The sequence below is a fragment of the Nuphar pumila genome, chromosome 12 (genome assembly GCF_984573655.1).
Source record: "Nuphar pumila chromosome 12, dmNupPumi1.hap1.1, whole genome shotgun sequence".
Classification (NCBI taxonomy): Eukaryota; Viridiplantae; Streptophyta; class Magnoliopsida; order Nymphaeales; family Nymphaeaceae; genus Nuphar; species Nuphar pumila.
The window spans coordinates 96203722-96275810 of NC_143260.1; the positions used below are offsets into that span (position 1 = coordinate 96203722).

The 72089-nt window shown below is 35.9% G+C and overlaps 1 protein-coding gene across 1 annotated transcript; it reads left to right on the forward strand.

Moving 5' to 3' along the window:
• Positions 1-10356: 10356 nt before the first annotated feature.
• Positions 10357-35175, forward strand: LOC149821237 (uncharacterized). Its single transcript, XM_089983344.1, has 8 exons — positions 10357-10603; positions 26715-26903; positions 26994-27275; positions 27458-27492; positions 32969-33058; positions 33181-33331; positions 33501-34114; positions 34202-35175. Exons 1-8 carry the CDS (start codon positions 10432-10434, stop codon positions 34940-34942), a joined length of 2274 nt encoding a protein of 757 aa, XP_089839470.1. The 5' UTR covers positions 10357-10431; the 3' UTR covers positions 34943-35175.
• The last annotated feature ends 36914 nt before the right edge of the window (positions 35176-72089 follow it).

Here is a 72089-nt window from a genome sequence, read left to right on the forward strand (position 1 = left end):
TCCTCTGCCGCCTCTTGGCTTCTGGGAGGGCAGGGGATACTCCCCTGCTGCCCCTTGATTCTCGGCACGCAGGGGCTTGTTCCCCTGTCACCCCCCCCGTCTCGAGCTTTCTCCCTCACTCTGTCGGCAGGGGCTAGCCCTGCCATCTTTTGGCTGTCGGCAGGGGCTCAACCCCTGCCGCTTCTGGGTTGTCGGCAGGGGCTGCCCCCCTGCCGCATCGATGCTACCGGCAAGGGGCTGGTTCCCTGCCGTCTCGTGCTGGCCTCACTGTCGCCTCGCTGTTTTCGACAGGGGCTCTGTCCCAGTCGCCCCACTGTTGTCGGCAGGCAGGGGTTCGCCCCCTGTCGCTTTCCTGATTTCAGCCAGTAGGGGCACACCCCTATTGTCTCTCTTTTTTTTCCTGTAGGCAGGATTGTTTCTTTTACTTTCCGCATGATAATTAACGTAGCACTGTTGTAGACCTCGCATCGGACCCTCGCTCTGGCTCCGCGGCCCGAGCCTCGTATCATCTACACGCGTAGACGCACGCAGCTGCAAGACATCCCGAGGTAGGGGAAAGTCGCATGAATAGTATGTATGAACTAAATAAAATAAGACTTCTGAGATAGAATAATTATTTTTGCATATTTGCGTATCTGAAGAAGTATGTGTTGATCCATGTTTTACTCTTTGTGATTCTTTTGAAATTGCATAATGTAAATTCTTTGGGTAGACTCATTCTAGAAAGAATCAAGTAGTTTACTTGGCATGCTTGTTTACGTGTACATTTACTTAACTCATAATTGTCTATTATGCATGCTTGTTCCTTTGAAACTGCATACTTAAGATAGATTTTGTGAAGAGACTCAAAACCACTGCAATTGCCATTATAACCAAACCTTAAAGGCAGGTACGGTATGAATTTTATGTAAGATCATGGAGGGTATTGAAGGGTGAATCTATAATTTACTGATTTTGATATGGTAATATCGGCCTCCACAGGCCAATTGCTCAGAAAAGCAAAACATGTCATATAGGAACCAAAAGAAATCATAAACCATTATGTTGCCCTCTCATCGTAGTTGTACCTCTAGGAAGGTACGATCGTACTTTTGGACAAGTACGTCCCATGTGGGTTACAATGGTTGGGGAATGAGGTTGTAGCAACCTCGATGCGTGCAATTGGCACAATGCTGAGATCACATAAATGGTGACCTTTCGCCTTCACAGGCAAGATGCTCGAGTGGGTCTAATAGACCAGAGCATGTAGGATGGGGCGGCGGTTAAGAAACCCCCGTCGTACCCATCCGATCTTCACGGTTCATCAAGGGAGAGGATGGATGGTACAAAGACTCCGATGGACAGGTTGTTAACAACCACCCCACGAGCAAAAGACTCGGTTTTCCCCAGTCATCGAAGTTAGGGGAATTGGGATTACCATAAATTATCCTAGGTGGTAACTCCCAGGCACTTCTGCAGAAGTTGGATGCATCCATGGGCCACGAATGCCTTTGGGGATTTACTCTCTTGGTCACTGACCGTCCCCTTAGGAGCGGACTCAGTCAGCCATCCGGGTTAATGAAAACACCTGACATAATAAACCCCCGGATTGGTCTCGGCTGTTTCTACGTTTCGCGTCTGTGCGTACCCACAGGCCAGTTAATATCAGAACTTAAATAATATATTCATGAATAGATATAGATGACTGAGACTTACACTGCTTCTCTTTGCACTTATTACATTTGCTAGAATAGACTACAACTGCTTTAACTGCTTAAATATCATAATTGCTTATCTTATGAATGTCCTGTTTTATTTTCATTCTACTTATCTGTTCGTGCACCTACTAGTTTGTTATGAAACTGACCCATTTCATGGGCAGGTGAGGAGTAGGACTTCACTGGCGGCCGATGGCGTGGTGCAACGTGGATCAAGATTCATTTCCTTTCTGCTGGCGGATTGGCTCTGGGACTTTTTGGAGTTTTTCTTAGATTTATTGAACTTTAGAATAAAAGACTCATTTTGTAATAAACTGCAGATTTTAATCGATTGCCTTATTTCTTAAATTCCTTTAAGATGTTGTACATGTGAATGATGGTTTTTCAGCTAACGTACCCAGGATTGTTGACTTGTGTCACTTTCTAAATGTCTTCCGCTGTTGTTTTTTAAATAATAAACTTTAAATCTTTGAAAGGTTTTTCGATAAGGTTTTCGAAATCACAAGTCGAAATTTTGGGGCGTTACATTGGCGAGTCACCACATGGAGCTAAAAAATCTCAAACAATAGGGAAACTTGAAAAATTATCAAAAATCTCAGTATCATAAGATTTGTAATCCAATTTTGACATAACTTTGCTAAACCTATCATACCAAGCTTTGAGAGCTTGCTTAAGCCCATACAAAACTTTTTTTAACAAAAAAATATTTTATTTCTACATCTCAAAATTGAAAGGAGGATCTATGTACACTTCCTCATTTGGGCCACCATTCAAAAAAGTATTTTTGACATCAAGTTGATAGATAGGCACCTTTTAATGGATGTTATGACAGTGAGGGTTTTAACACTAGTCATTTGAGCTACGGGAGCAAAAGTCTCCTCATAATCTATCCCATACTCTTGAGCGTATCCTTTAACCACTAGCCTTGGATTATATCTTTCTAAAGATACATCCCCTTTTGTTTTGACTTTATAAACCCACCTACAACCTATATTCTTTTTCCCTAAGGGCGATAATTTATTTTTCAAGTCTTGGCTTTCTTGAGGGCTCCTAACTCAAGATTCATGGCATTGATTCATTTAGAAATTTCTTTAGCTTCGTTGTAGGTTTAAGGTTAAAAAAAAGAGTGGATAGACATAAGGCATGCTCTATATCTAGGAGAAAAAGTTTTATAGGACACGAACCTTTCAGAAAGTTGAGGTTTTACTCGATTTCCTAATACTGGATTCACCTATATTTTGATTTTGTATATATCTTTCAAGTGCACATGGATGGTTTTCAATAGTTATTCTAAAATAAATTTGAACATCACAATTCTGTGTATCCTCCATGGGAACACCAGAGGTATTGAGATCAATGTGTATAATTTCATTGGAAGCCTTTTTAAGCAGCAAATCAAATAAAAAGAATACTCAAGATTATCCTTAGGCTCATCTTTGTCAAAACCATTCTTATTTTTGAGAAAAATTATATTTCTTGAAATATATAATTTATCATTTTTTATAGCATAGCATCGATAACCTTTTTGGTTATTGGCATAACCAAGAAACACACATTCAAAAGCTTTGGGGGATAATTTATATTTTTTTCAGTAAGAACAAAGCATTTACATCTAAAAATTCTTAATCTACTCAAATCATATGTTTGATAAAGTTTTTCTATTGAAAACATGTTTTGAAGAGAGGATGAGGGCATTCGGTTTATAAGATAAACTGCAGTTAAGGCTCCTTCAGCCCAAAAGCCTTTTTGAATATTTTTTTAAATAAGTAAACTTCCCATAGTTTCAATGATATGACAGTGTTCTCTCTGCTAATTCATTTTGTTGATGAGTATTTGGACAAGATCCTTGATGTGAAATCCCATTTTCTTTCAAATAATTTTTGAAATTATTAAACAAATATTCACCCCTTGAATCTAATCGAAAATGACAATGTTGGTTTGAAATTGGTTTTGCACAATCTTGTGAAATTATTTGAAACATGAAAAAACTATAATGAAATGGGCAAAGTAATACAAGGGAGTGCCTCTTATGGGCATACAATAACACAATAGTAAATGGCACAAGGACCTCTTATGGGTCAACACAAGATTACAATCACATAATCCACTTATGAGCCAAACACAAACATAAAAAATATATGATATTAATAAGTGAATGCCTGAGAACAAGCTTCACATATAAGAGGGGGTTCACCCCTATTTATACACAAAGAGAGTGACTATAGCCATTTGGAATGCTCTCAACTGCTAGCCATTGGGAATGCTCACAACCGCTAGAGATATAGCCGTTGGGAGCACTCCCAACAACTATATTTCAAAGCATTATAAGGACTATAATGTCCTTGAGGAAAAAACAAATTACAAATAAAAAGAAAACACTAAAGTGCCCCAAGTAAACAACACTAATTACATAATGTGTAATGACAAAATACTCTTAATGGGTTTCACTTATTACATAGAAGAATGCATATATATATATACACACACTTTAACACTCTCCCTCAAACTTAAGATGTAATCACCGAAAGTTTGTTAAACAAAAAATGAAACTAAGGAGAAAGAATAACTTTCATAAAGAAGTCGGCAAACTGAAATTCTGATGCTACATAGGGCAATATGATGGTCTTCTTTAGTTACTCTTCACGACATAGTGGCAATCCATTTCAATATATTTGGTACGTTTATGAAACATGTGATTGTCGGATATGTAGATGGCACTTTTATTGTCACAACATAACCTTGAGGGTGAATACATATGCACCCTCATGTCTTCCAATAATCTTTTCAAATATACAATTTTAGATGTGGTGGCTATGGCACAATACTCCGCTTTGGTGGATGACAACACCTTCTGTTGCTTCTTGTATTTTCAAGACACCAATGAGTCACCTAAACACATAAACCTGTAGTTGAGCTTCTATCATTAGGATCTCTTTCCCAAACAAAGTTAGTATAAACAATTAATTTAAGTATGGAGGAGGAAGACAAAATAATCCTATTAGAAGCATAATTCTGTAAATATCTAATGATATGCAGAATGACACTCATGTGCTTAGTAATAAGGGAATGCTGAAATTGATTGGCAGTATGGACTACATGTGAGATATCAGGTTTGGTAATGGTCAAGTATGTGAGGGCTCTAATCATTTGGCGGTAAGGAATAGGATCATCTATCTTTATTTTTACATTTATCACTTTAGGAGTGTCCACCCTTTTCTCATCTATAATACCAGACTTGTCTATAATGTCAGAAACAAACTTGGATTGAGTTAGAAAATAGCCACGAGCAGAATGTGCAACCTTAATCCCTAAAAAATATCTAAGAAAGTCTAAATCAACCATTTCAAAACTTTATTTTAAAACATTCTTAATAAAACTAACTCCTTGTTTGTCTCTTCCAATGATAGACCATGTCGTCAACATAGATGAGGATAACAATACCTACATCGGACCTCTTAATAAATATAACAATGTCAATATAATAGGAAGTGCCAAGTTTAATTATAACAAAACTAAAACGACCATACCAGTTTTTAGGCACCAGTTACAAACCATAAATGAAATTCTTTAAGTGAAGCACCTTTTCAATAGGAACCTCATATCTAGGTGGTGGCTCAGGAAGAGAGGAAATAATCTAGCAAAGAAGAAGTTGGTCATGCCTTGGCCATGTCAAATAATAATCTCAGTTTTTTCATCACTGGATGAAATATGTTTTTTTGGGCTCCTCTTTAAGCCATCAATATAACCATAAAGGTCATAAGAAAGAAGAAGGGGAATAAATTGAGACTCTCATAGCAAAAAGTTATCTCCAGTTAACTTAGTACTTAGAAATAGACTCATAGGAGCAGGAAGCAAACAACTTATCTGGCAGGAAGAGAATGCTTTTGCCATTAATCCACTGCACGAAGATCGATCTTGATGTGGTTGAGACGTTTTTCCAAAGCCTAGCTCTAATACCATAAAAGATTTGTGAGAAGAGAGAGAGAGAGAGAAAACACACAACCACAAAAGTAGGAAACAAGGTTTACCGTGGTTCAGTGAAGACACCTGCGTCCATGATGAATCCTCACATACACTCCATGCCTCAACGTGTGTGTGGGAGCTCTTATTTATAATATGCTCAAGGGGTTTACCATGGAGTCCTCTTTACAATATATGTTACATGTGATCTAGGACTTCAGCTTTAACTCTTTCTTTAAGAGACTTTTCTAGAGTCATATTCTAAGAACTTGATAATACAATAGGACTAGGAGACATCCCATTAGGATAGGTATGAGACTTAGGAAAGATTCCTATCATGAATGAGTCTCCTATATTGGCTAGATCTCCTTATTTGGATAAGACTCCTTGGCTTGAGTGAATAGAGTCCTTGATAGATGACATTTTCACCTTCTTTATATATGGCGTGCCTTGATCCTCATTCTTAACAATTTTGATATGAATCGGTTCACCACTTTAAAAGTCGGTTTTATTTTACCCTTCTTGTTCTCTCTCGCCCCTTATGCAATTCCAACCTTAGGGCGACGACTGGCAACTACCAATGACCATTGGCAGCCATCGTCCACCATGCCGCCAGCAACCATGTGCTCTCTCTCTCTCTGCAAGGCGATGCATGATACACATTCAGGGGTTTTTGCAGTATGAGATTGTGCAGTGTGAGATTGTGTGGTGTGTGGACAAAAAATAAAGCAATAACCCCCATATTTAGGGGTTTTTCACCTTTCTTTTCTTTGTAATTATTAGTGTACTTGTTCATTTTTACTTGTTTTATTTCTACCTATGTAGCTTAATTATTAATATTCATTTCATAATTTTCATTATTGTTCTTATATATGTAGTTATGTCACTTATGAAGCTTATTTATTTTTATGCAGATATTTTATAGTTTTTGTTTTCTTATTTAGTGAATTTGCTGCTTGGAGTTTGATTATTTGCATTCACATTATAGAAAACATAGTGTTATATTCAATATATAAAGTATTATTAAAAAATACTAAAAAAAATTTATGTCCTAACCCGTTCGAGTTACCAAGTCAACCCGCTGACTCATGAGTCAAGTGTCGGGAGATCCGAGTCACGAGTTTGCCAACTATGCCCTACATGATTGCTCGGCTGCTTAGAACGAGTATCAAGATGACACATACGGAAATTGGTAAGCAATGTCTTCCTGTCAATAACACACTACAATAAAAACCAATCACAAGACAACGATTTTAGATGGAAACCCATCCAATTTAAGAGAAAAAACTATGGGGGCAGTGCCAATAGAATAAACCATAAAGACAACACTCAATACAATAGATCATTTCGAGTTATTTATCTCTTAATTCGAGAATTACCAGAGAAAAACCAAAGTTGTATTGAGTTAATACATTTTATCTTGAAGATTACACGAGTAATAAACATAGATGGTACCTCTAGATAAGACCAATTTTCTCCTAAAATTACTTGAAACACTACAATCTTTCTCCCTTTTCTCTCTTCCTCTTCTTCTCTTTCTCTTGTTGCAGCCACCTATGCCATTGAATGCTTCCCTTTCAAATCTTATTTAGAAGTTCCTCTACTCTCCTCTATCCTAATTGAATTGGGATAAGAATTCTAAGATAATCCATATCTTGATATATTTCTAGAAAGTTCTGTCCAACTTTGTTTAGGCCTTCTCAAAATTTCATTTGTAGTGATCTTTTAAGACCAAGGGGTATGACATAGTATAGGATGGGGCCTAGGCTGTTTGACGGGCAGTCTAGGTTCAAAGTCCATGGGCATCACCCGCGAGAACTCTTACCCATATCTTACCATTTCTTCCGAATTGTCCGCTCATAGCACGATGGAATTGTCCGATTGTAGCCCGACGCGCTGCTTCAATGGCTCGACAGGAAAGACGACCAGCTTCACAACTTTTGGTGCCATATCTTCCAAAACCAAGTTATGTACCGTCCGGTTCGCTACCCCTACTACATCTGCCTTTACGATATTTACTATGCATAAGCCAAAGCTTAGTGATTCACTGGGTCGAGGGACAAGCAATTGGAGTTTTACGCCAATATGGACAGAGACCTTAGTATTGCAAGCTGAGCCAACATGGCTAGGTCTCTGCCCCTGGGACTGTTTCTCTGAGAAAAACTAAAAAAAAAAAAGAGTTTCAGCCCACTGTGTGGAACCACCTCCATATTGGTATAGAAACTCATGGAGAGTCCAACTTGGGTTGACTCGTATTTGGTCAAAACAGAGTTACGCCAAAAATATAATTGTTTTCAGAATTTGAAGGTCGCATTTGATCAGAAATTATGGGTGGATTTGTTTACAGAGTTCTTTTGAAAAAACCAAAGACAAAAGTTTCATTTAGGGTATGTTTGATAAGGGGGACAGACATTCCGGAACCGATAGGTCTCTGCCCGAGCACTGTCTCGCGTTTGATATTCAGGGTGGACCGCATTCTTGACAGTTGTGCGGGTGCTTTATAAGGCGCTGCACAGGATGTGCCAATCACAACCATAGACGTGTGATTGGCAAGTCCTGGACAAATGATACACTGGTCTGCCCACGTGGCATTTGTCATGACATGCAAATACGATCTTAGGGATCAAACTTTTGTCTTGGAACTCACAAAGGGGTTTCACACTTTTAAATCAGAAAATGACTGTACTGTACATAAAAATGATGCATTTTTTGAAATAAACTATAATTTTTTGAAAGAAATCAAAATTTACAAATTTTTGTATGTGATTTTTCTCTTAAATATATGAAATTTCTCTTAAACATGTAAATTTCATCTTAAATAAGTGAATTTCCTCCTAAAAGCTTTAGTGGCACCTTTGAAACCCTACTAAAGGTTTTAACGGTACTTAACGCTAAATGTTTTTTTTATCTTTAGCAACAATTTTGCAAATTCCAGTTAAAGACCTTTCACATAACATGTCTAGACATTTGCAAATATAATATGACATTTACAAAAATGAGTTGCAAGTATTCTCAAAATATAAGAACTCTTTTTACTAAAATCTTATAAAAGGCACAAGCAAGAAGATGAGGACATTTATGTATGAAAGTCGAGACATTCACAAATGTGAGGGTATTTAATTAAAAAATTTGTGCACATTTTTGAGAACCTTTGCAACTCATGGTTTCAAATGTTTCCAAAATGTGTGTGCCTCCTTTTAATAAAATCGCTTAAGACACATAAGCAAAAATAGACACTTAGAAATGTGTGAGAGAAAATTTGCATATTCGAGAGAAAATTCACGTGCAAAAGGTAAAAATGTTATTTTATAGCTAGAAGTTTACAAATTTAGTCATTGAGCGAATTTTGAAAATTCTAAGCTATTTTGAGAAACATATTATTTTTGTCATGCAATATAATCATTTTTCCGTTTTTAAATTTCTTGATATGGGATGAGAGTTTATGCATTTGGTAAAAACTTGGTCAAACTACTTTGGTGGTGGACATTTGAAAATTGGTAGTGGAAATGGGAGTTTATGCATTTGGGATGACAGAGGATCGGGGGAAAGCGAAAATCCGTCAAAACCCACTTCATTTGAGGTAGGGATGTAGGACATGAAATGAGGAATGGATTGAGGATAAAGACGAAAATAAAAACCTATGCAGAGATGAAGGCTAGAATGAACTTATACTTTCCCCTGCCGGCCTCACCCACCTTGCCCCAATCCCTATTAGTAAATAATTAAAGTACCTTTAGTTATTTAATACAATTATATATAACTCCTAAATATATTTCTAATGCTAATTTTTTAATCCTAAAGCTTAAAATTATCTTTTTGGCTTCTTCAATTCTCTTTTCTCTCTCCTTCTTCTGATCATTGTGGTTAATGTTTTCCGCCTTCTCTCAAGGCTCTCCATGCCACTCTGCATGACAACTCGACCTGTGTGGTTTAGCCTCTCTTTCTAACAAAGGCAATGATAGGAGACGAGGACATTAAATTTGGTGAGATTGAGAACTAAGATAGAACATGAAAAGGGTGGGGGCGGGATGGTAAATTTGAGATGGGACTAGGGATGGTAGTGGAGCGGGGCAGGGGACAAGGTCTCCACCCCCCACCTCCGTCCCTGCATGGGGATGAATTTTAACCTCCACCCCGCCTCCATCCCCAGTTTAAACGGGGGTGAGGCGGGGTGAAGCCCCATTTTCTCTTAAATTATAGTCATCCCTTAAAGGATTGGGGACGGGGCGGGGCGGGGAAAAGCATAAGTCCATCCCTGCATGGGGATAGATTTTAACCTCCATCCCCGGTACAAACGGGGCAGATCCCGGTTGTCCCCCGGTTCACTACCATCCCTAGATGGGACAGGAGTGGAGGTCCAAAGTTGCCTCCGAGATTGAAGGTTACTATTTTGAGAGACGGAGGGGGGATAGAGGCCTTGTCCCCGCACCGGGCTCGGTATAGTGGGCGTCCTCACCTTTTTTTACAAAAACCGCAATAATTGGTTTTCAATTTCGGTGCCCGTCTTTCTTTTAATTTCCACCACCGACTTTTTTTCGCCCTTCCCGCTCTCCTCCCTCATTTGAAAGTGAAAAAGAGGCACGTCGCATTCCATAATAAGTCTCTGTCTCTCTCTCTAGAATCGTCGCCCATTAATTCTCTGATGCCGTTTCACTGACGCCCTCTTGCTGCCGTTTGGCTGCCGATATTTCTTCCCATTTCTGAGGCGAATTCCACCTCCTCTCCTCCTCTTGGTGGGCCATCCGTCGATGGGGATGCCTAGGAAATAGTTTCCATGGAATCGGATTCCGAAACGATGGAGCCGCGCAGTCTTCGGCAACAGGTTCTCGTGCAGGAAGGGAAGAGGAGGATGGAGATGGAGAGGCTCTCCCTCATCGACGTCTCCTCCGAGGACGACTGCCTCATCTCCTCCCCTTCCGCCGATTCTGTCTTCCCCATCCCTTCCGGTAACGCTTCTTTTCTCTCCGTTAGTGCCTCGATTTCTCATTGATGCGCGATTTTCTCTTTGCTTGGAATTTTGCTTTTGTGCACCACTCTTTCTTTCTTGATTATGGGAAACCATCGGTTTGCGGTGAATTTTGTTTCCGGGTTTCTTGGTTTTGTTTGATGATGGGAATTCGGGGAGATGGGGGATGTTGATGCATGGAATTGAGGGTCGTTAGTGTCGTGCTTGGTTTTTGATTCAGACGGATCAAGAACGTCGCCCACTGTGGGAAACAATCGATGGTGTATAAGCGTTTCCAGAGTTTTATTCGATTCGATATGTGGGTATCTTCCTCTTTCAAGAGGGTTCGGCTTATCGGTCGAACTTTCTTTGTTAAGCGAATCTGTTTCTTTGAAATTCGTTTAGCCGTGGTGGGGATCAATAATTTTCCATACTTTCCATTATCGGATTTTTTTTCTAGGGTACATGAAGTACTGGTATATTGTGCGCATGTCAACAGTAAAGCCGGTGGAAGAATTGAGCCTTTTATTATTGGAAAGAATTTGTACTTCTAACTCATTAGATTAATATTGGGCAGCGGGCATCCCTGTGAGGATCAACTTTAGAAATTTGGTTGCAAATTTTTATGTAGACAAAGTGGAAGGATTGAAGTAGACAAACGGACACCAGCTATAATCTGGTTATGCAAAACGATCTTCTTTGAAATGGGAATCTCTAGTAAATGGGACTACTGATCTTAAGGGTGGAGAAAATGGAAAACTTTGTGTTTGAAGTATGGATTGTTTTGAGCTGACAGATGTGTTCACTGTTTAGGTGAGCCATTTTACTCGATCAGAATATGCACTATTGCTTATTAAGGATTTCTGTGAGGCTTTGTGCTAGAATTTATTTCAAGAACTTTGTTTTGGATTGATTATTTGTGTCACAAACACAATATACAGTTGTTGTAACCTAATGTATGTGCAGGCTTGCAAATTTCATGTTACTAAGAATTGCTTGCCCAGATTTAGATAATAATGCAAAACAACACTAAAAGGGACTAGGTGTTGTTGCTGGTTTGTGTATCAAAATATGCTTGGCAACTCCAACCTCAATCACTATAGACAAAGTAAGAATTTCTGTTCAGATGCTAAATAAGAAAAATTATATATATTAAAATTTGGAAAAAACCATAACTATGTAAGATGCGTACTTCTTGAAGGGTGCCTTACCCGTGTCGAGCAGTGTCCACGCTGGTAGTGGTACTGGTACCTCATGGATATGGCTCATGCCAGTTTGGATCTAACCTGATTCAGACCTGACCCATTTACCTATTATGCTATGTCGCATAAGTGCAGGTGCGGGTGAGTGCGACATGACAATTTCAAAAAACTTGGGTGTGGGGGTATATATATTCTGAAGATGATGCCAGCAGGGTGCCGCACCCACATCGACGCGATGCGACGTGACGTGACTCGGGTGCAGCATCCGGTGCAGTCAAGCCGACCTTGGGTGTGGTCAACGCACTTAGGGTCATAAGTGTCCAAATCTAGACTTAAAAAAAATACTGTTAAAAATTAGTGTTACTTCTGATACAACAACAAACAACAACAACTACGCCTTCATCCCAAAACAATTGGGGTCAGCGATATGAACAAAAAAAAGAAATTCATTTTGGGTCTTCCACATGAATCCTTTTCCTCCAATCATTTCTATCCAATGCCATGTCCTCGGTGAGGTTCAAAGCATTCATATCCTTTCCTATCATCTCCATCCAAGTCTTCCTAGGCCTACCCCGACCTCTTTTAACTAATATATTTTCCCATTTCTCCAACCTTCTAACTGGAGCATCATTAGGCCTTCGCCGAATATGTCCAAACCACCGTAAACGATTCTCTCACATCTTATTTTCAATGGGTGCAACACCTACCTTCTTACGTATCTCCTCGTTCCGAATCTTATCTTTTATTGTATTTCCACACATCCATCTAAGCATCCGCATCTCAGCTACACTCATTTTTTGAATATGATGTCTCTTGGCAGCCCAACATTCCGTACCTTATAGTAAAGCGGGCCTAATAGTCGTCCTATAAAACTTTCCCTTCAACCGCAATGGCATTCTACGATCGCACAGCACTCCAGTTGCACTTTTCCATTTCATCCACCCAACCTTTATCCTATGATTTACATCTCCATCAATTTCTCCATACTTTTGAATGATGAATCCCAAATATTTGAAATAATCATTCACCGGTATTTCTTGCTCACCAAGCTTCACTACACTCCCATCACTACTTCGTTGCTTACTAAACCGACATTCCATATATTCAGTCTTACTCTTACTCAACTTAAAACCTCTAGCTTCCAATGTCTGTCTCCATAATTCTAACTTAGCATTAACCCCAGCTCTAGACTCATCAATCAAAACAATATCATCAGCAAACAACATACACCACGGTACATTTTCTTGAATTGATTTCGTAAGCTCATCCATCACTATCACAAATAGAAAAGGGCTTAAAGCAGATCCTTGATGTAACCCAACCGTTATCGGAAAATTGGTTGTCACCCCTCCACAAGTGCGGACATTGGTTACTACTCCTTCATACATATCTTTAATTATACTAATGTACTTGAGAGAAACACCTTTCTTCATCATTGTCCACCAGAGAACGTCCCTAGGTACTCTATCGTATGCCTTCTCTAAATCAATAAAAACCATATGCAAATCTTTGTTCCTCTCTCTATATCTTTCAATAAGTTGTCTAAGAAGATATATAGCTTCCATAGTTGATCTTCCAAGCATAAAACCAAATTGATTCTCCGATATCATGACAACCTTCCTCAACCTAGACTCAATCACCCTCTCCCAAAGTTTCATAGTATGACTCATGAGTTTTATACCACGATAGTTTGTGCAATCTTGTATATCACCCTTATTCTTATATAAAGGCACCAAAGTACTCTTCCTCCACTCATTAGACATCTTATTTGTTCGCCAAATCAAGTTAAAAAGATTTGTCAACCATTCTAAACCTTTCTCTCCCAAGCATTTCCAAGCCTCGATAGGTATACCATCTGGGCCAACTGCCCTTCTTGATTTCATTTTCTTCAAAGCCTCTGCAATTTCTTTCTTTTGAATCTTGCGCATGAAGTCACGATTTATCTCATGAAAAGGAATGGAGAAGTCTCCAAGATCTTGAGCATGACTATCATTAAATAGCTTATCAAAATAATCTTTCCATCTCTCCTTAATCTCCTCATCTTTGACTAAAACCCTTTGTGTTTCATCTTTGATACATCTAACCATACCCAAATCCCTCGATTTCCTATCTCTCATCTTTGCAAGCCTATAAATATCCTTCTCGTCTTCTTTGGTATCCAACTTGTCATAAACCTCCTTATATACCTTAGCCCTCGCGTTTCGAACTACTTTTTTAGCTTCCTTCTTTGTTATCATATACTTCTCCAAATTCTCATTATCACGACTCTTACTTAGATTTCTATAACACTCTCTTTTAACCTTAATAGCTAATTTGACATCCTCGTTCCACCATGATGTATTCTTACCTAGTGGTGCACCACCTTTAGACTCACCCAATACCTCCTTAGCCACTTTTCTCATGCCACCCGCTATCTTATTCCACATTGATTCTGAATCCTCTTCGAGACACCAATCAACTTCCTTAACTACCTGCTCTACAAACATTCCTTGTTTAGCTCATTTCAGTGCCCACCACTTAATTCTAGGATCTATCCTATGTCTATCCCTTTTGCGGCATTGTCTAATTTTAAGATCTAAAATTAAGACTCTATGTTGTGTAGCAACACTTTCTCCCGGTATAACCTTACAATCGATGCAACAACCCCTATCTCTCTTTCTAATTAGGAAAAAATCTATCTGACTTGTATTAACCCCACTTTTAAATGTTACTAGGTGAGACTCCCTCTTCCTAAACCAAGTGTTTGCTAAGATCATATCATAGGACAAACAAAAATCTAAAATCCTTTCTCCACTTTCATTTTTTTCTCCTATACCATAGCCTCCATGGATACTCTCAAATCCATCCTTACTAATGCCTACATGTCCATTAAGGTCACCGCCAATGAAAAGCTTTTCTCCATAAGATATCCCTTTTACTACTCCATCTAAATCTTCCCAAAATTGATGCTTAATGGAATCATCTAAACCTACTTGAGGTGCATAAACACTAATAATATTAATAATATCCGTACCTAATACTAATTTAATAAGTAAAATTCTATCACCCTTCCTACGGACCTCAACTACATTATCTATAAACTGACGACTCATAACAATCCCTACTCCATTCCTATTCCTATTTATTCCTGTATACCAAATCTTATATCCCCAAGGTTCTATCACTTTTGCTTTCTCACCTACCCATTTGGTCTCTTGTAGACATAAAATATCAATCTTTCTCCTACATATAACATCTACTAACTCTACCAACTTACCAGTTAAAGACCCTATGTTCCAAGTGGCTAACCTAATTTTATGGTCTTGGACTAACTTCTTTACCCCCACCCGTCCAACAAAGTGAGGGAACCCTTGCCTATTTGACACCACACCCGGGCGCCGGTGTGACGCGTCGCTTCTGGGCGACGACCTAGCAACCCTTGCCCATTTATCACTGCCTCCGGGCCTAGAGAGTACAGCGCGTCGCTCAGTAGGGAACGCCCCAACGAAATTCTCATATTGGTTCATTTTCATAGGGTATGACTAAATTTTTATGCTGGCTGTCACAGGCCTACCGCAACCCTCCTCCTTTATCCGGGCTTGGGACCGGCAGTGTATAACTAAACAGTTATACACAGGCGGAGTTTAGTGCTACTTCTGATAACTGCTAAAAATTCTCTCTCTCTCTCTCTCTCTATATATATATATATATATATATATACCCTCCCACACTCCTGCACCCAAGTTTTTTTAAAGTGCCGCATCACCGCACCTACACCCGCACCCACACCCATGTGACATAAGTTAAATGTATTGTTTTTAGTTATCATGAGCTCTTAGTAGTTTAGTTATGACTTATGACATTTTAATATGACTTGAATGCGAATTAATATTGTTAGTTAAGGCTTTAATTGTGTTTAAAATTTAAATTATGTAGCTGCTTTTTATTTACAATGTCAGTTATCAGTTTATGGTTTGTTATTAATTTTAGCATGATGAGAAGAAGAAGAAGAAGAAGAAGAAGAAGAAGAAGAAGAAGAAGAAGAAGAAGAAGAAGAAGAAGAAGAAGAAGAAGAAGAAAATGATGATGATTATGATTATTGATGTTTTATATAATATTTTGTTTTTATTTTTGTAATATGAAAGTATGAGTCTTGTGGCATGTTCTTAATTGCAAGAGCCTTATGTAGCTCATAGAGACATAAATGCTTCATATGTGATTTTATGGTTGCATTTTATGCAATTCATCATTGTTTCATGTGTTATGATTTTTTTAGAATTTTTGCTATTTTTTCTAAAATTTTTATAAATTATTTATTAAAAATTTACGATATGATATATTACGGTGTTACTTTGGGCCTGACCGATATGGGTAACAATACGTACAACCTTGCCCAATATAGCTGTTGATTTTTTTGGGAATTATTGCAAAATTGTTTTGAGTTAACTTTCAGATCAAATATATGTGAGTTAGAAGTTTATTGATGCAAGAATCTTGATTGTTGGGTGAGTACATCAATCTTGGGTCAAACTTGATCAAATTCACAAGGTCTTCTAAAAACCTTGTTGGAGTTCTCAAGATCTTGATCTTGGCACTTGAGAATTGTTGTGTTGTTGAAGATTTTGCTACTGTTCTTGCTATTTTCCTGCTATTTGGTGATTTTGGAGTGTGAAGAGGTGTTGAGAGCTGTGGAGCTGAGATTTGAATCTTGTTTGGAGGTTGTGTGACCAAGTTTTTGTTCTTAGTTAGAAGCAATTCTGTTCAGACTAACCTATTCTAGACCTAGAAAATTGTCCAGATTTAAAAAATCTCAGAAACCAAAATACCTAGAATTTGACTCTAAAAAATTTACTGTAACTTCCTGCGCGTGTCTTCTATTGACCCTCCAATTTTCCGGGTTTTTGAAAGACTGTATAGCGAGATAAAAATTCTGAGGTGCAACTTGTTTTTCTGGACTGTGTATTACCAGAATTCTGTAAAACCCAGAAAACTAGTCTTGTTCAAAAAATCATATCTCCCAATCTTGGACTTTGACCCTGAAATTTTTATTGCCATTCCATCCATGTGTCAACTTGATACTATCCAATTTTCATAATTTTTTGACTCTTATGCTCTTAGATAAAATTTCATGGTGAAACCTGTTTTACCAAGACTGTAAAACCTGAACCTGTACAACCTAGGAAATTGGGTCATGTTCAAAAAATCATAACTCCCAAACCTTTTGGAGTCAGCCTGTTTTTTTTTTTTTTCTGTAGACCCATCCACGTGTCAACCAAACACTGCCCGATTTTCATAATTTTTTAGTTTTCTGTACTTTGAGATAAAAATTCTGCACCAAAACCTGTTTTTCCTTGACTGTCACCAATTGAACCTAGCATGTTTTGACCTGTTTTCATTGGTGAACCCCTAAACCTAACTAAGGGCGCATTTGAGTGCTGCGGAAAGCTGGGGCTTTCCTCAGAAATGCACAACCTTTGATGCATTTCCGCGGGGCCCACCATGGCAACACAAACATGGGGATCCCTTTCCTCGAGGAAAAGGGACCCCAAAATCATTGCTAGACCCCCCTTTCCACTTCCCATGGTGGAGCTCTCTTCCATGACACAGATGCCCCCTAAAACCTTATCAATTGATTTGAAACGTTGATCACAGACCCTCAAAACATGAGAACCAATCCTTAGCCTTGATTGAAACCTAACCCAAACATCACCCAACACTCTACCCTAAAACTGGACCGGAACCTATTTGCAACCTAAGACTGAACCTGAATTATTCCTACAAACCATGACTACCCGAGCTCAAGACCTTGTTGATGGCCTCATAGCTGAGCACCAAAGAAGGTTTGATGCCTTGAACAATGAAGTAAGTGGACTTAAGGAAAGAATGGGAGCCATTGATACCAAGCTTGAAGCAATCCTAAGAAGCTACTAGAGTTGAGATGCTGTAATCATGGGAAAGGAAGTGGGAATGAAGAAGGGCACTTGGGAAGGCTTGTCTGACTTCCTTCTTTACTAAATTATGGGGATTCATTGAACAAAATCTCATGGACGATAAGTTGGCAAAACTCTTTGCAGAACAGTTCGAAGAAGGGGTACCATGGTCCAGCACTGTCTAGTCACAAGGAATACAACCAAAGTTTGTCGCTGTTGAAAAGGATGCTGTACTGGGAGACAAACATAGCATTTACACTGCCTGTGAACTGGGGCAGCGCTGAACTCAGTGATTCTAAAATTCAAATCAATATGCATGAGGAGAACCAAATTGATGTCTTTGATCCTGGAGATCAGCTGATAATGGAAGGTTACCAACAGAGGCATAATGTTATGGGCAATTCCATAACAACTCTGGGAATCGCAAGACTTCAGGACAAGCACTCTCACTTCATAATGCAGACCATCTTCTGCATATGCAGAATTTTGACCAAATTCAATGGTAGATTCACAGAAATTCAAGACTTCATGCATAGCTGGTTTCACTCTGCACTGTGGAGCTCTGTCAATCAGTTGAATGCAACGCTTGCTGGTAGCACCCATTTTGCTGCACTGAGTTATGTGGAGGCAACCGTACAATCACTGTCATCAACTAATCAGCAATGGCAGGAAATTAACACAGAAGTTAACACCAGCAGCAACTACTGTTGGCGATACCTTGTGCATGGCAGAATGAGTACCTATGCATTAAGAGGGGGAAGATAAAGATTTCTTGTGAAGTCCTCTGTTCAGATCACTTGAGGTCACAAGGAGAGTGTAAGCCCAGTTCACATAAATCAAACCTTGGCAGCACGCTACTTCAGAACAGGGTGCCATCACAACCCGGTTGTTGTTGGAAATTGTCAAGAGCAACTCGAGTTTTGTCAAATGAAATGGGTAGAACTGATATCAAGGATGCAACAAATTGTGTAATACACATAATTCAAAATGAAGTTGGTGAGGTTTCTATCACATCAATTAAAATTGCAGAGATTCGGAAAGGCATGCACGGCTGGTTCTGCTCTAATACAAGGGGCATTCGGTATGACAAGAAGGCTGCGACTGTATTGGAACAGAAAACAGGACGGTAACACCTGGAGTTCCCTGGCACTTCTGTCCAAAGCACACCAAGTTAGCGAGGTGTTGACAGCAAACCTCATGTCAAACAAAGTATTACAACTGCTAGAAACCGATTCCAGCTAAGAATTCAAAGTGAGCTATTAAAAAACTATAGCAAATTCAGTTGCAGTATTGGGGAACTACAACAGCTGGCCCAGATGATGGATTCAGTCGTGAACTTAAAAGATTTGACAGAGTGAACTTAGAAAATTATTCCAACTTAGAAATACAACAATTAAGTGAACTTAGAAGATTTGACAGAGTCTCCAGACCTCCTGATAGATTTGTTTTATATGAATCATTTTCTCTCAGTATAGAGCCTGTCTAGCTAAAATCCTGCTCTATTTTGAACCAGCTACCTACAACCAAGCTTAAAAATAGTAATTTCTTGGTGAGGGTATTTCTCGGAGAGATTTTCAAAAGTTGATGAATCTCAAGAATAACTCGGGACTTTAAAAAATTGAAAAAAATATTAATAACAACAAAAAAACTAAGAAAATAATAAGTTTTGCATTATTTTTCTTCCAAAAATATAAAGAAACATGTTTTTTGGGTTTTAAAATATAAAATAAAAAAATTAGGAAATGCAAACTTAAAAAAATGTTTTTCCCAAAAATATCGTGATAATATCGCGATATTTTGTCTTTTGGTGCTGTTTTGAAAATATCGCAAGTTATTACCTTTAATATTAGCTACCTTACAATATCGGTATTTATCATAGGCTAGATCACATTATATAAGAGATACAGTCCATAAATGAAAAAGTTGGATGTAAATGGGTTTATAAAAGTAAGCATTCTATATAGATATAAGGATACAATAAGCAACATGGGTTCCATTATAATGAAATATGTCACATAGACACTCCATTTTGCACTCCGTACCCGTGTCGACATGCGTGTGCCTGTGTCGACACATGGACACCATTTTATCCTTCGTACATACAAGTTTGTATTCAATTTATAATTATATTTTCAGTTTATAACTTTATAATATAATATATATTTTAGATATAACATATATATTTAGATTATATTCAGTTTATTTTGAATTTTTTTTGTATATATATATATATATATATATATATATATATATATATATATATATATATATATATATATATATATATATATATATATATATATATATATATATATATATATATATATATATATATATATAGACGTATCCCTGTACCCACATTTTTTGGAATTGCCGTGTCGTACCCTCTGTACCTGTACCCAGGTGACATAGGTTCCAAGTCTACTGAGGATCCCAATGGTGTCCTCCCTAATTATTGAAGATTTTAAGGGCAAAACTGCTCTCTTCCTTGCAATGCTGCAATGGGTTCCCTTGAGATTTTCATTGAGTACCAAAGAACAACAAAAACTAGCGTGCACAGTAGGTAAATATTTCTGCAACTTGCTTCTGAATATTGAGAGTGGACAAAAATGTGGCCTTAGTGCATGGTTCGTTTCATGGTAGATTGACTAATATGCCTTTTGAAATCAGGTTCTCTAAAGCGCTGCATTGAGTGCATGAGGAAGGGGATGTTTCATTGAAGCATTTGTGTGCCAGCTCAAAAAATGTTCATGGAATAATTATATATACCGTTCCACCATATTGCTGTATATTACATTTGGTGATGGTGTTATTTATGTCAGTTCATAATAAGTATGGTTGCATTGCTGTTCATTATTATGGGGACATTTTTAGGATGATATTAGGTAATGGTGACATGACATCATATCTAGTAAAAAAACCATTTTTTTCATACTTTTTGTGATTTTATGGGAGACCACACTCTCTAGAAATGATCTACATGGTTTGCTTAGTAGAAAACGATCTGGATCATGTGAACATGACCTGTAAGCAAGTTTTTCAAGTGCTTAAAAAATCAATGATCCACATTGTACCAAAGTTTCACAACTCAAAAAATTGTGTTGTTACACAGAAAAAACACTATCTCCAAGCAACCAGACCGTGCTGAATGTGTCTTTGGATTCATATTGGGTTGATATTGCTCTCTCCCATGTCTTCCAATTAGACAGGATGATCATGTTTAGAAGACCAAATATTATCCCTAGTTTTTGTTAAAATGAAGATATAACTTGTTTCTTTTATCATATATCTAGGGTGGGTAACACACTTTGGGATTCAAATTTCAAACTTAAGGCCCATGTGATGAGTTGTAGAGCCTGATTCAAAGTTTTTTGCCCTTGCAGAAAGGGGGTTCGGGGGCTCCCCTCGGCACGAGTCTCGGTTTCTGTTGAATTTTTTTTTGGGCTTATGTTTGAGACCTGGTTTCTTATGGATCAAACCCGATTTGTTTATGTTTAGGGTTGTCGCCCTTTTCCTTGTATAAATTCTTTATTTTCTCTCTCTTGTAACAGTCGAAGAAGAGCAATAAAGTTTTCCTATGGGCAGCCTGTAATGAAGTATGCGGAAGAATTCAAGAATGCCAAAGCATTCACAATGTCCAACACGGACAAATGAAACAAGCACAAGAGAGAAAATCCCACGAAGATATTCAAGTTGATATTCTGAAGTGACATATGGCAGTGTAACTGTCCCACGAAGATATTCATCACGTACATAGTGACAGTCCATTTCAATATTTTTAGTCCTCTCATGAAAGGTGTGGTTGCTGGCAATGTAGATGGCACTTTTGTTGTCGCAACAAAGCTTTGAAGCACCAGTGATTTCGACTCCCATATCTTGAAGAAGACTTCGAAGCCACACAAGCTCCATTGTAGTAGTTGCCATAGCCCTGTATTCTGTTTCAGTAGAAGACAATGAGACTTTCTGCTGTTTCTTGCACCTCCAAGCAATTAGCGAATCTCCCTAGTCAACATCAGTATAAGCCAGTAAGTCTAAGGAAGAGAGTGAGGATAGGAATAACCCTTTAGTCAAAGTATTTTTGATGTATCGAATGATTCGGAGCACAACACTCATATGCACAGATGTAGGAGCATGCTGAAATTGGCTTGCAGAGTGCACAACATGAGCAATATCCGGCCTGGTGATAGTCAGATAGGTGAGGGAGCCAATGAGTTGCCTGTAGGGCATAGGATCATCCAGCGGAACTCCATCCTCCAGTCGAAGTTTAGCATTGATAACCTCAGGAGTCTTCACCTTTTTGTCATCTGAAATCCCAGATTTGGAACATATGTCTGCAGCAAGCTTCATCTGTGACAATATATACCCTCGAGGAGAGTATGCTACTTCTATACCAAGAAAGTACCTGAGAAAACCTAGATCAGACATATCAAAATTATGTTTTAACATATTTTTAACTTTAAGAATACCACTTTCATCATTGCCAGTGATGATTATATCATCAACATAAAGCAGAAGGATGATGATACTATTACCTGCACGTTTAACAAAAAGAGCAGTGTCAGTATAACATGAATGAAATCCCAATTTTAACATGATAGCACTAAATCTATCATACCAAGCCTTAGGGGCTTGTTTAAGACCATATAAAGCTTTTAATAACCGAAGAGTTTGACCTTGGTTAACATTAATTCCCGGCGGAGGGTCCATATATACTTCTTCATTCAACTGACCATTAAGAAAAACATTTTTAACATCTAATTGAAATATAGGCCATTTCTTAGATGATGCTACCGCTATTAGAGTTCTAACGCTTGTCATGCGAGCCACGGGGGCAAAAGTCTCCTCATAATCGATGCCATATTCTTGTGAATATCCCTTAGCAACTAATCTAGCTTTATAACGTTCTAGGGAACCATCACTTTTTGTTTTGACTTTGTAGACCCATCGACATCCTATGACTTTTTTATTTGGAGGAAGGTGAACTATTTCCCAAGTTTTAGCCTTATTTAAAGCATCTAGTTCAACTTTCATTGCTTCAACCCAACGAGGAATATTTTTTGCTTGATTATAGTGGGAAGGTTCATAGTAAGAATGCAAGGCAATTAGACAAGCTCTATATTTAGGTGAGAGAGTTTCATATGAGACAAACCTATTAGGTGGAATTGATTCTCTAGAAGAACACCTAAGAGAGGTTTCTTCTAGGGGTTCATTAAGCCGCAAGAATTTTTCTAAAGCACTAATAGGTTGTGCTTCCTCACGCCGAGTGTATACTTGGAGATTGTCACCATTAGTTGGTGATACACCATTATCATGAGTATTTTCTAAAAATTCCGGATGACTCAAAAGGTCATCATTTGAGTCTTCCAAAAGATCATTGATAAACATATAATCAATTTCATTTGGTTTTTCCAAAATTTCAAATCCATTTTCATCTTCTAAAAAGGTCACATCTTTGGAGACAAATAATTTATTGTTCTTATAGTCAAAGCATCTATAGCCCTTTTGATTTTCACCATATCCTAAAAATACACATTCTATTGCTTTAGGTGACAATTTATCTCTTTTATGTAAAAGAACAAAGCATTTACACCCAAACATACGAAGACGATTGTAGTCGGGTGTCATATTGAAAAGTTTTTCATAAGGAGAGATATTGTTCAATTTTGAAGATGGCATCCTATTGATTAAATAGGTGGAGGTTAACACGGCTTCGGCCAAAAAACTTTTAGGAATATTTTTAGAAATGAGTAAGGATCTAGTGGTTTCTAAAATATGTCTATGTTTTCTTTCCGCTAGACCATTTTGTTGAGGAGTTCTTGGGCAAGATTTTTGATGACAAATGCCATGTTGTTTTAGATATGATTGAAAATCATTTGATAAGTACTCTCCACCCGAATCAAATCTAAGAATGGATATTTGACTTTGAAATTGATTTTGAACTTTTGCATGAAATTCTTTGAAGAAGTTAAAAACTTCCGATTTAAAGTTAAGAAAATAAATCCATACATATCTAGTATAATCATCAATAAAAGTAACATAATACGAATAACCACCTTTGGATAGAACCGGAGATGGTCCCCATACATCGGAATGCACCAATTCAAAAGGTCTTGTTGTCACAAAGGTTCTAATAGGAAAAGGAGTAGACTTCATTTTTCCAAAAATGCAATCTTTGCAATTAATATCTTTTTCTTTACAAAACTTGTTTCCAAAAGGAAAAAGATACATTTTAGAGTAACTTGGATGTCCAAGCCTTTTATGCCAAGTTTCAATATTTTTGTCTTGGACATAAGTACAAAATGAGGTATTTGGAAGTATTAAGTTATCCATAAAATAAAGGTCTCCCTTCCTATGGCCTTGCCCAATACGCTTCCCGGACCAGAGATCCTGCACAAAGCATCCTTGGGATGAGAAAGATATTTCACATCCATGGTCGGCTATTTGAGAAACGGAAAAGAGGTTAAGATTTAATTTAGGAACTATTCTCACTTTTGGAACAAGAAAATTTTGAACATTTTTAGAATCAAGAGTTCCAATACCATTTATTTTGAGAAAAGTTCCATCGGCCGTAGAGACACAAGATATTTTTGAATTGGTGTGCACATTGGTTAATGCATTTTCATGAGGAGTCATGTGAAAAGAGGCTCCGGAATCTAAAAGCCAAGAGTACGTACCGGGAGGTGATGATGAGGCAATGGCGGCACCGGAGGTGGAAGAAGTAGCCTTTAGAATTTGTTGAAGAGCCAAGGAGATTTGTCCAAGAGTATCTTTGAGATCCCCGTTCTTGCCGTCATCTTCTTTGGTGGATGATTCTTCAACGGAAGCCACCTTTGGCTTGAATGCCCCATTTAGCTTTGGGCAAACGGGTTTAATATGTCCCGGCTCATAACAATGATGACATATAATCATTTTTCTTCCACCACTCCCTTGCTTACCAAAATGAGGTGGTTTGTATGTTTTAACATGATTGCCGGGTTTAGATACGGCAAGAACTTCCTCTATGCTTTTACCCATGCTATGCCTAGTCTCTTCTTGAGTAATCTCGACAATAGCCTCTTCTAAGGGAGGAAACGTAGATCTATGGAGAAGTGAGGATCTAACTTGTTCAAATTCGGGACGAAGCCCAAATAAAAATTGAAACAATCTATCTTGTTCCATTTGTTTTTGTCTTAGTACCACATCCTCCATAGCCACCCATTTAGGCTCTAAAAGAGCCAATTCATCCCACAAAGGATTTAGAGCACTATAATAATCTTGTATGCTCATGTCACCTTGTTTTGTGGTTCTTACTTTTTCTTGCAAAAAATAAGCTCTTGCAAGATCCTTTTGGGTAAACATACCCTTCATAAAAAACCAAGCTTCATTTGCCCGACGGAATTTTGCAATATTTGCACATACCTTGAGTTCGACATTATTCATAAACCATGCTAGGATTTTTGCATGGTTGCTCTCCCAATCTTCCATTTGGTGATTATAATCTTCAATGGCCTTGAGACGAGCATCGCCTTCAAGTGCTTTCTCTTGATCTCCTTCCATCTTTGTGAGCTTAAGTTGGGGTTCCGGAACGGTTCCCATTACATAACCCCAAAACTTCTTGCCTTTGAGATTATTCTCCATTGCGGATGCCCACATCATGTAATTTTTCCCATTGAGTTTGAATGATAGATCGATCTTGACTTCCATTGCTACAAAATGAAGATGTGAGAAAGAAAGGAAGTAGAGAGAGACACAGTTTTACCTTAGAAGATCGTATGGCTTTGATACCATGTAATGAAGTATGCGGAAGAATTCAAGAATGCCAAAGCATTCACAATGTCCAACACAGACAAATAAAACAAGCACAAGAGAGAAAATCCACCAAGGGATATACGAAGGGCCTTATAATAAGGCTACACACATAAAAGAATGTTTCTTTTATTGAGGAGGAGCTCTCTAAGAGCCATACCACATACAAGGGTGGTTCCCCCTATTTATAAGAAAAGGAGACCAAAGGGGCTCCCAATAGAGTCGTTGGGAGCCCCCAACGGTCACAATTGTGACCGTTGGGGGCCCCAACGACTCCATTGTGGGGCCCCTTTTGGTATCCCAAAAAGTAATTTTAGAAAATAAAAAACAAAAAATAAAAAACAGAAAAAGAAAGAAATAAAACAAGTACCCCTATTGGGTACTTGTGAAAAGACCATACCCCTATCGGGTATTATGGTGAATACATCTATAAATACATCTATATATATATATATATATATATAGATGTATTATTACATTCTTAACACGGCCGTGGTTTTTTACTCTCTCTCGGATTTGAGGGGAGGTTTTTCCACGTAAATCTGTGTGTTCTTGCTGTGTTTAGTTTGATCGTTCTTGTTTATTGTTTTCTTCGGTTGTTTCTTGCTTGCGGTTTTCCTAACACCATGTTCATAATGCTGTGATGCAGATACAAACTTTAAACAAATGTGTTTTGATATATAATGTTCTTAAAATATGTAGCTTTTATCCAAAATCTTTGCTCATTATTCAACTAGAAACTTATTAAGTTGGAGATTTTTTGCATACATGCTTCATGGAGAATGCCAATATATGTCTGCTGCTTCTAGCTATCATATATTAAAGGTGTTTCAATAGGACTCCAATTTGTGGCAAAAGGAGGTATTTAATGAGGCTTCCTGGAATTATTTGACATAGAATTGTGAGGTGCTGTGGGCCCTACAAATTCCAAGAAATCTGTTTGGCACACCTATAGGTGGTAACTCTAGATGCCAAAAGCCTATATTTGTCCAAGAACCAAACACTTTTAGTTTTCGTCCAAATAATTAAAATGTTGCCCCTCCTGTGAGAATTCTTATTACTCACCATGATTATCTGAACACACCCTAAGAGTAAATTATGATTTCAAGTATTATACTTCTTTTCAGGATTGCATATTCATATCTACATTTTATTAGTGTTCCTTGTTGAACATGTTTATTTAAAAGTGATTCTTTTCTGTGGATTGAACCAGCAGTAGCTCAGTCAAATAATTGGGATGAAGATAGTTGCTTTGAGTCTTTCAACTCTAAGGGCAGTAATGGAGAGACAAGTGGGCAATCACCCATATGCTGGGGTTCCTCAGAATCAAATAAATCACAAAAAGTTAGCAGGTATAATTTGCGGAAAAGTTTAGCTTGGGATAGTGCTTTTTTCACAAATGAAGGTATCTTTTCAGTACCCATATGACCTTATCCTTTGTCCATTTGAACACATTCAGTTTATCATTTTCATATTCTGTTGTCTGTCCTCCCAGGCGTCCTTAACTGTGAAGAATTGTCTATTGTGAATAAGATGTTCAAGAAACCTGAAGCACGTATGTTACCTGAAATTCAGGAAGATAACCAAAGGCCATCTGAGTCAGGTTTTGCAGTAGAAAGTGACAGCTGGGCACTTAAAAATCTGGAAGTTGATTTGTTTGAGCAAATGAGAACTTCCAAACAAGCATATAGAGATGGAATGCCCCAAGCTTCTGACGTGCCTTCCACAATTAATAGCAGAACTGGTTCTTGCTTAGAAGATGCAATGAATTTGGAATGTAAGTATGATTCCTTTTATTTTGATATACATAAAGAGATGATTGGAGTAACATCCCTTGAAGTTAGTAAGGTTTCCCTTTTTTTCCTTATTTTCTTCCAAGCAGTGAAGCATTTGATAGTCTTGCCTTTTCCTTTTAGTTCTTTACCGGTTAGATACATCTGCATCTCTCTTTGATTGCAGTTGCAGCAAAGCTGGACTTGGATACTAATACCAAGGTAAGTTCTCTTATATTCTTCATTTCACTTATCAATCCTTTTGATGCATTGGAGTTGAAAATGTTAAGATTGTACTTGTAATATACATATATATATATATATATATATTCATATGTATATATATCTATATATATACATATTAATATGTATGTATGTCCTTATGTATGTAAACCGAAATACCCATCAGGGGTATTTCAATCATTTTGATTTGTAATAGAAGTCGACCCATTAGGGGCTGAACCCTTTATTTTATTTTTGTTTTTTGCCTTTTTCTTTTTTATGTTAACGATTGGGACAACTCCAACTAGCTGTTGGAGCTGCTCCTAACGGTCATATGATCGCCGGGAGCTGCCCAATAGCTAGTTGGGCTGCTCGCTATCTCATCCTTTTGTTATAAATAGGGGTTCTCCCCTTATATATTTTTCATGCTTTCTCAAGAATTGTGCAATACAAAAAGCTTTATTTTTATTCTCTTGGCCCTTATGTGGGTGGTGTGGATTGTTCTATAAGTGGTTCTTTTATGGGTTGGTTGTGTTCATGTAAGCCCATAAGAGTCTCTTGTTTGCTTTTGTTCTTATTTCATTACATGGTATCAGAGCTTTGGTGCTCTTAGATTATGATTCATTCAGAAAGACCAAGAGGAAGATCGTGAGATTGGTGGAACATCGGTTCGTGAGATCGTTACATTCGGAAGCGCACCATCAAAGTTCTCTTCAACAAAATTCTTGCTACCTTCTTTTTCACTCTCTCTCGTTATTGTAAAAATGGATGATGAAAGAGAAGTGATCGTCTCCATTCCTGTGAGACTCAATGATACTAACTATGTGACGTGGGCATCCAAAGTAAAAACATAAAATATAGGAAAATGGTCTATGAGGTTTGGTTGATGGCACCGAAAGAGAGCTTAAACTTTTATTTGCCAAGATGAAAAATGGAAAGGAAGTGGCTCTTCAAGGATAAGAGATGTCTAAGGCTGCCACCGAATATGAGAAAATGGAAGGAATTGAGAATAATTTATTTCAAGATAATTGGATGACTCATCAATAGTGTTGACATCAAAAAATGCTCTAGCTTAGCAAAATTTGATTTTGCTAGTGATGCATGAAAGTATCTTAAAGATATGTATAGTCTTAAGGATATAACTCACATATCCAATGTGCAAAATAAAGTGAGAACTATGACTCAAGGAGAGATGAGCATTAGGCAATATTACAATGCACTCTCTCTTCTTTGGAATGAATTGGCTCTTCTAGAGCCAAAGTGGCATTGCTCTCAAGATCTAAAATTCCATGAAAAACAAATTAGAACGGAGCACTTCTACCAATTTGTTAATGGGCTTATACCCGAAATTGAAGGGACCAAATCAACCCTTCTTCATAGAGGAGGTGTACTTACTATAGTTGGAACTTTTGAAGAATTAACTATGGAGAAAAATAGGTTAAAAAAATCATCTTCAAAAGAGAAAGAATCTGTGCTTGCTATGTCAAGGCCCGAAAATCACACAAGGGCTTATAAGCCTCCTCACTTTGGAAAAAATAATGAGAATGAAAGAAATTTCAATGACTATGGAAGGATTCAAAACAACAAAAGAGGCAATCATGAATACAAAAAGAGTGATAAACTAATATGCTATCATTGCTATGAGCTGGGTCATATCAAACCTTTTTGCCCTAAAAGAATGAAAGAAGATCAAAGATATGACACAAGAAGGTGGCTTTGGTGGGACTATCTCTTAAAAAAATGGTGTAGATGACTCCAAATGCATCGACTCATTATCCTTGGCACAACCAATGTTCAACAATCAAATTTATTCCTTCTCGGGCATGGTCGTATCCACATGCATTGACCCCTGTAAGACTTCTTGGATTCTTGATTTCGATGCTTCTTTTCATATGACCCCAAATGAGTCCACACTTTTCGAATGCCATACTAACTCAAGTGATTCTTATGTTTCAGCCGCCAATGAAACTTCTTTAAAAATCAAAGGTTTTTGGTCTTTACAAAAACATCAAACCTTTTTTGTACCAAATATTAGAGTAGTAACAAAATTAAATTTAAACCTCTTATTCGTTTCCTAAATTGCGGATCATGGATGTAAAATCTTGTTTTAATATAATGATTGTTTGATACATGATCTCCAGTTTGGGGAACTGTTTGGGCGAGTCTATAGAAGAGATCTCTATGTTATAAACAATCTTGAATTATCAAAATATACTTTTTATAATTTTATGGAAAAAAAGATATGAAAATTGGCACAAGAGACTAGGACATCCTAGTATATCAAACTTATATTGTTTCCATTTCTTACAAGTTATAAAAGAAGAGAATTTATTTGTGAAGATTGCATCCTTGGTAAAATGAAATCTTTACCTTTTTGGCCTAGTCATTTTATATAAAAAAATCATTTGAGTTGGTACATTCAGATGTATGAGGACTGACTCCGGTTATATCCAATGCCAGAGTATTTATTATGTTGATTTTGTGGATGATTATAGTAGACACTCTTGAATATATTTTCTTAAACACAAATCCGAAGTATTTGATTGTTTTAAAAAATTTCATTGTTATACAAAGACTCAATTTAAAACGAATATTAAAATTTTTAGAACTGATTCCGAAGGAGAATTTGTATAGAAGGATTTTAAAAACTATCTTGACTCATATAGGATTATTCATAAAAAATCATGTCCTTATGCTCCTTAACAAAATGGATTAGCCGAAAGGAAGCGTAGACGTTGTTGAGACTAGTAGAACATTTGTTATATCAAGAAATGTTTTATGCCGAAGTCACTTTTATGGCGATTTATTTGATAAATAGGATGCCTTCAAAAACTATTGAAAACATTTCTCCCATTGAAAAATTATTTAAAACATCTTCCGATTACAAAAGGTTGAGAGTGTTTGGTTGTAAATGCTTTGTCCGTACCAACAAAAATGACAAACTTTCTTTAAAAGTCATTTATTGTGTTTTTTTAGGCTATGACGAAAATAAAAAAGGTTATAAATGTTATGAAATTAAAAGGAACAAGCTATATGTCTCAAGAAATGTCACTTTTCTTGAAAACAAAAATTGATTTGGTAAAGATAAAATTCAATTGTGAATATTCATTTCTTTTTGACCTTGCCAATGAGCATGTGAGTTGTGATGACATTCATGATGTGCACGAGAGTGACAATGAGGACACTCATGATGCATATGGGAATGCGAATGAGGGTCTTGATAGTATAAATAAACCTCATAGTGAAATTCAAATTTATACTCGACGTACTGAAGACCATCCTCCATGTGCTTTAGAAAGATATTCTTAAAAATCAAGATAGAATCCTCTAGTGTTAGAAGATCCATGAGAATTTCAAAGGCTCCTAGTAGATTTGTATCATATGATTTCTTTGAACCAAAATATAGAGCATGTTTAATGACTATACACTAGTATATAGAACCATCGCCTTATTATGATGCTAAAAATTATCAAGAATGAATTAGAGCAATAAATGATGAATTAAAAGTTTTAGAAAAGGCAAAAACTTGAAAAATTCAAACATTACTTAGAGGAAAAAAAACTATAGGATGTAGATGGGTCTATAAGATTAAAACTAAAAGTAATGGAACATTAGAATGATATAAAGCTAGACTAGTGACCAAAGAATATAGCAAAAAATATGGAATAGACTATGATGAGACATTTGTTCAAGTCGCTCAAATGACTATTCTTAGAACTCTTATATTTATAGCATCAATTAAAAACTGACCAATTTTTCAAATGGATATGAAAAATGCCTTTTGAATGGTAATCTCAATGAGGAAGTTTACATGGATTTCCCACCAGGATTAAGTTTAGCATATGAAAAAAATTCTTCGATTACGAAAAGCATTGTATGATTTAAAACAAGTTCCCAAGGCTTGGTGTGATCAATTCAGTATTGTGATGACATAACTTGGTTTTAAATTTTGTTATACTGACATTGCATTGTTTGCTAAATCTTCTAATGCAAGAATGATAATATTACTTGTCTACGTTGATGATATGATTATCACAGAAGGTGATAACAAGGAGTTAGCTATATCAAAGATATGCTCAAAGTCAACTTTGATATAACGACCTTGGTTTTTGCAGTATTTTCTTTGAATAGAAGTGACTTACTCACCTCATGATTACTTGTTATCACAAACTAAGTATGCAGCAGAGATCATCGAATGGTCAAGACTCTCAGATGAAAAATGAGTTGATACTCTATTGGTCATCCTAATATTGTCAATGCAAAGATGAAAAAAGATGGTGGAGAACCTCTAAAGGATCCAACTCCATATAGTCAAATGATTGAAGCTTTATCTTATCTCTTCATTACTCATCTTGATATTTCTCATGCTATTCATTATGTTAGCCAATTTGAGCATGCTCCCACTATAGTATATATGAGTATTGTAATGAGAATTGTTAATATATTAGAAATTCTATTAATTATGAGTTATTTATTTCATCATCTTCCTCGTTAGAAATTATTGCATATTCTGATTCTGATTGTGGAAGGGATGCAAATGATAAACGCTCAACCACTGCTTTTTGTCTTTTTTGTAGGTGATTCTCTAATTTCATGGAGACGCAAGAAGCAACAGAAGGTGTCACTCTTTTCCACTTAAGCAGAGTACCGTGCCATAGTGATTACATCTGAATTAGTATGGTTGAGATAATTGTTAGAAGACTTGGGAGTTCACATTGCAGAATGTTCGAGAATATGTTGTGATAACAAGAGTGCAGTATACATTGCAGGTTATCATACGTTACATGAAAGGACCAAATGCATTGAAATAGATTGCCACTACGTTCATGAGATTTTTTTGAAGAAGACCATTACGTTGTCATATGTACCATCTGAGTATCAACTAGCAGACTTCTTCACTAAGGCAAGGCGCTCCTGTCACCTAGATTTCACTTCCTACTTGGCAAACTCTCGGTTGTTACACCGTGAGTTCAAAGGGGGGTGATAAAATTGTGCTTCTAATATATATTATGTGTGTGTGTGTGTATATATATATATATATATATATATATATATATATATATATATATATATATATATATATATATATATATATATATATATATATATATATATATATATAATTCGAAATATCCATCAAGGGTATTTCGGTCATTTTGCTTTGTAATAGAAGTCAAACCATTGCAGGCTGACTGTACTCTTTATTCCATTTTTGTTTTTTTACCTTTTTCTTTTTGATGTCAGTGATTGGGACAACTCCAACTAGCTTTATTGCACAAATGTGACCATTGTCTCATCCTCTTATTATAAATACGGGTTCTCCCCTTATATTTCTCTTGGCCCTTGTGTGGGTGGTGTGTATTGATCTATAAGTGGTTCTTTTGTGGGTTGGTTGCATTCTTGTAAGCCCATAAGAGGCTCTTGCTTGCTTTTGTTCTTATTTCATTACAGAAAAGTCTCTATTCGAATGTGTCAGGTGAAGAAATTGGTTAGTTTGAAGAGTCGTGCTATTTCTCAACAGAAACCAGAGAAAAGCTCCAAAGATTCTGTTGTTTGTTTGGGTGAGGTAGTAGCATCCTCAAGTAATTATTCAATTATTCAGATGACATTCATTTCTTATAAAGAAATAATGTAACGATACTGTTTCTGCAATTGACTGATCTTGATCAATATTTTCTCTAAATAAAGTCTATCAATAGTTCTGGAGAAGAATCTAAGTCAACTACAAAGCCACCCAAGATTTTATCCAAGGGCAGTAAACCTCCTATCTTGGCTGCAAATAAGAAAAGCTTGGTGGCTTCTAAAAGTCTCAGAAAGACTCCCCAGAAAGTTGTTCCAGGTAACAATTTTATGCAACTTATTTCTAACTTTACAAATAAGTTTACTGGCATGCAAATTGAAAATTTGCATTTATTTTTTAATGTTTTTTATGTGTAAAATTTGATAAAGTCTATATATTATTGCTTGCATTTTTTAATGTTTTCAAATGAATTTTCTTGGTCATACAGGAAACGTATGTACAGTACCGTCACATGGTCTTGGTTCAAGAGATTCATGCAGTGTTGCTCCTGTGATTAAATCTTCACCAAGGCCTTCATTGGAATCTTCCATTTCTGGGAAGTCTCTTTCTTCACATTCTGCTTCATCACTTGAAAAATCAGCTAGCTTTTCACCTAGTTCAAGTGTAAATATGCCAGTTAAAGGCAAAAGAACTAAAAGCGAGCATAAAAATGCAGCATTATCAGCACATATCCTGTTTAATTCCAAACTTTCTCCAAGTGTATCCCCTGTAAGCTCTATTGAATGTATGTCGTCAGACTCATCTTCATCAACCGGTACTTACAACACATCTCAGAAGTTGAAAGGTGTGGTTGGAATTACTTCCCCTCCTCCAAATGGGATCACTGGCAACAATGTTTTTCAGCGTTCCAATTTGCAGAAATACCCGGCTAACCACCATTCTTGTGGAAATATCTTATTGTCATCAGCAACTGATGATTCCACTTCTGCTTGTAGAAAACCTGCTAGCTATTCAAGCACTCGAGAAGATCTTTCTGTGGTTGATTGTTCCAAACCTTCTGGTCTTCGAAGACCATCGCCGAAGATTGGATTTTTCGATGCGGTTAGTTTCATTAAACATCAAATAAATACATTCTCATCAATTCATATTTTTCTGTTGTACTGTAATTTTTTATCATTATATTGCCAGGCAAGTAGTCCACACGGGTGGAATACATCTGTGTTACCTAGGACATCGGTTGTGCATACTTCCTCCAAGAACATTGAAGATGATTCTGGTTTCAAGAGTAATCTACCTAGATGTGCTTCTGGACTTGGTAGTTCTGATAGGTGCATGAAATCAAAGGTCAACAAACTTCAACATGTAAGACCTGTAGAGCAGACTGGAAAGCTGCACCAAAGCTTTCACTTCTCTACGTCACCTCATCTCTCTTCTTCAAGCACAATGTCCTTGGCCACTGCAACGCAGGTCCTGACATGTAGTAGAGTTGTGGAGTCTCGGCACCGTTTTTTAAAAGCTCAGAAGCCTTCATCTATAAGAGCCTGCAAAACAAATTCCCAGGTTGGTGCTTTGGAAGTTGTGTCAAGTTTTACTGACTTGACCAAGCATACTCAGATTACATATTTGGGTGCAAAAGACAAGGGTCATCCAGCTGATCTGAAAGAGCTACTTGAAGAATCTCATGGGCAATCAGGTGTTCCACAAAACATTGGCACTAGGCAAGATGCAGATAAATGGTATGGTGAGGCAAGTAATGATGATAAAGGTCAAAATGTTGCATCTTCCTTGCTGCCTAATCAAGCCGTACTGTCGGATAAAGCTGAGTGGCATGATTTGCTTTCAAGTGAGTCCTGTTCTAGAGATAACTATCAGACTTTTCAAGAGAGAGACCACGCTGAGGATCTAAGCAGACTCATCAATGACATTTGAAATTGGTCCCATGGAACCAGTTAATCAATCTCATCTATCTCTACATATTGTGGACAATTTATAAGTTCATTAATTGTTTGGAGGGAATCATGTTTCTCAAAAAGAATTTTATTTTGCAGGAGTTAAAAAAATGTGATTTGGTATCTTTTTCAGCAACTAAAGTTGGGATTCACCTAGTGGAAGGAGTCCCCTTGCTGTCAACAATGGACCTTGTTAATTGGATTTGAAATATAGAGACAAAGCAATTAGTAAGGTTTCATCTATCTCTCTCTCTCTCTCTCTCTATATATATATATATATATATACACACACACATGCAGAAGGGGGACAAACAAAGAAGGGGGACAAACAAAGGAAGGTTCAAAATCTAAAATCGATGATGTTCCTTTTCAAACGATTGAGTTTTTCATCGTTCGGAGTTTTTTTATCATTGGTTTAGTGACATGTTTTTTAAAGTGCTAAAAATCAACAGTCCACGCTACTTTGTGTTTTAAAGTTTTAAATTCATTTTGAGCGGTCGATTTTTCACATTTAGAAAAACACGCTTGTAAAGTCTTCGTACAAAGCATATTTCGTACTAAATAAATTATAAAGAACAAATATATGAGGTCCTATCACTGATATGCTCAAGGTTGTAGATTTTGAACCTTCCTTTGGTCAGATGGTTCCTTTACGTACATATAAATAGAGAGAAAGAGAAAGTGGTAGCTGCCTGATGCAAACTGACAAGTGTTGTGCATCCATCACCCACTTGATGGATGCTCAGTGCACGTCCTGTGCATAAAGAGCCTTTGGAGGCGCTTCAAAGGTACTGCTAAAGGCCCTTTGCCTTTTACGAGTGCACTGACATCTTGCCAGGTGAATGCTAGGCAATTATCACTCAATATATATATATATGTATAGAGAGAGAGAGAGAGAGAGAGAGAGAGAGTAATTGTGGACGATATTTCGCCCACTGTTATGTCAGACGCACGCCCACCGTTGAGAAGCGGGTGCATGTTAATGGAAAAACTGACATTTAGCGACAGTCACAACCTCCACTAAATGTCAGCTTTCTGCCCACATCTTTAGCAGTTGTCAAAGATTGCTGTTAATACAATTAAATTGAAGCCGGCACGTTCGACGTTTTACTCGTTTGCCATTACACTCATTTGTGTATATATATATATATATATATATATATATATATATATATATATATATATATATATATATATATATATATATATATTGGAGTACTTGGTATGTGCGAATTGAGTTTTTGAGGGTTTTTCATTTTATTTTTAAATTTTGACCATATAGATGTGATCTGTGTACTTGATTTTTATATGGATCAGTTCTTGAAGCGTTCGATTCAGACACATGGGTTGGTTTTTATAAAAATCAATGGTCCAAAATCTTTGTAAATTTTTAAGGCTCTAAATATCATTTTTTTCATCAAAAAACACATGATTGAGTCTAGATTCCTCATAAATCTACCATGCCCAACACATTTCAATTTCACACTTACCCATTTCTCTCTCTCTCTCTATAAATATATATGCGTGTTGGCTTAGGCCAGAGTAGTCACTTCCAAATAAAATGATTTAGGTCCTAAATCAGTAGCCATTCCTTCTGCTCCTAATTTAAGAGCCTAGTCCAGGTGCAGGGTATATGTATACATGGTGCTATTTAAAACACAAAACTATTGGGCTGGAAATAATAGATTCAAGCTTTATTGACTCAATCTGATCACGTGTTCAACATGGTTGGTTTGCTAAGGATAAAACCTTAGATTGTGTGATTTCGATCTAAAAATATTATTTTTTGAGATGTGAAATGTTGATGCATTATGTGCCATTGATATTTTAAGCCCTTAAAATACCTACTTACATGTCACGTTTACATGATGCAAAACTCATTTTTACTAAAAAGACCTTGTAGATTGGGATGAAAAGGGTTTGGATTACAGATCAGAAAATACATTGGGAAGTCGGATTGAATCGGATCTGGGACAACAAAAATTTGCAAAAATCCCCAACCTGAATCTGACCTGTTTGCAACCCTACTTTTAGATCACATCCATAAGTTTTGATATATCAAAAAAATTCAAAAAATATAAAAAGGTGATTTGTCGTCAATATACTGGGCGAGATCATTTCGCAGTGAATTTCTCACACAGGTAGACTCCAGTTAAAAAGATACTTTTCAAAGGCATCTAAGCAATTGGTATCGGATTGAAGAATATATATATATACACACACACTAGGAGGTCCCCAGTGCGAGAAACATTTTTTATTTTTTTTGCTGATCTGATAAAATTCAAACGTTATTGGTGTTTGAGCCATCCGATCTACTGAATGGACGTCTCAGATGAGAGTGGTTCAACCAACCTAAAACAGGAGGTTGGTCGAATGCACTTCTCGTATGTGTGTCTATATATAGTGATAGGTAGGTGCTTAATTCATAGGTGCTGAACCTATGCTTAATCTCGCTGACTGTCTCAGCGCACAAAAAAAAAATCACATCAAAAAATAATAAACAGTGCCAAAACGAGAAAAAGCACTTTTTAGCGTGCTTTTGAAGCGCCACTAAAGGTCTCAGTTCTGTTGGGACCTTTAGCGGCATTCAAACCGTTGCTAAAGGGTCACAGAGATGCATGCAACATTAGAAATTTATAATGCCATGCACGTCCCTATGACCCTTTAGAGGTGCTTCAAAAGCATAGCTTAAAGTTTTTTTTTGCTAATTTTGGCATTGTTTAGCATTTTTTTGTGTGCTGACCGTCCATCAATGCGCGCGATGGACGATCAGTGTGATTAAACATGGGTTCAGCACCTACTTATTTTCCTATATATATATATATATATATATAGTAACTCATATCTTCAAACAGTTAAACTGTTGAAGATACTTTGGACGCAGCATTGCCATTGATTGCACGCGATCAAATGGCAATGCTGCGTCTAAAGTTTTTTGCATGCTATAGACTTTTAGCGATGGTCTTGACCTCTGCTAAAAGTTTCAGCAGAAAAACTGACATTTAGCGGCAGTACAAAAATGGTGTTAAAAGTCTTAAAAAAAAAAAAAAAGACGTGCCGCGTTACACCGTGCATTTGAACAGCTCAAAGGAAAACCCATTCGAATATATGGGTTTTGCTATATATATATATATATATATATATAGAAAGAGAGAGAGAGAGAGAGAGAGTAGGGGGTAGGTGACTGACCACTTTTTGAGCTTGATTGAATGTACGTGTGCATGATGGATGCTCACTGCACGTACAACATAAAAATTGACCTTTAGCGATGCTTTTGAAGCTGCCCTAAAGGGCTGGGCGGAAAAAATAACCTTTAGGTGCTTCAAACTAAAAGTATTTTTTGATGCAAAAGCACGCTGAGCATCCATCACGCAGTGCATATACATTTTTGTCATACTCAAAAGATACTCAAAAGTGGTCAGGCACGTGGTATGTGCCTGACCACTTTTTGAGCTTAACCGAATGGACATGCACCCAGTGTAAAAACAAATGACCATTAGCGATGCTTTTGTTGTGCGTCTGGGCAAAATATGGCATTTAGCATCTTTTGAAGCACCACTAAAGGTTTGGGCAGAAAAAATGACCTTTAGCTGCATTTCAAAAGCCCATTAAAAGTTGTTTTTGACGCAAAAGTGTGCTGAGCGTCCATCATGCATGCACGATGGATGCTTAGCACACATCCATTTTGGTCAATCTTAAAAGTGGTCAAGCACCTATACATTTCTATCTATCTCTCTTTATATATATATGGGGATAGCATTTGCTACCCTCCCTAACTCTCTCTTGTCAGGTACTCACAAGATGTCTGTCATAATAGATGAGACCAATAGGGGTTTATTATGTTATGTATTCTTAATAACCTGTATAACTAATTAAAACGGATCCACTATGAGCAAACAATAACTCGAAGATATTTCTTAGGAGTGTAATGAATAAACTGGGTTGCGCAACCTATGACTACTTCAATGTCTAGGACATACAACCTATGTAACACCTGGGATTTTGATGTAGTTTAACTTCTAAATTTAAGTTAAATTGAGGTTGAAATCAGGTTAAATTCATGCAAAATTCAAAAGTTTAATTTTAAATTATGAGTCGTGGATCTCATAGGAGATCCGATTTGGAGATTTTGAATTTTGGTTGGTTCAAAAATGTAATTTCTTGTTTTTTTTAAATTATTAAAATTCTTGAATTTCTTAATTTTAAATTATTATGAAATTAAGTCTCAAGTTATGAAAAATATTGCAAGAATAATTATAAAATTTAAAATATATGGATTAAACAAGAAAGTAAATGATTTGCATATGTTTAGATTATGAATATTGGATTTGAATCTAAATCGTAGCATTCGGGTCTAATATGTATTTGGACCTTAAATTAGGTAGTTGATTTAACTAATGATATTTGTATATAATCTAATTAGGTTGGATATAATCCATGACATTTGGATCTAATTAGGGATGGATTGAATTAGATATAACTCATGATATTTAGATCCTATCTCATTAGATTGGACTCATAGGGTTGGACGCTTTGAACAATGTTATTATTGTTTTGAAAAATAATTTAGCCAATCAGTAGCTTACCTATTAAATCAGAGTTGACCTTAATGTTCTTCATTTTGAGGGCATCAAAGTCGACAATCTATATGCCCAAATTGGTGTTGATTTGAGTATTTTATCATCGATTGAAGTTCATGCCTAATTGTATATCAAAAATCAACATTTTTCAATATCAACTAATTTTTCTTGTCAATCCATGTGCGTATGATTAAATCTAAGACTACCACGATGATCTACATTTTGAGGGCTGTCAAATCAATTATTTATACATCAAATTTGATGGACTGTAGGCTTCTCGTAAGGTTACCATGTCACTAGAGCCTAAGTCAAGGTAAGAAGTCTCTACTTTTCTCTTATAGCTTAAGTAATTTCAAAATCTAATGAATTAAGACTCATAATTTATTTACTAATTTTATTAATAAATAAAATTAATAGATATTAACTTCTTATATTGAAGATAAAATTCTTACCTAAGCCCATCTATAAATAGAAGCCCTTATAAGGAGGATTAACAAAGTTAGTTCTCTCTCCTATTTTCATTAGAGTTTTCTAATATCTTTCTCTCTTTTATCTTCTTTTTTCTTTTTTTTTCTTCTTGGAGCTTTTCCAGCAGCCATAGAAGTTCTTCTAAGGTTTGAAGATGGGAGACGAAGGCCGATCTACGTTTGAGAACCCGATTAAGGTATGTACATCAATCACGTAGGTATAGATTTTTCTAAATGCATGAAATATGCGTGGAACAATTTTTAGATTTGAACCAATAATGAATAAGACCTTGGAACACCTCTCTAAGATTGATTTTAAATCTAGAGAATATGTTTTTATGGATCTTTGTTACCATAGAATAAAAATAAAAACAATTTTCAAAACATGATGATTTTTGGGCTTCTAATATGAAAAATGTTTTGGGGAAAACTAGTTTCTTATTATTTGCTAGATCTTATTTGTTTCAGCATGTTTAATATGTTAATCTTAGGTTATATTGATAAAATATAAGTTCTATAAGTTTTGAAAATTCGATATATGTTTGAATCCATATTCTTGTATGTGAAAAGCCTTTTTTGGCAAAAATATTTTTAGGGTTTTGATGTTTTTGATATAAAAAGTTGATCTGCGCATATAGGATAAATTATTTCATGTTTAGCATGATTAAACAACATGTTATTGCATAAAGAAACCATGTTTTCATGATTGTTTAAGGTTTCTTATGATTCTTGCATAGATGTAATCATACTTAAGATATTATATGAAGGTTTTGTGATTCTTGAATGTATATTATTGTTTTAGCAAGATTAGAATAAATATGAGAAAATATATGTTGTATTATGATGTAAATATATTTACAACATCAAAAATCCTGATTGTATGGATTTTTATCTTGAATCTTGTTCTTGCCTAATGGATCTTGCATGATTTGAATCTTGACTTTTCTGTCCTCGTTTTTATCCTGACCTATTTTAGAACAAAATTGATATCTTTATGAAATTGAAGTTAATAAATAAAAATAAAAATAAAAATAAAAATATTAAAGTGTTCTACACATCCAAGGCTTGAATTTAGAATCTTGTTTTGCTTCGTTTGGATTAGTATTGAGGCCAAAACGTTTCTTATAATAGCGCACAAGTTTTTTGCCATATCTGCAGGACTGTTCTGACCAACGATTTTGATGGTTCTAAAGACCCTGCCAAAACTGATCAAAATAAATTGAGAAACATTTGAGTGAAAGGTAACATATTTAAAAAGATACTGTAAAAAGAGTTTTGTCAAAAGATATTTTTGTAGATCTGAAAAAATTCTTTAAACCGAGATAAATTTATGTAGTTTATAGGATCTGTCTTATATTTTTCCTAAACAGGGTTTAGTCCCATAGTTTTTTTGATTTTATTACAAAGAATTTTTCATTTATATTTATTGGACTGTTTTCTTAAGACATGAAGGCATTTCTAGTAAAAATGGGAGAGTGTATTTTGGTTCCTGTAATTTTTGGTAGGTTTTTCAAAAATGGCTTAATAGAGATATGAATTTACACATTATGACATGTATGGATGTTTAAGTGTATTTTACATTATGCATCATGATTATGAATGTTTATCTTGAAATTTGAGCTGATATGTATGCAAACTGAATGTATTCCATGTTATTCGTGATTTATAACCATTCATATGATATGCATGTTAATGAATATTGAATATCATAAGGCATGATCAGTGTAAAGTAAATTGTTACACATGTTGTTGCTTATTTAAGCATGATCATAAATTGCATGTGGTTGCAACCTTTATTTATGCATGTGAGCATCTGACATGATGATAATGATGTGATATGAGCATGTGCGTAGTTTGGTGTGAGCCTGGGTTCAGTGGAACCTATGGATGCATGTGGTGCACCATAGATAAAAAAATATTCATGCACATAATCACATAATTGCCTCATGGAGGCCGAGTTCACAGTGTGAACTATGGGTATCTGGATGAGTCAAAACAAACTTGCTTATGAAATCTCTAGTGGGGAGATTGAGCTGGTGAGTTTGGGTGCGTGTGCTATGAGCAGATATAATTTAATTTATGAGCCTAATAATTAAATAACACCCATGACCCATTCAAAATAGGTTCTTTGGACTGAGGTCTACTTTAGAGAGAGTGGCGATACACACGACTGTTTGACCGTTATTTTGTTTTGGAGAACAACAACGTCTTCGGTCGTAGTTTCTCTTGGTTACTGACCGCTTCAGTGGAACCTCGGTGTGAGGTTGCAGATTCTTCAGTTCAATAAAGTTAATAAAATACATGGCATAATATACCCCTTATTGGATTGATTGAATCAAAGTTAGGAACCCAAGAGTATACCTTTGGGTAGGAGGAAAAGTGGAACATAAGAAATCAGAATGGAATCAATGAAATATTTTAGTTTGTGCATAAATTATTATTTCATTGGCATAATGCATTGTAACATGTTTATCATGTAATATGAATGCAAACATGATTAGTTGTGTAAGTGTTATTTATGCTTAATTTTGATATTGTGATGTTGCATAATTTAGATATCCAAAATTGTGTCAATGCCTATTTATATGATTGAAATATTTGTGTTCATATATTTTAGTGATTACCTACTGAGGTTGTAGACTTATGCCTCTACTTATAATATTTTAAGTAATGAGTAGGCTGAAGGGTGATAACAGTAGGCTCAGAGTGGCACCAAGAGGGTCACAGTTCTTTAAGGCATTGAGAGGACTTAGTATTTTGTTATTTATTTATTTGTTAAGTTATGTAAATTCTGATAATATTCAAGACTAGTATCTGATTATTTTAAATGCAAACAATGGTTTGATTGAGTTATTCTAGTCTTACTTTTATGTGCGTTGTATCTTTAACCTGCCTAAGGCTTGAACCATATTTAAAAAGAGTTTCCACTGTGTTTCTTGAAAATCGTGTAAAGAGGTTCAAACAAAATTCCTAAATTTTTGGTTTAAAAAATTGAGGCGTTACAACCTAAGTTATTATGGTAATCTTGACCCCCTAACTCGAAAGTCTGGGGACCAAAAGAGATGCTTATGACTCAAAACAAAACACACGATCCTACAAAGTTTGTACCATCTACCCTCTCCGAGGTAGACCATAGTCAGAATAGGTTATTAAGAGTTGTTATTACCAGGTTCACGTATGTGCCATATCACTCGACACTCAGGGCTCTCTTGCCCAAGTACCCCTCCAGGGTAACATTCATAATGGCCATTGGCATGAGCCATGAACTACCCATTAGTGGGTAGTTTCTCATTTTCATAAGCTCATCAATTCCATAACCCATTTATAGTGCCCCTAGTACCTTTAAACTAGATGCACACAATACCTCCACTGAGGTAATTACATGCTATCTGCATGTGTTTCTTTCATTAACTTGGTGCACCCCTGGCACCCATGGGTCCACTGACCACTTGCTCGTCTAGAGCATTCATAAGTGCATGCATCTTTTTTTCGTCTTATAGCACATTCATATTACATGAATCACATCAAAGCATCATGCACATAAACACATCCATGCTATGCATCACAACAACATGCGATACTTGCAATTTAACAATTGAAACATGCTCATAAGTCAAGGTATAATTTAAATGTTGTACTAAAAGAAGTTAAATATAGGATTGGTCTACCTCTGGAACCATGCCTTGTCCATATGGCCTACCTTTGGTACCCAAATAAGCATTCAAACTCAAGTTCTAAACTCGGAACTACATAGACAAAATTTTACCTATCTTGTAAAATCTACCATGATTCATACATTATGAACTTAACACTCAAATTAATTTAGTGTATTCTCATATATCTTACCTAAATACAGGCGAAACCTGACCTCATTCCACAATGACAGTCTATTTTCTAGCCACAAAATAGACTTGTTTGAACCTCTCCTCCCTTGGATGCTCAGACAAGGCATCTTAAGCAATGAAATAAATTCAAATAAATTTTTTTAACATAATTTGACATGTCTAGAACAATCACAACAACAATTAGTGCCAAATACATTACCAAGTGTGAATAAAAATTCTGTATCACATGCAGCTTTTGTTCCTAGATAGAACAAAATTCAGAATAATACGATTTCTGGGCTATCTTACCTGATTTTTAATTATGAAACCACAATGATTCAATCTACAAAGTGTTTACCATAGGTTATTAGATGTATCAACTATCATACATAAATTTTTGAGATTAAAATAATGCATGGTCAGAGGGATATGATTTTCCCAACAAAATCTATCCAGAACAGGTTTTGTGTCAGGATAGATTCTCTGTGCCAACTTGCAGAGGCCATGACTCCTCAACCTCAACTCATATGAGTACATGGTCTGAACTGAGATCTTCCTTTACATGTGTATAGTATCTCAAAAAAATTTCATAATTATTTCGTGCACCATTTAGAAGAAACAAAATTGATAAACATACTGGTCGGATCAAGATTTGAGAAAAACATGCTACTTCAAGAAATATGTCAAAAAAATCATGCATACACCAAGATCCACTATGGAAATCCATTATAAATGATTTCGATCCATTAAATCATCATAAAATCATGCCTAAATACATTTACACATGCTTTGGCTACAGATCTACAATTCAAAACATGATTCCATATACTAAATACATCAATACAACACATAAACATGGTTTTTCTCAAAATTGATACCCAAAAACCTATTTTGGGTTTTGAAAGCATGAAATCACGTGAGAAATCAAACCCTACTCAAATCTAATCTATTATTTCGTCATAAGATGTGTAGGGGATTCATGCCCATGCATGGGTTGTGTACCTTAGCCCATACACACACCCAAGTTAATGAAACCCTACCTCAAATAAGTCAGATCTACGAGTCCTATGTTCCCAACAAAGCTGATCTCCCTTGAACCACCTTGGCAATGGAGGTACAACACCACAACAAACTCTAATGGAGGTCTGGATTTATGGTTGTGAAGAAGAAGGTAGAGAAATGAGAGAATCAAAATTGATGAGATAGAGAAAGTGAAAATTGTGTGAGGGGGTCCTACATCCCCTTCTTATAGTTTTCTCATGCCCTACCACAACTAGGTCTCCATTTCTACCTCAATCCCAATCCTATATTTTGTGGTATGAGGGGGAATGACATTTGGCATCCGCGACATTAATTCATACTTGGGATAGGGACTCTCTCTCTCCAAAATCATGTGGGAGGATAAAGTCCATAAAAATTCCACTTTTTTCTTGTTTTTATCTTAGTAACTTTTAAAATTTAACTACATTAGGGAGGGCCACCACTTGACTTCCTCCCTAGGAAGTCCAAATTGAATTGGATTCCTTCCTAAAATCGTGTGTGAGGTTGAATCCAATTCAACTTCCTCCAACAAGTTGCCTAATTAATTTTTCTATCTCCATTAGGTAGTTTCCTAATAATTAGGAATTTCAAATCTAATGTAGGATGTTTCCTAGTCACTTTTAAGTAGCCTAGGGTAACTACTTGGTTTCTTGTTGACCAAGTATTACTTACCTAATTAACCTTAGTTACTACTTAGTAGATAATGAGAGGGAGTGGGGGATGTCTCACCCTAACTAAATTTCCCCAAAATTTAAATCATACATATGCTACATAGGCATTTGGTTCTAAGTGGGGCCCATATAAAGTGGCATCCCACCCAATGGATCCAAATTCCAATTAAATCCATTTAAACATATAATTTAAATCCAAATCCAAATCCAAATCTAAATTCAGTCTTAATTAAATTCTAAACTAAACCTAAATTAAATTCAAATCCAAACTTCAAATTGAAATTGATGCTACAATTAAATTACACATTCAAATTCAAATCCAATTTCACTTTTACTTTAATTTCAACTTAGACAGAATATCAACATTAAATTTAATAATAATTGATATTAAATATGAACTAAATTAAAGACACAATTTTACATAAAATTTATCTTTATTTTTTTAATAAATTGATGATTTTTTATTATTATTACATCCTTCCCTCATTAAAAAGAATTTCATCCTCGAAATTCATTACAAATACTACTCAAACAAGTGGAGGTATTTTTTTTGCATACGAGCTTCGAGTTTTTATGTACATTCCTCTATACCATAATGCTGCCAATGTACTTTTATAAGAGAAATGATCTTCATCCTCAACACTTGTTCCTTCCAATCCAAAATTTTTACTGGCCTTTCCTCTACTATCAACTCTTCTAGGATATCCACATCCTCGTACTGGATCCTATGTGATAAATCATGAATATACTTTCTTAATATTGACACATGAAAGACGTTATGAATCTATGCATACTGAGGAGGTAACACCACATGGTATGTTGCTTTGCCAATTTACTCTAGAATCTCAAAGGGATCGATATATCTAGGGTTGAACTTTCCTTTTTTCTCGAATCAGAACACACTCTTGGTAGGAGTTACCTTAACAAAAATTAAATCTTTCACCCCAAAAGTGAGTTTCCTGTGATGTTGGTTTACATAACTTTTCTACTGACTCTATGCAGTACGTAATCTATCTCGTATCATCTACACTTGCTGAATATAATGTTGTAGTACGATTGGTGATTCCATCATTTGCTTACCAACCTCATCCTAGTATATCAGTGATCTGCAGGGTCATCCATACGAAGCCTCAAATGGAGCCATCCCAATGCTTGCATGATAATTGTTGTTGTATGTAAATTCAGACAATATCACGTACAAGTCTAAATCACCTTCTACTCCAGCATACATGCTCATAGTATGTATGGTCTTCTCTGATTGACTGGTTTTGGAATGAAAAACAATACTAAACTTTAGCTTCGTACTCAAAGCCTTCTATAATTGTCCCCAAAACCTTAAAGTAAAATGAGGATCATGATTGAGATCAATACTCTATGTAGTCGAACGATCTTCCTGATATACAAATCAACTAAACTCTCAAGAGACTGGCTGATATGAATGGGTAGGAAATGAGCCAACTTAGTGAGTCTATTAACTATTACCCATATAACATCGTAGTGCCTACGGGTTTGGGGTAAACCCACCACGAAGTCTGGTGTAAGTTTTATAAAAGATATTTTAAAAGGGTATTTTTAATAAAAATGTTTGTGTAAACCAAACACCAAATAATAAAAATCGGTTCACACTAAGGGTGAGATCCGGGTCGAACTCAGGGAACAGGATAAAATATAAGTATTTCAAACAATTTTCATACCTTTATTGCCTTAAAAATAAAATAAAAATAAAATTAAAGTGCATCAACCAAATATGTAAACCCTATTACAAAATGTCGAGCAGAACAGAAATTAATACAACCTGATTAAATGTGTCCTAAGGCCCTACTTTAACTAAAAATAAAAGAAAAAGAAGAAGTCGCCTCTGCTCGTGAACCATGATCCATATATACGGGTGTTGATATCTTAGTGCATCCACCTTAACATCATCCTTCCAGCCCATGGCAGCCAGCTACACAAACACGAACAAGCAAACAGAGCATAAACTACCTCACAACTAGGTTAGTTCAAAATGAATAAATAAAAGCAGTCAACATAAAATAAAAGAATTAAAAATTCTAGACATAACTCTCCAACGTGACTTGGTTGGGTTATGATCTGCAACAGAGTGTCCTCTATTCCAAGACACGACACCATAAAAGAAATTCATGAAACAAAACTGAACAAATGCAAAAATGATGATTTTGTCCTATGCGATTTCGAGAATTTTGTGTCTAGACAAATTCTTGTAAATCAAATGAACGAACAAATAAACAATGTCAAATCCTAATAAAAATTTCTGGATTTGTTCATGACACACTCAAAAATCTGACGTAGTTTACGAAGTTGAAAAACTTCAAACGAATCACACAAAATGACTACGGCAAACAACAAAAAAATACTAAAATGCTAAATAGTGCATTTCTGGATAGACTGCAGGAAAACATTGCGACAGTCCATCAATTGAGTTTAGAATCTGACAAAAATTTTCAGATTGAAAATAGATTCATTCAAAAATCCAATCCAATTTATGGATCCAAAAATTGTGTTTGAAAACTTCAAATACGCACAAAACAAAATCAGGAAAATAAAAAAAGATTTCAGAAATTCAGACTAACGTCCAACACAATTCAACACATGCTTGCATTATTTATTTTCTAAGAAAAATAGATTCTCACTAATAAAATAGACAACAAGCAAATAAACTAATCTACTGAATAATAAGATAAAATAAAATACAAAAAAAATAGCAAGATGCCTAACTAGATCCAATCAGCAGCTTGAATTAGGCGATGGGCGATTCAAGCCATCTATCTTTTGAACAAATAAATAAATAAATAAAAGACAGAGAACACAAACTAGATGCTGAACAAATAGGTCTAATTAAATTTAATCTGATCTAGAAACAAAAAAATAAAAATATAATAACAAAAATTAGAAATCTAGATCTACGATAGAGAGGAGACAGAAAAGGAGGTACCGAACGACCGATCTAGCGTCTCTCGACAGTCTGGGTTGAGGAGAGAGCGAGCTTGGCCTCGTGAAATATGCAGACATCCTTCGGAGCGGTTCTCACGCTGGTCCTACAGCCAATAGAAAGGAAAATGGAAAATATAAAGGAGGAAAGAATAAAAGAGAAGAAAAGAAAAACATTGATAGAAGAAGAGAGAAGAGGAGGCCTTGGGATTTGGGTGAGGGAGAGAGAGGGAAACAAGGAAGAGAGGTGATATAAAGAGAAGGCCAAAACTACTTTCATGCTCTTCTATAACTACTTTTATATTAGGTTTTTAGGTTAAAATAAAAATTTCAAAACTATTCTCAAATTAAGAACTATTTCAAAAGACTACCTACATCTTGCCTAAATTACGAAAACAAGGTGGCACCAAGTAGGAAGGGTGTTTTTGATTTTTTTTTTAATTAACCATTGTGGATTTGGGTTAATTAGACTGCAAATAATGTGTGGATCAGATCAAAGATCCATCAGACATTATTTGGATTGGATCTGGATCTGGTTCTTTTTAAAATTTGCTAAAAAACCATAAAACGGCTATAACTTTATTTTAGCTCCGAATTGGACAAAATTTGAACCATGGCTCCTCGACACCTGAAACATCATAAACATGGGCATCAAAATAGTAAAAGATACATAAATGCATGAATTTAATAATAATAATGAATACATTTTCATGCATTATCGAATTCCCCCATGCTTATTGTTTGCTAGTCCTCGAGCAAACACTATTCCTAAACTAAGAGAAAGCAAAACCTATATGAAAGACAAAAGTAACAATGCAAAACTAATGCACACTATCTAACTCACTTTCATAGGAATCATGGTTGTATTTAGCATATGCAATAAGCCCTTTAAACTTCTGAGTTACCCCAATGGATGAGTGTGGTGTCGTGAGGGTTTCTAGTGATGATACCTACAAACATTTCTGTCATGCATACTTATACAATTTCCAAAAATGTTAGGCAATTAGAGCTATTTTCAACAAATATATTTCATGAAATCTCATTCTTTCTCATTTTTCAAATCAGCAACGCCTTCATAGTAGAAAAAGTTTTCATCTATTTCTTTAGAATTCAGGATTATCTATGCTTTATTCTGAGAGAAACTTTCCTACTCATGTCATCATCTGCTATCATTATACGAATGCTTTTGCACGGTTTTGCACAAAATTTTTCAAAGCAATGTTTTTCTTTAAGCTCTTCTTATATTTTTATTCATTTATTCTTCTAAGAACTATGCCAATTTTTGGATTTCGTGACCCATGTAACGAGCTTTAGGCTAGTGACTCCCAGGCCAGACGACCTTAGGGCACTAGACACAGAGTTCTTCAGACTTAATCACTCGAGTTGCTACACCTTAGATTTTCATAGCTACTTGTAGTTTTTTTTTTTGTCGTTTGCAATGTCTCCACTGACCAGGCTTTCCAATGGATCCTTCCTTGTAGGGAGCTTCAGGCCAGTGGCTCTCAAGCTAGATGGCTTTAGGGCACCAGGTGTAGAACACCTCTCAGACTTAATTGCTCAAATCCAAAAGGCCTGATGTGTCGGTTAGATAGGAAATTTTGATAGTTCTAGCTGCCTTATTCGCGTGAGCAGAAACACTTCAACTCATGTTTGAACCCAGCTACTAAGAATCTTATTCACATGAGCGCATACACTTTAACTTGTGCCCTAGCCCAGTTATTAAAGATAAAATAGCTAAGAAACTCAAAATACTACAAGTGTGCTCTTTTTTTTCTTTACTTTTTAACATTGCTCATTTAAAAAAAAATCAGTACATCTACATCCATATAAATCAAAGTAGAATCTAACAATTATAAACAAGTATTTTCTATAAAAGTCACATAAATAACCTCTAAATCCATTTCGGGAAAAATTTCTACATGGGGCTTAAAAATCATATCAAAATGCCAGACATGTAAAATCAATCATATATTGTTGAAATTTGCTTTAAAAATGCCTAATGTTATGAGTTTTAACAAAAATAATACATGGAAAGAAAAAATTTTGAGGTATGCATCATACCTTCCCCCATGCTTGAATGTCACTATCCTCCGTGTCACTCCCTTATGCTTAAATGAAACTATATGAATGCACGAGTGCACACAAAGGACAACAAAAAAAGGGAAAAAGGAGAGATACGTCCTGACATTTATGTTGGAGCTCACCTGATAAAATGCCTCGTTTCGCACTACCATGCACATGCAGGGCTCCTCAATGTCCTATATTCTACAAAAAACTCATACACATTAAAGCATATCAAATCATAATATATGCATGACTCTATCTTAATTCTATTTAAAATAAACCAAAATTAGAAAAAAAATCATCCTATCTACCATGAGTTGCCTTTCATGCAACGCTAAGTTTTACGTCTTCAGCTAGACGAATTTCTATTTACCTTTTATCGTTCATGAGATCAATGAACTCAAGGTCATGCTCAATCAGGTGGTTTGAGATATATAGTTTCATCCTTTTCCCTGACCACTATGTGTCCTAAAACTATACCCTTCTGGTCCATGAAATTTCTCTTTTCCTCACTATGAACGAGATTAGTCTCCACACATTTTTGAAGATCTTTTTGAAACTTATGGGGATAATTCTCAGATAATGAGCCATAAGCCAAAAAGTCATCCATAAAAATTTCCAAGTGTGGTGGATCAGATTGCTCCCATTGAGGATTAATGTTACCCAAATGAAAACATTTATAATTTTTTGTCGGTCTCATAGCAACATAAAAAATATTTAATCGCATTTTCTTGTTGCCAAATGAGACGTCCATCACCCTAGAACAATAATTAATACAAGCATTGGTAGTGGCCAAGAATGGTTTGCCCAGAATGATGGGGGTTTGGCGAACGACATCAGTGCCTTTCATGTCCAACATAATAAAATTAACAGAAAAATAAAAATCCTTAACTTTGACTAACACATTCTCCAATATTCCATGAGAAATCTTGGTAGACCTGTTGGCCAATTATAGGGCGATCGAGGTGGGTTTTATATCCCCAATCCCAAAAGTGTCATACAGGAAACCTGGTGAGATATTTACACTGGCTCCAAGATCAAGCAAAGCACGCTCGATGGTTATGTTCTCTATAACACATGAGATGATCGGTGCCGCAAGATTCTTAAGTTTAGGTGGGGCTTGGTGCCGAAGCACCAAGCTCACCTACTCAGTCAAGAAGATCTTTTTGGGCAATGATGTTGATTTTTTTTTGGGTGCAAAGTTCTTTAAGGAACTTTACATATGTAGGCACTTGTTGGATGACATCAAACAAGAAAAGGTTGATGTGGACTTGCTTGAATAGTTTAAGCATTTTCTGCATTCTCTTCCATTGTTAATCAGAAGCTCTAGACTTTTCAAAGGCTTGAGGAAAAGGTATAGGGGGATCATAGGAATTAGAAGGCTCTTCCTGCAAACTTTCTCCCTTTTCCTCCACATGGTTTTGAGGTGGTGACTGAGGGGGTGTGGATGTAGGAATATCCGTTCTCTCAGTTACCTCATTATGATGCTCCTTACCAGTACGTAAGGCTAGGACAACCTTGACTTGTTCATGATGAGAATCTATGAAATACAAGCCAGACTGGGCCAGTTCCTTGCCTCTAGAGTTGACCAGAGGTTGGCTAGGCAGAGTCCCTTCACTCCTCATGCTTAAGGCTTCTACCAATTGCCCCATCTGTATTACAAGTTTTGAGATCAATTGGGCATGGGAATTGAGGTTGGCCTTTATGTTAATGAATGCTTGCAAGAGCTTCTCCTCAAAAGACTGACTTGTCGAAGTCTCTTGCTGGGCATTCTACCTTAGCAGGGGTGAGTTCTGAGGCACTGGTCTTTGAAAACCGCCGAACCCCACTAGGTCTCCCTTGCTTTTGGTTTAGAGCAAAGGTATTTTGTGGATTTCTTTACTCAAAATTGGGGTGGTTTCGCCAACCTAGATTATAAGTAGGTGCATATGGATCATGCACCCATCTGGCAAAACCCTAGGCAATATTCACCTGCTCCTGAACAAACTCAGGATAGTAAGGTGCTTCCAGACAGTCTGTTATATAGTGTCTAGGGCTGGCACAGATCTCGCACACTTGATTCAATGTAGTTGGCCCAGTTAATAGTTGGTCTACTTTTTTGGCCAACTGGTCTACTTTTATTTGCAACTCTTGGTTGGACCCAACTTCAATAATTCCTCCCTTTTTAGGACCGCTTGGATTAGAAGTGGTCGCATCAAATCTTGACGATGAGGCATGGTGCATAGAGTTATCGCTTAATGTTTAAAAAAGCAACTATGCTTTGCCTTCATTCTTGAGCATGAATGTGCCCCCACACAAGGAATTAACCATTTGCATGTCTTTCTTAGTCGGATCATCATAAAAATACTGCACCAACTGTCATTAGGCACCTGGTGGTGGGGACACTTTCTGAGTAGGTCTTTGAGCCTATCCCAGGTCTCATGGAATTGTTCTCCCTCAATCTTAGTAAAACTAGTAATGGTCTTCCTATACTGGTTTATCTTGCCAATGAGAAAGTATTTTTCTAAAAATTCTTTTTATGATTGTTCCCATGTGGCAATCCTTACCGTATCTAAGGACTTTAAGCAATGTTTCACTTTGTTCTTAAGGGAGAATGAGAAGATGGTCAACCTTAGAGCGTCATCTCCAAAGTTGTTGATTCATAACATGGAGCAGATATCTAAAAATTCATCAAGATGACAATAAGGGTCCTTGGTACTAAGGACGTAAAATGGTAAGAGCATATGGATGACGATGGCCATAATCTCAAACTGATTCGCTCCTACACCAGGTCTCGCAATGCAGGAGGCGGGAGTATATTCAATAGGGATGAAATACTCCCTCAGAGGATGGGTGATCTATTGTTCTTCAGTCATGTGGCCAGATTTGTTGGCTCATCTAATGATAGACTCTGTATCCTCTAAAGGTTCAATGAGCTAGGGGTCTTGCGAGCATCGCCCTTGCATACACCTTATGTAGAGACCGGTGTAGCAACCGTCCTAAGGGTTTGGTTTTCTACCTAATCTAGCGTGCCAACGTGATCAAACCACACCATGAAAGCAGGCAAAGCAGGAAAATAAACAAACAAGCAAACACTTGCACCCAAACAATTATCTTGCATTAATTAAACTAAATGCATGGTCACCTATGAAATGTGTACCCTATTAGGTGGGTCAGGCAAGAAAAGTAAGATGGATCTAAGGGTGTCAAGCAATGCGGTCTTAGCAATCCTAAATAATATGCAAAAGCAAACTAAGCAATCCTAGATAAAATAACAAGAAAATAAACTAATCACTCCTAATTAAGTACAAAAAAGCAAACTAGCAATCCTAAAATCATGTGAATAAACACTGACAATAAAGTAAATACTTATTTCTCGATTGTTGTTGCCCGACAACGGTGCCAAAAATTTGGTGTAAGTTTTAAAAAAGATATTTTTAAAAGGGTATTTTCAATGAAAACGTTTACGTAAACCAAACACTAAATAATAAAAATTGGTTCATACTAAAGGTGAGATACAGTTCGAACTCAGAGAATGGGACAAAATATAAGTATTCCAAATAATTTTTATACCTTTATTGCCTTAAAAATAAAATTAAATTAAAATTAAAGTGTAGCAACCAAACATGTAAACCTTATTACAAATGTCGAGCAGAAGGAAAATTACTACAACCCAATTAAATGTGGGCTAAAGCCCTACCTTAACTAAAAATAAAATAAAAAGAAAAGAAAAAAGAAGATGAAGATGCCTCTGCTCGCAAACCACAATCCGTATATGCAGTTGTCGATATCTTAGTACGTCCACCTTAACATCAACCTTCCAGCCCACGACAGCCACCTGCATAAACATGAACAAGCAAACAGAGTATAAACTACCCCATAACTAGGTTAGTTCAAAATTAATAAATAAAAGCAATCAACATAAAACAAAAGAATTAAAAAATCTAAACACCACTCCCCAACATGACTTGGTTGGGTTATGATCTGGAACAAAGTGACCTCTATTCCAGGACACGACATCATAAAAGAAATTCATGAAACAAAACTGAACAAATGCAAAAATGATGATTTTGTCCTATGCAATTTCGAGAACTTCCTGCATGGATAGATTCTCGTAAATTAGATGAACAAACAAGTAAACAATGTGACACACTCAGGAATCTGATGCAGTTTACGGAGTTGAAAAACTCCAAATGAATCACACAAAATGACTACGACAAACAAAAAAAAATACTAAAATGCTAAACAGTGCATTTTTGGACAGACTGGGGGAAAATAGTGTGACAATCCATCAATTGAGTTTGGAATCTGAAAAAATTTTGCAGATTGAAAATAGATTCATCTAGGAATCCAACCCAATTTATGGATCCAAAAACTGTGTCTGAAAACTCCAGATACGCATAGAACAAAATTAGAAAAATAAAAAAAAAGACATCCAGCACAATTCAACACATGCTTGCGTTATTTATTTTCTAAGAAAAATAGATTCTCACTAATAAAATAAACAGCAAGCAAATAAACTAATCTACTAAATAATTAGATTAAATAAAATAAAGAAAATAAAATACAAAAAATAGCAAGATGCCTAACTAGATCCAATCGACAACTTGAATTGGGCGATGGCTGATTCAAGCCATCGATCTTTTGAATAAATAAAAGACAGAGAATGTAGACTAGATGATGAACAAATATATCTAATTAAATTTAATTTGATCTAGAAACAAAAAATAAAAATATAATAACAAAAATTAGAAATTTAGATCTACGATAGAGAGGAGACGGAAAAGGAGGTACCAAACGACCGATCTGGTGTCTCCCGATAGATTGGGTTGAGGAGAGAGCAAGCTTGGCCTCGTGGAATATGCAATGAGTGGTTCTCATGCTGGTTCTGCAGCCAATAGAATAGATGAAGAAGAAGGAGAAAAGAATAAAAGAGAAGAAGAGAAAAACGTTGATAGAAGAAGAAAAGAGAAGAGGAGGCCTTGGGATTTGCATGAGGGAGATAGAGGGGAACAAGGAAGAGGGGGACAACTATAAAGAGAAGGCCAAAACTGGTTTCACGCCCCTCTATGGCTACTTTTTAAATTAGGTTTTTAGGTTAGAATAAAAATTGCAAAACTATTCTCAAATCAAAAACTATTTTGAAAGACTACTTACATCTAGCCTAAATTACAAAAACAAGGTGACGCCAAGTAGGAAGGGTGTTTTCAAAATTTTCGTAATTAACCACTATGGATTTGGGTTAATTGGACTGCAAAGCATGTGTGGATCAAATCCAAGATCCATCAGACATCTTTTGGATTGAATCTGGATGTGGTTCTCTTTGGAATTTGCTTTAAAACCATAAAACGATTATAACTTCATCATTTTAGCTCCAAATTGGAGAAAATTCGAACCATGGCTCCTCGACAACTGCATCATAAATATGGACATTAAAATAGAAAAAGACACATAAATGCATGAATTTAATAATAATAATGAATGCATTATCAAAGTCCATAGTGATATCCTCTCATTTTCACTATAGGATCTCTATTCGTTGCATTGTTCCACCAGGCCTTTGATGTTCGATCTTGAATTATTGGCAAGTCAAGCACTTTGAGACATACCTTACAAGTCACGTCAATATATATAATATTATATTGATCTATGAAATGCAATGAACCCTTAAATATCGAATAAATTATTCAAACTTGGGCATATCTTGTTATATCTCATTTTATAACATTCTACAAATACCCGCGTTGTAGGTCCTTAAATATCTTTATACTCCCCGAGTGAATGGTGTACTTGGTCTTATGTGTCTCATTCAGGATCTCTTCTCTTAATTTTGGATCATTAGGCACCCAAATTTGATCTTTCATCCATATATTGTTGTCCTCTTTGATTGTTGTGTGAATGCCTTTAACTTCTCGTATTACAAATCTTTTCTCTGTTCCTCGACTATCTTTGTGAGGATCTTTGGCTGAACAATCAAACTGAATAGTCAGATCACACCACTATCATCGACAAAGGGCCTCCACTTCATAAAATCATGCACTAGTCTTCATCATGTCCCTAGTAGAGTGGCCAACGTTCTGCCAACCTTATGGCTAAGAGCATCTGCAACCACATTCTCCTTTCTCAATTGATAGGAAATGATGAACTTATTGTCTTTGATGAATTCTAACCATCTTCTATGTCGCATGTTGAGCTCCTTTTGAGAGAACAAGTACTTGAGGCTCTTGTGATCTGTAAACATTTCAAATTATTCTTCATATAAATAATGTTGCCAAATCTTCAAAGCAAACACTACAACGACCAACTCTAGGTCATGAGCCGAATAATTCCTTCTATGGATCTTCAGTTGTCATGATGCGTAGGCTATAACCTTCTCATGCTATATAAAGACACATCCCAGGACTGTGCCTAAGGCATTAGTGGACACTACAAAACTACTTGTACCAGATGACATGGTCAGGATAGGTGCAATCATGATCGTCACTTTTAGCATTTGAAAGCTTTCTTCACATTTGTTGGTCCATTCAAACTTAACTCCCTTTCATATAAGCTTTGTCATTGACAGAGCGATGCATGAAAAATGGCAGCCATTGAAGCTGCTCCAAGGTGCTAGGATGGGAGACGAAGGTGTTGGGGGTTCCAAAAATATGTTTCAGGTAAAATTCAACATGCGCGTAGCATATATCAAATGCAAACGTATAAACTGTGTGTCTTGCCGATTATATAGGTTGATCCATGATGGATCAGATGTAGAATAGGTTTGAAAAAGTTTTTGAAAGTGTTTTTAATTTATTATCATGCTTTAAAACAGATCTACAAAATTGTTTTTGGTAAATCTATGCCCAAATGGCCAAATCGGGAAATTGAGTAACCCAAAACACATTATTTCATGTTCCTACATAATTTTAGATGGTTAAATATTTGTTTTCAGCATGAATGGATGTATATTTTTATTTTTGCATGTGTTTATAACATGAATCATGTCTCTACAAATTTATTTTATATATTTTATGGTTTTTTCATATGCTAGCTTCTTAAACTAGTTAACTTATGCAAAAAATGATGATCTATTTCAATAGTTTAGATTTCAAAGCATGTATTATGACCATATGACGTGTCTTTATGATTGTAGATGATATTTAGATATTATCAATGGGTTGATGCATGATTAAAAATTGATACTTCTCGTTTATGCTTGAGTTTTTTTGCTTTTCTCATGATTTATATTTTTTTTATGTTGTCTTGATTTTCTTTACTGATCCATCATGGTAAACTAAATCTATCTTTCAAATCAAATCACAAATAGCCAAACCCTTTAATGCAGAGCTTCCAGACATCTGGGAGGTGTCTCAGAAAAATATTGGGCCTTATTAGTGGTAAAGTGAGGGTTATGACTGCTGCAACCCAAGACATAAATTTTATCCTGCGTGTAGAGCGATTCTAGAAAGCCAGTTTTGTAAAAAATCTAATAAGTCAATATTTTTTAGTTGGTGGCTGATTTTTGCATGTCATTTATTTCATTTGAATAGATCTAAAAAAATAAAATTAAAATATATTTCCTAGTACCAGATCTAGTACGAAACCACCCTTAACAAATCTAATTGAACCATTACATAGAAAAAAATTATTAATCTAAGTCTTTCATCATTGGCATTGCATTAACCAAAATAAGCTCTAAGGAGTCAGCCTATGCATGCACCGATGTTTAATAGTGCCCCAGAATAAAGTTTGAGAATAAAGCATCCAATTGATAGAATCCTTAAGTTATTACTTATGTGAGCAAAACCAAAAAAGTTTATTGATTCTGAAAGTCAATTTAACAACCTGGTTTTTTGGTTAAATCTCCCAAACACATTACATTTTAAAAACATTATACACATGCCACTAAGAAAAATTAACTGAACATAAAATAGTCGCATTTAAATATTAAACCATTAAAGCAATTATTCAAATAATAGTCAATTATTATTAAATCTAAAAAGAGACAAATAGCCCTTGGGATCTCGAAAATATCAGTCCTTAGTGCCCCCTCCAGCATCCTACACTCGCTCCACAAATCACCTATTATCTAAAAAACATTTTATTTTGAAAGCATGAGACTTTGAAAAGTCTTAATAAAATTCACGTAGCTAATGCAAAATACAATACATAAAGCTTGCATAATAAGCACCAATCACTCAAAGACTGCAATTTAACATCTGATAAGCAGTCAAACGATTTTTTAAAACATTCATGCATTCACGATTTTAAGTCTAAACAAGCATGATATATAAATTTCAAGCATACACGACTATATTTTAAATAGAATCAAATCATCCAATAATATGCATGAGTTCACATAATCATAAATAAAAGTGCAGTAAAGTAAAGTGAGCAAGTATTTTATGTTCCACTTGATTACCAAGGCCTATCTGGGTATGACGTAGGACCAATACAAAACAGACTAGACTACTCAAGTGTTTATTATGCTATGTATTTTAATTTTCTTGAGTAGCTACTGAGTCATATCCCCCAAGAGTAGAGTTAAAGACTGTGATAAGTAACAACATGCATTGAGAGAAATCTACCTGGGACGTAGAATCCACCATAACGATGATCGTGATCACTCACTTCTGTAGAAGTACTTTATGGATATGTCCGCCTAGGATATAAGAAGTAGTCCTAATCTCTCCTAAAGTCTCTAGGATGGGGGACTATCGAAGCATTGCCCTTGTAGTATAAAAAGAATAGGGCCTAGAGAGTTTATATTGTCTACCCTCTCTAAGGTAGACCATACCAGTTCTTCCGGTTCATCATACCTTGGTAAAGGCATACCTCAAACTATATCATAGGTTATCTTTATTAATTAGGTTATAGGTAAATGCAACTATCATTTAGGCTAGTGCATTGCCATCTCACTGTTCTCTCTTTTGGAACTATAACTTATTATTTTATCAAGCACTCAAAGTGCCTATACAACCCTGTGGGATTTCTATTATCTTGCATGCATTTCACAAATACTGTATCTCAATTTATAACATACATTCTCATAACAAGGAATCATGTCAACATGTTGTTTAATAATTTACTTATGCAGTAGCACATGATTTAAATACTTAGAAATAAGTATGCATTAATATCACAAATATGAATCATTCTAGAACCACACTTGTTGCCAATACACAATAAAATCAACATGTCCATATTCATCTTTCACATGTTTTTCACTTACGAACATACTCATACTCAATTTATCATTAAATCATACAATTAAACTATCATAAATGAATTTATTCATAAATCACAATTACAATATATGTAAGAGCCATTTCTTCAAAACAAGGCATCCTTACACCACAACCATTGCAATCAAACTTACCTTTATCTCCATCATAAATATCTACACCAGATCTAATATGATTCAGAACTGAATTTGTAAAAAAGCTTAGAGAAAACATCAAAACATAATTAAAGTCATAAACCCAACTTTCCCAATAAGAGCTCCCATAAACCCTCATCGAGCAAATTGACATGACTCAACTAATATCTTGATTTTTCAATACTTAAATCATATCAGACCTAATTAAAATATCCATGATACTAGATCAATCACTAAATCCACTACAACCAACCCATAACCAAAAACACATAGGTCGATTTCCTCGATCTAGGCCCCCATAAGCCCAAATCGAAAAGACTTACATATTTTTAATTATGTTCAGTTGTAATAATGCTAAAACAATAGAAATACACACACCTTAATTCAGTCCATACTACATATAGCTTAGAAACATCATATTTCAACAATACTTGCTTTTTGGAAGAATCAAAATCTAATAAAGAGCTCAAAACCCAAAATCAATTTCTGAAAGATCAGGGTTTTTTATTCTCTCAACAACAACTTATTAAATCTTCATTGAGCCAAACATAAATTCGAATATTAAACCAACTAAACATGCTAAGAATAACCATATGAATAAGGTTTCTCTCTTTTGAAAACAATCAAAATAGTCAAGTTACAAGACAAACAAGATTTAGTCATATCTTTCAATTACAACTTGCATAAATTATCATTCAGATCTTTCTAAATATTTAGCCCTTTCGTTCATGATTTAATAAGGTCTATAAAAACTGATACATGCAGTATATATCAGAAAAAATATTAAAATCACAAGATCCAAATAAGTTACAAATTTATCATAAGCACAAGTCTTTAGGGAAAATTTGGATCCCTAATGACCCATTTTTTATAAAATCTGTTACGAATAAAAAATCACATATAAAATCATGATATTTTTATCGTAGCTGTCTGTACCTATCAAAAACACAACTCAAGAAACTGATCTAAAAAATAATAAATACATAAATAATTAAAAATCTTTTATGGAATCTTATTATGATAGAGTTTTAATCCAAAATATGTAAACTGCAAGACTTTCATCAAATTAATTGTTTTCTTGGAATTTATATAAATAATTTTTTACTAAACCCTTTTTACATGGTCTGTTATTATATGTTAATTTTCACCCAAAATATTTAGAGTCATTTTTTTAGGCGTTTATATCTTTTATCAGAGATAGGTCAAAACCGTCTTGTATCCAGAGCTAGAAATTAAAGCTTTGTTAGAATGAAAGTTTATTCCTCCATACGAATCTAAATCTTGTAAAACAAGATTCTAAATTAAAGATCAAGATGTGTAAATTAACCTAGTGATTTTATTTAGATTTGTCAGACTGATATCCATAGAGATATCGATTTATTTCTGAAACTGGTCGAGAATAACATATCAATCATCACAGATTTACGTTTTTGAGAAAATGTTTTTATAAAAACTCTTCTTGAGACCATTAAACCTTTGAAATCTCATTGTTTTAGATTTGATCAGATCCAATATAGATTAACTTATAAATAATACCAACAATAATCAAGTTACGACTGAATATAATATGAACCAATGAAGAAACTCTATTTAGGCATGTTTCTCAAAATCATTTTTATGAAAAACTCATGGTTCATCTTCCTTGAATCCTAATAAAAATTTCTTAAAAAAAAAAACATGTATAATAGATCAAGACATATAAATATGCTGTTAGAAATAAAAATAATTCAGATATGCATGCTTAATATACATAAAAAGCATCTACTACATAACTTTTAACCGAAAATCGATAGATCTCTAAGGAAAAAAGAAAAAATCAGGCAATCTGATCTCTACACCACCACAACCACCGACGTATGTGTAGGTTTAATGGTTGCACAAACTACTCCAGACCTCCTAGGCATTTTAGGAAAAGAAAGAAAGCAAAAAGGGTGTAAACACCCCAAATTTTCACCCTCATCCAGTACTTACATTTCATGTGTCATTGCATATCATTGCATGCATTCGGCATACCATTTCATTGCATCGCATAGCATTGCATGTCATCCCATCTCATTTTCGAGATCCAACACTCCTGTTTTCAAAATATTTAATCTAGATTTGGGTTTTAAAACTTTTTCTTTCGAAATCAATTTCAAAACCTGGGTTTTATTCAACATTATGTCATTTTCCAACCCCCAGGACCTTACATTCCGTAATGTTTTCTTAGAAAACGATCTGGATTCATTTCAAACTCAATTTCAATTGATTTTAATTCTCAGATGAGTCCCATTTAGGTGGTGTCGCTTCTGGATTCCTTCACTTATCAAAAATCTCAAAAATTTTAGAGTCCTAGTTGGATCAGGATTCTTTTTCCAGAGTCTTAGTCGGATCAAAACTCTACTTTTCACTACCTTTTTCTCTGTCTTTGAAGAAAACCTTTCAAAATCTTCTGTTTTGGCCAAAATTTCAGAGTCCTAGTTGGATCAGGACTCTTCTTCAAGAGTCCAGTCGGATCAGGACTCTTCTTCAGAGTTTCAATTGGATTGAGACTCTAATCTTTTACAACTATTTTATCCATTTTCAATCAAATCTTTCAAAATCCTTCAAAATGAGTCAGAAACTCAGAATTTTAGTCAAAACAGGACTCTGTTCAGAGAGTCCTAGTTGGATCAGGACTCTGATCCTGATTTCAATTTTGAGAGAATCTTTCAGAAATCTTTCAATCTACCAAAACTATTACACTTTTATCAAAGAATTTCAAAATTCTGAAATTTTATCTCACAGTCCTGATCAAATCAGGACTCTACCCCAGAGTCCTGATCGAAGTAGGACTCTATCCAAAATTGATGTTCTCGCTTCATTTTCACTGGTTTTCAAAAGCTTTGCCCAAATTTCATCATTTGCCTACCAGAAAAACCAAAATGCTTAGAGTTCTGATCGAATCAGAACTCTTTCTCAGAGTCCTAATCAGATCAGGACTCTGAACCAAAACTTCAATTTCATCTTGTTTTTAACTGTTTTTTAAAATCCTCCCATTTGTTTTCTCAGAAAATCCAAAAATCTGAGAGTCCTAGTTCAATCAGGACTCTGTCCTCAGAGTCTCAGTTGAATCAGAACTCTGTCTTATTTCAATATTTGTTATTGTTTTCACTGCTTTCACAAGTTCTTTCAACTGTTTTTTAGAAAAATACCAAAAAAATCTAGAGTTTCAGTCCGATCAGGACTCTGTCCCGGAGTCCTAGTCCAGTCAGGAGTCTGTTTTGAAGTTTGTTTTTATTCCATTTTCATTTATTTTCATTTGTTTTCGAAAGTTAGGTCATTTTGTAGAGTCCAGTTAATTCAGGACTCTATTTCAGAGTTCTGATTGAGTTAGGAGTCTAACCCTGACAGTATTTTCTGACTTATTTCATCATTTTCGATTAAATCTTTTCAAAAACTCCTTCATTTGGCTTTTAAAAACTAAAATCTCAGAGTCCTATAAATCCAGTACTCTAGCCCAGAGTTCCAGTTTGCTTAGAACTCTATTTTTAAAACTTTGAATTTCAACTGTTGATTTTAACCCTTTTTTAAAGCCATTTTTAGTATTTATTTCTAGTTTTTCAAAACTTCGATGTGGGGCCCACCCCGTTGGCGCCGTATCTAGAGGAGTTCTGACTCAGTCAAGACTCTGTACCATTTCAAAACTTTCAATCTCAAAGTCTGCTTTTGAATTTCTTTTCAAAAACCTCTCATTTTCAAGTTTTAAAATCATTTTTTGAAAATTCAAGTGGAGCCCACTCGGGGTGGCGCCACATTTGAATAAGTCAAGGTTAGACTAGGGTTAGTCATTGTCCTAGTTAGGTTAGGGGTTTAGAGGAGTCAAAATCAATTTTAAAAATCCATTTTATTTAACTTTTAAACCATTGGTTTTTAAAAGTTTTAAATTCAGGTTTTAAAAACCAAATGTGGGTCCATACTAGGTGGTGTCACATTTGGACTTTTTAGGGTTTAATTAGGTATTAATTAGAGTTTAATTAGAGTTTATTTAGGGTTAGGAAACCACAAAAAATCGTTGCCCTTAGTGGATTTATTAGAAAGAGTCTTGAAAAAATGAAAAACCTCTTAATTAACCCTAATTAAGTGACTTTTTGAAAATCTATAAATAGGGGACCTAAAGGGGGTCAAAAGGAAGCGCTTTTTTCTCTCAAATTTTCGTGGCCTCTCTCTCCTCTCCAGCACCTCTACCTTCCTCCATTGCAGCTGCAGCCCCAAGGTGAGTTTATTTAATATTATTTTATTATTTTTTTATTAGTTTTTATGATTTTTCAATAGATTTCACCATGGAAACTCTTGTGTTCATGGATTTAACCATGGATTTCATCCAAGAACCCCAAAATCGACCCAAGAAGATGATCTAACTCAGTTTGAGGGTGAGTTCAAGGATTCTAATCCATTAGAATTGATGAGAGGTACGTTTTTCATATTCTTAACCGACGAAACGTGAGATTTACCCGTTAAATGGGTTAAATCCATGATTTCAAAGGTGAAAGCAAACTCCAGCCATGGATTCCCTGTATTTTATTTATTTATTTGTTTATTCATATTTATTACACGTTTTCCAGTATAGAAATCAATTTTATTTTACTGTTTTATGGTTTATTTTATTGTTTTTCATTAGTTAATGCATGTTTTCTCAAGTTTCTTAGATTTCTGTGTGTTTTTAGTTTAGAACAGAAAATAGCATGCTATTTCGGATTGAAATATGTGTTGTTAATTTCTGATTTTTTTATATGTGATGCATGCATATGTGATTAAACTACTGTAAAAAAATCAAAGATTTTGGACTTCGGGAACTCTGTCAGAAAAATCAGACATCAAGTCGGGTTTTTAAGACTTTAAAATCGTTGTTAAAATCAAGTAGGTAACTTGATGTGATGATATTTTTCTCATCCTATATCATATTTTAGATCTGTAAAGTGTTATGGATTTATATTGATTAGATCTACCTACTGTGAAAGTTTCAGAATTTTTGACCACTGTTTAGTATTTTTCCTCTGTCAGAGACTCTAATTTTTAATTTAAAACTCGTTAGGGTTTACCAAAACCCTAATCAGACTTGTGTTGTTTATAAATCCCAAACGACAGATCCGATTCATGATCTGTAAAAAGTGAGTATTGTTATTTTTCTGTCAAATGTTCAGTTTTAAAATATCAGATATTTTGAATGAGCACTTCTATTTATCCCGGAATTTTCAATTGAAAGTATCAGTTAGGACCAAAGTTAAAATCAATGTATTCAAGGCCATATTGCCGGAAGAGGATCTCCCTGGTTTTAAATTTTTTTTCATATCTGTAAAAAATAAAAGTTTTGTTTTTATGTCTATTTGGTTTCTGTAAAATTTCATAGATTTTCATGGAGGTTTGACCCCTGGTTGGGGTCTTGGACTGAGACTGGTTGGTGAACTAGGTCAAAAATAGCATATTTTTAGGGTTTGATGCTATTTTCGGATTAAACTAATTCCAAAAAAATATTTTTATAATTCTAATTTGATATTAGGGTTATCACAAGTGCAGGTACCAATTTTGAGGATTTTTAGAATCCGTTTGATGCTTGAATGGCTTGAATTGCAAAACAGGGCACCCGAAGAATTCCAAAACACTGCAAAATCACAAAAATTTGTGATATTCTTGGATTTTCGTGTATAAGCATATATTTTTAGGGTTTAATCATGTTCATAATCATATTAGGATGCTTTAGGTTTAATTTGATGTTCATTTGATTTCATTTAGTGCATAAAACCTAAGTTTTACCAAAATCTATTTCAAAAAACCCTGATTTCAAGGCCATAGTCTTGCTATCGGGGGCAATTTGGTCATTTGACCTCAATTTCGAAATCCCTAACCCTAATTTTCATATTATTAATCATGTCACATCATATTTAGTTTGATTTATCATTATTTGTATTTCAAAACTTGCATTTTACCAAATATCTTTCTGAAAACCCTGATTTCAAGGCCATAGTCTTGCTATCAGGGGTATTTTGGTCATTTTGACCCCAATTTCGAAATTTCATATCTTATATTCATGTTTATTCAAGTTTAATTCATATTTTTATAATTTTGATTTAAGGAAATCATGGCAAAAAGGCTTATATCTAGCAAAATCCGGTAATTTCTAGATATTACTGGATAAACCTAGAAAAGCCAACATATCATCATTAACAAAGTTTCCTAGTTTTGCAGGTACATTGAAGACTTTATTTTTCATGTATTTAAATTTCAATAGTGATGTAAATTAAATTAACTTTGGAATAAGAATTTACATTTCCTGCATAGAATAGGATGCATTGCATATAGTTTAATTCTGCCAATATTAAATGTCTCATGAATGTATCATTCATGCACATTTTATTAATTCACTATGGTTTACACGAATGACACATACACTAGCTTTTATGAAGTTTATAAACTTGGTGGAATTCGTATTTATGGCCATAGTCAGAATATGAATGATACCCAAATTTATGATCTTCACATTAGCCACATTCAGCCTACACTCTTAGGCTAACTTCAAAAATGCACTGCATTTCTCAAAAATACAAAAAGTATTTCTCAATTCCTCAAATCCATATTCGTTCATTTCATGCATTTGCCAATTCCAATTCAAATCTCAATTCAAAGAAATTCATTTTCTAAAAATTTTCTAAGTCATATGAAGAAATCGATTTTCTCAAAATATGGATTTGCCAATGATATTTCAAGTATTTCTCAAGTTCCAAATTCAAATTTTCTAAGTTAGAATTTCAATTTCAAAGTTTGAATTCAGAGAAACCAAGTTTCTCAGAATCGATTTTCACCAAATGTCAAGGATTCCTCAAAATCGATTTTTATTTCTCTCAGAAGTACATTTCAAATCCCAATTCACGATTTTCCAAGATTTACATTTTCTAAATATTTCAATCATTCAAAGCAAACATCATGTTTTCAAATGTGCATTTTCTGAAAATTCATAGCATATGCCTGATTCTATGTGCATTTAGAAATTAGAATATGATTTAGACAAGTTGAATAGAGTAGAACATAAGATTGATCCTTGGTTCAATTACCCCTGTTAAAGGTGACAGGAACGGTTGAACCTCGTACCGACAGGTGAGTCCCATTCTTCGGAATTTTTCCGCATTTTAAAAACGGAGGCGAGTTATTTTCAAAATCTTTTTCAAAGGTCAGTTTGATTTGCAAAAGTTAAAAATTTTGCGATGATAACAGGTTTGGCGACCGAGATGGGACCTGTCTTCGCCTGATCAATCTAATGCTCTACTTAGTTCAAATTGTCAAAATCGATTTCCATGGAATGTCAGCTTTGCTTTATGATATCATGTGAACCTAGGAGCCTAGACTTGAACCCAGCTGACATGGAATGCATATAGACTAGGTATGGTTTGGTAGGACCATATTGAGGAGAATTATTCATGCTCACATAGACTTAGGTCTAATACAACACTCCTTAATTTAGGAATTGTATGAAAACAATGTTTGCTCATTCAAATATTTCAAAATTTCATCTCTTTAGGACTTAGAGCCCTCTGTTTTCTTGCATGTGCTCATATTTCAAAAATCACCCTACCTATATTGTCCCGGTCTTCACGTTGCTGGGCTCTCTTCCAGAACCATAGTTCGGTACAGAGCCTCACAACTGGGCCACCTATTTGGGTGAAAACCCCCCTGCCACGTACCAAGGGCCATAGTCCAACGTATATCGGCAGGTGCTCAAGGATGTTGGGAAACTTGAACCTAGAACCGGAGAAATTGATTTTATGCCACCTACATCGAGCCTTGGCTTGAGTATATAGGCATAACTGGATTGGATACAGTTCATCTGAACCTTAGAGTTAGGATTAAGGTCCTACAACTATTTCAAAATTTGTGCATCTAGAGTCAGCTTTTAGGGAATGCTGTATGTGCATACTTGTTTATGCAGGATGTGATTGAATGTGTTATTTCCTTTTTATTTTCCATATTTTCCCAATTTTCTAAAATACTGAACGATTTTCTCAAAAATCCCCAATCTATGTCCATGTACTGTCCATGTTTTAAACCTTGGACGATTTTCCAAATACTTCATTTTCCATTTATTTCTTCATATTTCATCAAACCCTGGACGATTTTCCAAATTTCCCTTAATTTCCTTCAAAACTCCAGGTGATTTCCCATCTTTCCTGTCTTCTGGATCTCGAATTTCCTACTTTATTTTTATCCTGCCTGCATTTCCCTCAAATTTCCTGTATTTTCCCAAGTCTTATTCCAATTTTCCATGTTTTCCAGTCTGATGGCATCCAGTCAGCTTGATTCAGTCTTCTCTGAGGGTCACATCTCCTACGAGGTGCGACAAAGTCTTCCCGAACATCGAGTCCTCAGCACCGGATCCTTCTTTCCCCGGTGGTACTATTCATGGCTCAAAAACTTCTATCGTATGTTTTCGGACCATTTGGACGATTGTGGGTTAGAACTGGCGTCCGCAGTGGGAAAGCAGATAGTCAACGACAACTTGATCCATGCACTAGAAGAACAGTGGAATCCGAGCACTTCTACCTTTTGGTTCCCGTGGGGCGAGATGACAATACTGATAGATGAGTTTTCCGAAATCATGGGATTGCCCGAGCCAGCCGGTCAGCCTGGAGATCCATTGGAGAAACAGTTTTTGATTAATGTCAAGGGTCTGAACCCTAAAGATGCCTTAGCTCGCATGACGGGACGCAAGTCTTGGCCTCTGATTGAAGAAGATGGAAATGAATATGTGGACCTGCTCGAAATCTACAGACCGTATGGGATATTCGTAGAAGTCAGCTCGTTGTCCAGGACAGCTTGAGAAAGAATTCAGCATGCGATGGTTCTGTGCACGGTGGGATTGGCTTTCTTTCCCAATGGACGAAATTATATGGATATCAGAATAGTTCAGCTTCTAAGGAGGTGGGGAAGTCGACAGACCAGCCGCCTCTCGATAGCCATGGCCGCACTCGCCTTTCTATACCGAGGGTTGACTCGTTTCGCACTCGGAGAATCAATTTTAGTCGAAGGGTGCACCTACGCATTGCAATCCTAGTTCCTCCGGCATGTACCAGCCCGAGTCAGTTCATTCAGATACAATGGTGAAAAGCTTCTTCTAGTTGCGCGATACCGGTTCTTGATCGACAACCTTCAGGAGGAAGAAGTCGTATGGGACTACTTTGATCGTCAGGAATCACCTCCCAGATATACTTATGCATATGGCAAGCGATTCAGGCTACTTGGCCCATTCTTCTGCGCATACTATCATCCAAAGCGGTGTGTCAGGCAGTTCTCTCAGAGGCAGAAGCGCGTAGAGATTCGTCCACTAGCAGGGGTTCTGCCAGAATTCGATCTCGCATCAGATCAATGGTCCGGAGCATACCATTCTGCCAGACATGGCTGGGATTCCTTTGTCAATCTTACTATTTTTCCTGGTCCTCGTGTGTCTTCTGATTATCCGGAGTGGTGGAAAATTGTCTGTCCCCCTCCCCTCTGTCAAGTGTATTATTAAAATCATATTTTCGATAAAGTTCCTTTAATCTTCATTTCACTTTGGTTTGACGACCTCGCCTAGGTAACAAGGCATATTCTGAGTTGTTTATTTTGCAAAGAATAGCAGCGCAATTGTCGTAAACTCCAGCGATGACTCAATCCCTAGTAATGGGATATTATTTCAATTGTCTACCAAAATTCTCAACAAATATTCTTCTCCAACCAAATTTCCTTCAAAAGCCTAACCATCAGTTCTACCTTGCAGAGAGCATCAGCAACATCTAAAAGAATACTCGTGATACTCAATGGTTCATACAAGGTCCGGAAAGAAAATCCTATCAGTTGAAGGCATTGCATACTCAGTCGCTTCAGAAGAGGAAATGGACTCACCCCGTAGTCAGGGTCAACAAGCAAAGGATGATGTTGATCCCCAGGTATATGCTATGTTCAAAGAGATGATGACCAAAATGTCGACAGAACAAGCTGAAGCTAGTACAGAAAAGATCCAGGTCAAGTAGAGGGCAAAAGGCCGGTCAGCCAAGAAAGTTTTAAAACTATCCAAGAAACATATCCAACACGAGGATACATCTGATGAATCAGAATCAGTAGCTGGCACTGATGAAGAGTATGAAGTCTGGCAAGCACTTCAAAGATCCTCTCATAGACAAGGGACAACCTATAAATTGAAAGATCAAGCAATGGATGATCCAGTCCAAATACAGCTGAAGGAACTGGCCAAGATGATTAAAGATTTGCAAGCTCATGACAAGGGAAAGAAGGTCTTCAGGAACAAAGATTTCCATGATGGCATCACCTCCATCAGGAATAATCAAGATTCAGAAAAGAAGACAAAACTCATCTTCTTCGTTGATGCCAATCGCAGTGATTGGAAAAATAACAAAGGCAATCATACAAGTCAGAAAGAGAAATCTTTAAAGCAGAGTAAAAAATTGAGTCAACAGAAAGAGAAGAAAAAGCATGACGATTGGGGTTACGATCGTGAATTCACTCCTCTAGATCAGCCCCTCGAAGAGGTCCTTGAATACATGCTGAGCAAAGGAATAGTTAAGCTTCCAAGAATTGCTAATCCTCTAGTTGCCCTAGGGAAATGGAAAGACCGGTTCTGCAAATTCCACCAAACAACGGGGCACGATATTGAACATTGTTTCGTCTTTAAGAATATCGTCCAAGATTATATCGACAAGAATTTCTTTGTTAAGGGTGAGAAAGAATACCAGTCGACTGTCTTTGCCAAGTCTCAGCAGAAATCAAGCACTCGGCAAGAGGTACAACATGATGATCGAAATCAGGACCGCAAGATGGCCCCTTTGGATCAAATATTTGAAAGTTTTTTGGAATACATGCGCGCGAAAGATACAGTAAAATCTCTGAAGGCTCACTTTACTCTTTCTGCCAATGATAGCAAAAGCAATAAGAAGAATCATGATCACTATTCAGAGGGATCCAAGGGCCAAAAAGGAAAGTTCTCCAACAATGATAGGCCTCTTCAATCTAGTCCTCAGCATAAAGAGAAAGATCAAGAAAAGCCAAAGCGCAAGGATTGGAGTACGGATCGAAAGTTCACCCCTTTGGACCAGACACTAGAGAGTGTTTTGGAATACATGCTCGCGAAAGATATGATCCGTTTACCTAAAGCAGCTGATCCCGCAACAATCATGGGCAGATTCAAAGGAAAATTTTGCAAATTTCATCGGGCAGTGGGACATGACACTGAGAATTGTTTCGTCCTGAAGAATATCATTCAAGATTGCATCGACAAGAATATCCTTATTGAAGATGAGGAAGATACCAGTCGACCATCCTGAGCAAGTTTTCTAAAAATTGACAATGTCGAGACTATGTCACTTTCATCATTTTGTCATTTTGAAGGGACAATGTAGTCCCAGTTCTTCTATCAATTTGTTATTCCCTTCTTCAATGCATTAATAAATTTGTCAATCTTTCTTATGGCCTGGCGTCATCTTTTATATTCCTCATTTGCAAATGTTTAAATATCTTCTTATAAGGGGTAACCTTTTTCAAAGTGCCTCTCTGATCAACCAAGAAGCTCATTGTCAGTTTTTACCTGGTTATCCTCAGAGAATTCTCATCAAATATCAACTACTTATCCTTTCATCCAAACTCTCACTCCCCAGTTATACTGGGGCATTATTTTGAAAATTGGCTTCAAAACTTTCTGTATGCAGGCAGGATCAAACAAATCTCTCATTTTGCACACATGTGCACCCATCTACATTCATTTGCATTTGCATGCATTCATTCGCATTCATCTGCATTCATCTACATCAATTTGCATTGAACTCCCCATTCAGGATAAGGGATAAATCCTGAGGCCCCGACAGTCGCCCAAGTTGTCGTAAGGGTGAAGACTGAAAATTTTCCATCAAAATCAATTAGTAATTCTTCAGAATCCAGTGTTTGTGCTGGTAATTTTTCAAAAATCCAATGTTCGTGTTGATAATCTTTCAAAATCCAGTGCTCGTACTGGTACTCTTCCAAAATCTGATGCTCGTGCTAGTTGAACTAGTCCCAAATGTCATCTTTATAATTATCAACTTTTCTTTCCTTTAAATGTCTTGAATTGGTCTAGAAGAGTTGAGTTCCGATTCGAATCTTCTTCCAAATCCAATTCAGAATTGGTCTAGAAAATCCAAGTTTCGACTTGAATTTTCTTA

Excerpts from the sequence above, each read along its gene's own strand:
- LOC149821237 (XM_089983344.1), top strand. The coding sequence starts at position 10,432 with ATGGAATCGGATTCCGAAACGATGGAGCCGCGCAGTCTTCGGCAACAG. Across the intron at positions 33,332-33,500 it reads TCCCCAGAAAGTTGTTCCAG|GAAACGTATGTACAGTACCG; the intron begins GTAACAATTTTA and ends TTGGTCATACAG. Across the intron at positions 34,115-34,201 it reads AGATTGGATTTTTCGATGCG|GCAAGTAGTCCACACGGGTG; the intron begins GTTAGTTTCATT and ends TTATATTGCCAG.